This window comes from Triturus cristatus, chromosome 10 (genome assembly GCF_964204655.1).
Source record: "Triturus cristatus chromosome 10, aTriCri1.1, whole genome shotgun sequence".
Lineage (NCBI taxonomy): Eukaryota > Metazoa > Chordata > Amphibia > Caudata > Salamandridae > Triturus > Triturus cristatus.
This window is the reverse complement of record NC_140593.1, coordinates 522,582,794-522,654,882: the sequence shown is the minus strand read 5'-3', so window position 1 is coordinate 522,654,882 and position 72,089 is coordinate 522,582,794.

Below are 72,089 nucleotides of genomic sequence, written 5' to 3'. Positions count from 1 at the left end.
GATAAAGAGAGAAACAGTGTGAGAGAGAGGAAGAGAGAGAGCTAAAGAGTGAGAGAGAGGAGGAGAGAAATAAAGAATGAGAGAGAAAAAAAGAGAAAGACTTTAGAGAGAAAAAGGAACAGATAGAGAGGCAGTGTTGAGACTGGAAACATCTTTGCAGCTCACCTTTGTGCCACCGGTGTGTCTCCAACCATGTGCCGGGAGATAGTGCAGACCTCAAGTTTAGTGATCTGAAAGATAAAGAGAGAAAGAGTGAGAGAGAGAAAGAGTAAGATACAAGGAAGAGATAAAGAGAAACAGTGTGAGAGAGAGGAAGACAGAGAGAGAAAGAGTGAGAGAGGAAGAGAGAGAAAGAGTGAGAGAGAGGAAGAGAGAGGGAAAGAGTGAGAGAGAGGAAGAGAGAAAGGGAGAGCGAGAGAGAGGAAGAGAGAGAGAGAAATAGTGAGAGAGGAAGAGAAAAAGAGGGAGAGAGAGGAAGAGAGAGAGAAAGAGGGAGAGAGAGGGAGAGAGAGAGAGGCAGTGAGAGAGGAAGAGAGAAAGAGTGAGAGAGAGGAAGCCAGTCAAAGAGAGAAAGAGTGAGATAGAGAGAAAGACAATGAGAGAAACAATGTGAGAGACAGGAAGAGAGAGATAAAGAGAGAAACAGTGTGAGAGAGAAGAAGAGAGAGAGGTAAAGAGTGAGAGGGAGGAGAAAAAGAAAGAATGAGACAGAGAAAAAGGGAAAGTGTGAGAGAGAGAAAGGAACAGATGGAGATGGAGTGTTGAGACTGGAAAAATCTTTACAGCTCACCTTTGTGCCACCGGTGTGTTTCCAACCACGTGACGGGAGTTAGTGCAGACCTCAAGTTTAGGGATCTGAAAGAGAAAGAAAGAAAGAGTGAGAGAGAGAAAGAGTTAGATACACAGAAGAGAGAAAGAGAAACAGTGTGAGAGAGAGGAAGACAGAGAGAGAAAGAGTGAGAGAGAGGAAGAGAGAAAGAGAGAGCTACAAGGAAGAGAGCCATGTGGCGTTGAGTTGAGGTGCACAGTGTGAGAGAGAGGAAGACAGGGAAAGAGAGAGTAAGAGTGAGATACTAGGAAGAGAGAAAGAGAGAATTAGTGTGAGAAAGCAAGAGAGAAAAAGAGTGAGAGAGAGGAAGAGAGAGAGAGGAAGAGAGAGAGAGAAAGAGTGAGATAGGAAGAGAGAAAGAGTGAGAGAGAGAGAGACAGCGTGAGAGAGGAAGAGAGAAGGAGTGAGAGAGATGAAGCCAGCTAAAGAGAGAAAGAGAGAGACAGAGAGGAAGACAACGAGAGAAACAGTGTGAGAGACAGGAAGAGAGATATAAAGAGAGAAACAGTGTGAGAAAGAGGAAGAGAGAGAGATAAAGAGTGAGAGAGACAGAAGGAGAGAATGAAGGAATGAGACAGAAAAAAGGGAAAGTGTGAGAGAGAGAAAGGAACAGATGGAGAGGGAGTGTTGAGACTGGAAAAATCTTTGCAGCTTACCTTTGTGCCACTGGTGGGTCTCCTACCACGTGATGGGAGACAGTGCAGCCCTCAAGTTTAGTGATCTGAAAGATAGTATAGAATTAGTAATTGCAACTGTACACGCGTAGTTCTATTTTTTGGAAATGCGCAATAAGGGTGGTGCATCTCATCCACTTCCACTGCTTGGAGGTGTCTGTGCGCTCTTGTGCGCACTGACTGCTGCACACTATCCACTCCCACCACCCAGAGGTGACTGCCCGCTGCTGCGGAAAGAAGTCTCTCTGCTCACCTTCCGCCACCGGCATGTGTAAGAGGGTCCACCACGTGCCAAAGCAACCTCCTCAGCCGTTGCGTACACGCGGTCCAGCTGAACTCACATTCCAGATTGGGTGTTGATTGTCAGGATGGCCACTCATCATCTCAGATTTTTTGCGCGTTCAGCTGTGGTGGTGTTGGGGGGTGAATGTTGATTCATGATTCACAGCCTGTTAGATAAAAAGCAAGATAAGATTGTGTGTGGAGAGAGGAAGAGAGAGAGAAAGAGAGAAATAGTGAGAGGAAGAGAGAGAGAAAAGAAAGAAAGTGAGAGGAACACAGAGAGAGAGAGTGAGGAAGAGAGAGAGAGAAACAGTGAGAGAGATAGAGAAATAGTGAGAGAGGAAGAGAGAGAGAGAAAGAGGGGAACAGTGTCAGAAAGAGGAACAGAGAAAGAGAGGAAGAGGGAGAGAGAGAAACAGAGAGAGAGGAAGAGAGAGAGAGAGAAAGAGACAAACAGTGTAAGAGGGAGATAGAAAGAGTGTGAGGGAGAGAAATGAAGAGATGAGGAGGGATACTGAGTGCGCACACGGTGTACAAAGTCATCACAGCTCACCTTTTACGCCACCGCTGTGTCTTCAACCATGTGCCGCGACCTAGTGGTATTCTCAAGCTCCCACATCTAAAAGATAGTACAGAATTAGTAATGGGAGTGTTGTTTTAGGATTCAAAATCGATCCAGGCACACTAAAAAAATGGCCCACATTTGCATATTGCCTTTCCTCAAAACACTGCTTCGGAGAAATTTTATTTAAAAAAAGGAGGGGTGGGGGAGATACAAAAAAATGCACACATTCCGTTCAGTAGTTTTGGCTGTAGCCTTGCACAAAGTTCCCTATGGGAAATTGATTTCTTTGACTCTTATTTTTTGAATTTCTCAAAAACAAATGAACGGATTTGCACCATTTGAAAAAAAAGGTCACTTTATGAACCTACTGAATCTACCTTTCTGCCAAATTTGGGGTAATTCCACTCAGCAGTTCGGGCTGTGGCTCGTCGCAAAATTTCCTATGGAATTTAAAATGGAGAAAACGTGTTTTGGGACACCCTTTTTTCTCAGCCCCTGCTTGACGAATCACCCCTAAACTTTTAGGATAGGAGCTGACCTGGATAGACTTTTTTTTTGGAGAATTTTGCAACGATTCGTCAAACGATGCCAAAGTTATTAGCAAATCAAAAAATGCTTTTCCTATGGAAACTAGGTTGTAACTATAACTATAGTCTCTTACACAATTTGCATCACTACTAATCTTGGTCAGGATGGGCTCAAAGCCACGTGGCGTTGGGTTGAGGTGCACAGTTGGTGGCACCAGAAGCATTGAGGGTGTATGAGCCTGTGATGATGCGTGGTGCGGACGGGGTGCACTGGAGCAATGTCTCTTGTCTACTGGACGGCGCCATCTGTAATCGTGAATCTGTCTGAATTGTGAGCGCTGCTGATCGCAGTGTAGGCCAGAGGTAGCGGTGAGCAAGGGCCCACAGCCACATGCATCGGTTGGTGGCCCCACCGGCCTGCGTAGTTTAGGTTCAGTGGCACAACTTGCATATGGAAATATGCCTCACTGATCAAAGGGAATCTGGTGCTGTGGTCGCTGCCACGGACTTGCGGTCACTGCCATTCAGGACTCAGGACACAGTTCCACATGTGGGATCGGCTTGTGTTGAACAGGGTTAGTGGCACCACGTGTCGCCGGCTTGTGTTGAACAGGTTTAGTGGCACCATGTGTCGCGGCTTGTGTTGAACAGGGTCAGTGGCACCACATGTCGCCGGCTTCTGTTGAACAGGGTTAGTGGCACCATGTGTTACGGCTTGCGTTGAATTCTGCCTCAGTAAGGCCACGTGGTGATGACTTGCGGTGCACTGAGTTAGTGGCACCTGAAGCACTCAGCGTGTGTGCACCCTGTGATGATGTGTGGTCCGAGAGGGCTGCACTGGGAGCAATGTATCTTATGTACTGAACTGCGTCATCTTCAATCGCTACTCCATGTGAATTGTGATGCCAGCTGTCCGCAGTGTAGATCGAAGGCAGTAGTCTGTACAGACATAAGTCTGCGGTGCTGTGCCACTGGGTTCGCAGGGGGCCTGTGTCAAGGAGACCCGCGGTCATGGCGGCAGCCTCGTGGCAGGGTGAGGCCCGCCGCTCTAGCACAGTCGTTGGTCTTCATAGTTCACAAGTGAACCATGCCTAGAGCCCCAGCCTATTTATTCACACTCCTCCGCTGAAGTGGCGTACGTCGGACCAGCCCACTCCGGTTACGCTTATGCTTACGGGGGGGGCCACACAGCTACATGGCTGAGATCTTCCCTAGTGATTGACGTAACATGGTTGGGTCCACTGTCCACAACACTAAAAGCACCAGTAGTATTTGTGCACATGGAGAGGTGTGTGTTCTGCATACTGAGATGTGTCCAGCACATCACCGCTACACTTTACATTGTGTGCCTTGTTATTCATGGGAGAATTGCTTCCTTCACATATAGTTTGTTCACACCTGTCCCAATATTCAGCTATTGTGTGGTTGAGGGGCCGTGCCATTTTCAAAAGGTTTGCTACCTTGTTCGGCGCTGCCTCAGTGGTAGGGGGGTCCTGGAGGTGGTGGTGGGTGTTGTGACGTTCTTGGGTGTCGGTGCTGCTTGATCAGTAGGTCTATGACGTGTTGGTCTTCAGATGTGGCTCTGGGCTGGGCTCCCTTTCATACTGTTTAATATTTAAAAAGCAAGAAGACATTATATAGTTTAAATAACAAATAAAATAAATTATCAAAACTTTTCTTAGGATATTAAAGTTACAAAATATCCACAAAAAATCAAAATTACTGAGAAAAACATAGGTTTTATGAACATTATAATTAGAAATTAGTATTTAAATAACCTTTGAAATTCACAAAAAAACATAGGTCTCAGGAACATTAAAGTTAGAAATTAGTATTTAAAAAAAAAATCAAATTTACTGAAAAAGCGATTGCCACATTTCCCAACATTGAGCTATTATATGGCTGAGGGACCATACCATCTCCCAACATTGAGCTATTATATGGCTGAGGGACCATGTAATTTCTGGAGGGTTCGCTGTCCTGTTCTGCATTGCCTTGGTGGTAGTAGGGAGAGGGGTGGTATGGGGGGGAGGTCTAAGGGTTGTGGCAGTGGGTGTTGTGTCCTTCTTAGGTGTCATAAAAAACTATAGGTTGAATGAACATTATAATTAGAAGTTAGTATTAAAAAAACATTGAAATTCACTGAAAAAACCATAGGTTTCAGGCACGTTATAGATAGAAATTACATTTAAAAAGCCTTTGAAATTTACTGAAAAAACCATAGGTTTCAGGCACGTTATAGTTAGAAATTAGCATTTAAAAAACCTTAGAAATTCACTGAAAAAACCATAAGTTTCAGACATGTTATAGTTAGTTGGACATTTCACACGTACAAAACCATAGAAATTCCCCTGTTATAGTTAGTTCAGATAACTATAACTCGCGCCAATGCAATGCACTGCTGATGACGTCACATATTACATCATTCATGACATGGTCAGTGATATCACAGATGACATCACTGATGCCATCTCAAATGACATCACTGATGACATCATCCACGTGAAAATCTGATGCACCTCTTCACACTCTAATATACCCTTTGAACATCCACTCTAAAAGTATCATTTTCAAAACCATCGATGCACCAATACCAGTTACTACATATGCACTCACTGATTCCTAGGTCTAGAAGACATACATCCACTCATTCACCCATACAGTCCCTCATACATGCAGTCACTCATGAATACAACACTATCATATGCACTCATACACCTATACGGACACTCACACAGTGCCAATCATTCAAGGAGTTACTCACACTGACGTATAGAGTTATACACAGAAAAGATCACTTATTCAAACAGAAACAAACACATAATATTACTCTCATACAATCACTGGTACAAGTTAGGCCTGGGCCAAAATTCCGTTCCGCTTGCGAAAATTGCAATAATTTGGCATTTTCGTGATCCGCGGAAAGCGCGAAAATGTCAAAATTTCCGCAATCCGCATCTTAGCGGTAATTTGTTTCTTGCTCGCGCTGTAAAAAAATACATTCTAGCATGCGCGCGATCGCCTTACCTCAATCCCCGCGTTCGCCGACAAGTTTTCCCGACCCAGTCGCGTTCTTCACAAGATAAAAGTCCGATTGGCCGCACTCTGCTCGTCCTCCCTGCGTGTTACCCCAAAGCATTGTGGTCCATGAAGTAGCGTCGGCGAGTACGCCTATGCCGAAGTTTAAAGTGACAATGAGTGTCGCGTTAGCCATCCCTGGACACGTGTTTCGAGGTAGTTGCCTCTCGTCAGCAGGGAGTAGGTATGTGTGTGGCGTTGCTGCGTAGGCTGCCATAAAAAGTATTCTCAGGTAAAGTACCACTCAAGGCGCGCAGGTGCGTAGCCATGGGCTCGTCAGCCCCACCGGCACAAGGGAGCCTGAATATAAACAAAAGTCTGATTGGCCGCACTCTGCTTGTCCTACCAGCGTGTTACCCCAAAGCATTGAGGTCCATGAAGTAGCGTCGGCGAGTACGCCTATGCCAAAGTTTAAAGTGAAAATGAGTGTCGCGTTAGCCATCCCTGGACACGTGTTTCGAGGTAGTTGCCTCTCGTCAGCAGGGAGTAGGTATGTGTGTGGGGTTGCTGCGTAGGCTGCCATAAAAAGTATTCTCAGGTAAAGTACCACTCAAGGCGCGCAGGTGCGTAGCCATGGGCTCGTCAGCCCCACCGGCTCAAGGGAGCCTGAATATAAACAAAAGTCTGATTGGCCACACTCTGCTCGTCCTACCAGCGTGTTACCCCAAAGCATTGTGGTCCATGAAGTAGCGTCGGCGAGTACGCCTATGCCAAAGTTTAAAGTGAAAATGAGTGTCGCGTTAGCCATCCCTGGACACATGTTTCGAGGTAGTTGCCTCTCGTCAGCAGGGAGTAGGTATGTGTGTGGGGTTGCTGCGTAGGCTGCCATAAAAAGTATTCTCAGGTAAAGTACCACTCAAGCGCGCAGGTGCGTAGCCATGGGCTCGTCAGCCCCACCGGCACAAGGGAGCCTGAATATAAACAAAAGTCCGATTGGTCGCACTCTGCTAGTCCTACCAGCATGATACCCCAAAGAATTGTGGTAGTAAGTAACTGAACCACAACAACAAATGCAACATTTCACTGATGTTCTTCTCCTGGCTTATTTGCTTTTAGGTGCACAAAAAGCCAGAGGAGGAGGTGTCATCAGCATCACCCGGCTACCCGTTGTACTGCAAGCCAGACAGAAGTCCTGCTGCGCATCACGTCCACGTGTGACCAGAACTTGTTGCATCCTGCCTGACATCTGAAGAAGATGGCCCTAAAGAAAGGTACCAGGTCCAGTACCAAGAAAGTTGCCGGTGAGAAGAAGGAACAGAAAAAGGAAGTGCCATTAACCACGACTGGTGGTGGGCCGGCCAATGTTTTTTTTGGCACCAAAAAATGTACTCCTGCAGCAGCGTTGTCCGGGAACCAAGCTGGGAGCAGCACCTCAGCACCAGCGGTCCAACCCCACCAACCTAGGCCCAAGGGCTTTAGTGTTGCAGAGGTAGCCAGTCTACTAACGAGCAGCGATGTTGAAGAAATGTCATTATCGCAAAGTAGTACACAATCAACACAGGCGCAAACTCAGCAGATAAGTGTGCAGCCACAACAAGAACAGCAGCAGCCGCAACAAGAACAGCAGCAGCCGCAACAAGAACAGCAGCAGCTGCAACAAGAACAACAGCGGTTGCAACAAGAACAGCAGCAGCCGCAACAAGAACAGCAGCAGCCGCAACAGCCCACCATAGTAGTTGTTGCTCCTGACATAGGGGCATTTCAGGAAATCGAGCTTCCTACAGACAAAGTGGAGCAAAGTCAAACCACTGTTTCAGAAGATCTATTGTCTTCCAGACCACCAGCAAGGAAAAGGAGGCTTATTCCATCATCTTCTTCTTCAAGCCCCGCTTCTGATGATCGTGATGCCACTTGGCACATACCAGCTCAGTCTGAGAGTGATATACGCCACAAGACAATGCTTCTGAAAAGGAAGGTCCCAGAAAAACTTAGAGTTATGGAGGTAGATGTAGAGGAGAGGGGTGATGTTGATGAAGACGAGCCAGTCATCACGCACATTACTCACGCCCCAAAGGGATTGGAGACCAACATTCTCACCCTGTCCAGAAAGGCTGCTACTGAGTGGGATGTAGCACAGATATCACCAACACAGGTTACACCACCACTACCTCCAGCTGCCATATTTTCAAAGGCCCGGCAGGGACCTACATCCAGCTCAACCATCTCAGTAGGTAGTGGTAGTAAAAGTCACAGTCTAGGTGCACAGGGTCACATTTTAAGCACACCCTCCAGATCATCTGGTATTGAAAGTGGCACAGCCAGCAGTGCCAGAAAGTCCTCCTCCCCAGTTTGGGACTTCTTTTCTGTTAGCACCAAGAAGGAGAACGTTGCTATATGCTCAATTTGTCGGCAAGGTGTTCGGTGGAGTAAGCTTGGTACAAACTATGGTACTGGAAGCCAAGCAAGTCATCTCAGAATACACCACACTATCGTGTTGGAGTATCACCTACTTCAGTTAAAAGAAAGTAGAAAAACTCAACCCATTGAAGTTGGTCAGGAAGAATCAGGGAGCGATATTATTGTGGTGGAAGGTGAAGAAGTGGGAGGCATGTCAAGCCCTGTCCTTAGTAGTACAGTGGTACCGCCCACATCCTCCTCAGTAACATCTGAGTGGCCCCGCAGTAAGAGCCATACTCAGAGTCAGGCTGAGACACCAAGGCGACCAAGTACCGCAATGAGACAAACTGTGTTGTTGAGCCTAAGTGGGTTAATGAAAACAGCACCACAAAGGAAAGTAATCCAGCCTACCATTGAGAGCATGCTTAGGTTGGAGGGGCAGTTCCAACACAACCACCCAATGGCACGGTTGTACAATGCGAAGCTGGCTAAAATGTTAGCGCTGGACCGGCTTCCTTTTTCATTTGTGGAAGGGGTGGGTTTCCTTGAATTTGTGTCAGCCATCTGCCCTAAATGGAAGGTTCCCAGCCGGTCCTATTTCGCAAGAATTGCTGTTCCGGCACTACATCATGATGTGCTGGAATTGGTTGGACAAGCTTTGCAGCAGAGTGCTGTTCACAATATCCACCTGACAACAGACATGTGGACCAGTTGCCAAGCCACAGATTACATGTGCATCACTACACACTGGGTCTCTTTTGTGGGGGTTAGAGATAAGCTATCTGCACGAGGTGCTTTTGACACAGCTGCGATTTTTAAAGGTACTCGGAAACATGCAACTGTAGCCATGTTCGCCATGGAGAAATCTCATACGGCTGTAAACATTTTGCAAGAGTTTCACAGCAAGGTTTTGGAATGGCTACGTCCAAGAGGGCTTAGTATTGGTTTTGTTGCCACATACAATGGCAGTAATGCACTTAAGGCCATGGAACTTGGTTCCTATTTCAGGGTTCCGTGTTTGGCGCACTGCATAAACATTATAGTTCAAGACTTTCTGAAAAAAGAACCCATAGTCAGCAACTTACTGGCCATCTGTCGAAGAATATGCACTCATTTCAGCCATTCTTTTAAAGCTCGGAAGCAGCTGAGGATCATCCAACGTGAAAATAGGATGCCAGTCAAGGCACTCATCCAGGAGGTGGCAACACGTTGGAACTCAACGTATTACATGCTTGATCGTCTGTATGAGCAGTACAGGTCACTCCATGAATATGTCTGGAAAAGAGGGGATGCTACTGTTAAAGGCATGAACCTTGAGATGGAGCAATGGAGCCTAATTAAATGCCTGACTGAGATGCTTCGTCCTTTTGGGGTCATCACACGTGAAGTCAGCAAGGAGGACTGTGCAATGGGCCAAGCTATCCCATTATTGCAAATGCTAGAGCATCAGCTGAAGAAGGTTTCTGAATCATACAAAGGTGTAGAGGACAAAAGGGAAGCCTATGACTTGGTGGAGAGCTTAGCCCGTCGCTTAGCTGAAAATACAAGGATAGAAAATAAAATTTTGTCGCAAGAACATTATATTTGTACCACAATTCTGGATCCACATGCAAAATTTGGACTGAAGACATTCTTTGCTTTTTCAGAGATTGATGTTGCCCGCTACAAAACTTGTATAGCTGAGGTAGCCAGTAAGTTGGAAAACGAATGGCTGCTAATTAAAAGCCCGCAAGATCAACCCACAAGAAGTACTGCAGCAGGGCATGCAAGATCAAGTGCAACTTCGTCGGCTGAGGGCAGTGCGTTTGGATCACAACACTCACCATCACTATCGACAACAGCAACAATAACTGGATCATTAGGCCCAGTAGAATCGTTAGACTATTGGTATGTACAGTTAGGCATTAATAAGCACAGTGCTGATGCACAGAGAAAAGAGCCCGAAAGTTTACCAGCAGCACCCCTGAACATTGAGCGGATGGTCCAGGCCTATCTGGACGACCCAACAGAGGTGTACATTGATCAAAACCCATTGCAGTATTGGTATTAGAAAAGGTCTGAATGGCCACTGCTCAGCAGGCTGGCGATAAGCTATCTGGCTTGCCCTGTCGCAAGTGTCTCTTCCGAACGTGTTTTCAGTGCTGCTGGTTCCATTGTAACATTGAGAAGGACCAGTCTCTCACCCAAAAATGTGGAGAGGTTAACAATGATCAAAATGAATCAGCACTTCATACCACCGAATTACACAATACATGAAGCAATGGAGGAAGATGAGGATAGCGGCTCAGGTGACGGAAGTAGTGTGTCACATGATTACCTACTACTGGCTGAACCCCCAGAGTTTGAGGACGAGCTATACTTCCGTGACAATTAGGCTTGCACTTACTGTCTTCCTCCGTTTTTTCCCCCTTTATTTGTGTCTGTCGTTCCGGTTACAAACTTGTGAATCACAACAAATCCATTACCACCGTCTTCTACTCTTCTTATTTAATATACAAGTTTCAGGTGTCTGCAATTTGACAGTACAGTCCTTCGAATCCAGCTCCTCCGCTCCATCATACTGAATCTCCCGCCCAAATCCATTGCCCTCATGAATGATGATTGAATGATGGTAAATAGAAGAACAAATTCAAACTTTCCTATTCCCGCCAAAAGAAGTGGAGCGTGAATCAGATGACTACTATAGCTATCCTCCTTTCAGAGCCGAGAGAGACTGCCCATTAACTGAAAATAAGATGGAACAGGTAATGATTGATGCCATGCATTGGACGCAGAGTCGCAGACTGAATGATTTTGTTGTGTTTGTTGTGCATGAAGTTATGTAATTGTGCACTAATCATCTTTCTACAGTACACACTAAACTTAACTCAAGGTGATTTTTTCCCTTCCTGCAAATAAGAAATTTGTACTTCTCCTGCAGCTTGGTGATACATTGCTTTTAATTCAATACAGGAAGGGGACTCACTCAATCTATGCAATGAGTATGATTGACACAACAGTACTGTCCATGATGATGATGGCGAAATAGACGGCCCGTTAACTTAAGATGAGAAGGAACAGGTAATGACAATTAATGGCATGCATTGGACACCTGACTCTGAGTGATTGGTGTTTGTGTTTTCGTTGTTTGTTTGTTGTGCACAAAGTGAAGTCAAAGTGTACTAGTAATCTATCTTTCTGTACACACTAAAGACTGACTCAAGTCAATAATATTTCTACTCTTGTTGTGTAATAAAAATTGTACTTCTACTGCAGGCCGATCTTTACAGTCAGTCAGTACAAGTATCGGAGATGATGATTGATGGAATAATAACAAGTCAGGAGGACGTTTCATGAGTGGCATAAAACTTAAAAGCCTAAAGGTAAACACGTCAACAACAACCACAGCAGACCCAAATGTCTGTGTGGAAGTGGAATAGAGTGTAGCGGTGGGATGACTGCGGTGCATTGATTTACTAACTTAAACTGTAAAATGCTATGTTTGGAATGGATAATGTGCTTTGCCTTTGTCCAACTCTTTAAAAAAAAAAAAAAGTACTCTAAAGTCTAAACGTGGGATGTGCTACTGCCAAGCAACGTGCTGTCAGGCCTGTCACTGTGGGCCTGCTCTCTCCTGTTATTGTTGAAGGTCAATGCTGGAAACAGACTAGAGTAGAGATGATGCCTACATGCCACCTCAGAAAGTGTTCTTGTTGCACTACACCATAACTTGTGTATTTGTTTCAACTTTGTTTCTCAATATCCCCTTTGTTTTTCCATCTACAATTACAGGCCGGGCCTTGCCCTATACTTGGGAAAACATTACAATGCACACTTACCTTACCAATAAATCGACATTTTTTTTCCAGCCGGGCAGTGGCGAGTGGCGACACACCCAAGATTGATGGACGAGAGGACCAAGAGGAATGCCGAGATTCAAATCCAGTCCACATTTTTTACCAGGATAACACAGTAACAGTATCAACTTTTATCTTCTTTTAAATAATTTGAATCATTTTTTTGTATACAATCTTTACAACAGTGTGTTCTTGTTGTTGTTATTATCATCATTAGGTTTGCTCTCTGTTTACGATTCTTCCCTACCAATATTTAAAATTTCTATTTGCTATCTGTAAAAGTATTAAGGCCGGAACAACAGAACAAGAAGTGTATGTAATCCGGGTCTCTCATCATCATGCATGCATTTCCTTTTTCTCCCTTAACATATGGATATGGTAGTCTTCAAAGATTGTCATTTGTTTGTCCATGCATACTGTTTTTCAATGTCAAACCTTTCCCAAAACCCCCTTCCCAACCATTCAACAAACCCTAACCCTCTTCCCTCGGGCTGTGTGACTTATTGTCGAGGTGTGACTAAATTAAATGTACACCAATACTTAATCACACACTTGCTGGGGCGGATGTGGCTAAAGCAACAGTACTTCAATTTCAAGGCAGAGCGATGATCTTCTTCTGCTTGCCCACCCATGAGTAGGATATTTTAGAGGCTAATTTATTTAACAAAGGAACATATACCTCAGCATTAATTGCCAGCATTGATTGGATTTGTTTGTTGTCATTCCTCATACACAGCACTAACTGTTAGGCTGTAGGCCTAGTCAAGTGACTCGACACAACTATAGTTTGTAACTCTGTCTAGTAGGCTGTCCCAACCACCATTATGTTTTGTTGTAAAATATGTTAGCATATTATTGTTGCTTGGAAAGTTCTGTACTGTACTTCATTCTACTACTCCTCTAACAGTCTGTCTCCTTTTCTTTTTTGCAAATGCTGCTGCCCTGCCAGTGTCTACTACTACTACTATACTACCACCACCACCCCAATCATGGCATGTTAGAAAAAGGAAACCATTTTCACCATCACGCAGAATTAATAATGGACATGTTTTCAATTAATTCAATTTCACGCACCCCTTTGAGTCCAGATAAAGAATGCATAGACTAGAGGAGAGACTGAAAGTACTAGTAAGACAAGTCAATCAGTGAGGGGTGTCGCATCTATCTGTTTGTGTCTTACACAGTCAGCCAATTATTTAAATCAAACACTGGCTATGGGCGGCCCTGCACCAGCAAGGAAACAGTGTGATGTAAAACAGTAACCCCACCTAAAAAACATAAACAACATTGCATGTAACATAGAAAAATATATTTAATTTACCCTAACAAAAATAAACTAAAAACCCACAAAAGCTGACCCACCCCCCTCCCTAACCCCAACCAATGTCCGTAGGAAAATCCAGGAGAAAACAGTAGTCCGAAAAGCAAAAACCCAACACCCAAACCAGTTCCCACCCACCCAAACAAGAATTAAAAAAGGGGCAGAAGACAGGGACTAAGGTCTGGGGCAGGACTGAAGGAGGACACGCATCTGCTCCTCTAAACGGGCGATGCGGCATCTGAGGGTGCGGCAGTTGCAGCCACAGTGGGGGGGGCACCAGTGATGGCATTGCAGTGGCAGCAGGCAGCTGCCAGACGGTGGCGCCGTACTGCTGGAGGGCGGTGGCTGGGGCCCGGGCCACTGGAGGAGGCTTCAAGTGCTGCTGTAGTCTCTTCCTCCTCCTCTGCCAAGACCACCAGCTGCCGGTATTCACGCTGGATTGCCTCCAGCTTCCGGCGCCGTGCCTTGGCGGCCAACTCCTTACGATTGAGTTTAGGAGTAGCTGTGTATCAAAAAGAAAAAAACAAGACAATTGTAAAATATACTCTTAGAAAAACAGTAAGACAAGTTAATTATTTATACACATAGTGGCATGGTAGAGTAGCACTATATAAAGCACAGTAGTACATAACAGTTTAAATCTCACCCGTCCTTCTTCCTTCCACCGGTCTTTCACTTTTTAGTTGAACAGTGCACCAGGTGCTCTTCTCCATAAAACTTTCAAAGTGGAGTTGAAATCAGATAGATGAGGCCATTGGTTACTCAATACTCCCGCTCCTATGCCAATTAAAGGGATTCTAGTCTTCTAATTCACTCTTCAAACGTTCACAACAACTCATACTTACTTAGGACATCGGATGGCGGGCGGACTTTGTCCACCCGCCATCCTGATGCTAAAAAGGGTGGTTTTTACATTCTGGTTGGCGGTGCCGAAAGCAATGCTAAAAATACATGTTGTTCTGCTTTTCCAAGTACAACATGACAGGCCCCGCGCGGAGCCTGTCACGTTTTGCTTTGAAAGGCAGGGGGGATACCATAGCATAGGTACCCTCCATGGGGGCCCCCAAGCATACTCTGCAATGTCTGCATGCCTTTCCGTGGCGGACGGCAATGCCTCCAGGCAAAGGCATTCCAAAATGCAGATTATATGGCTGGCGGTGTGTTCAGAGAGACACCACCACCATATTGAAACCTTTTCCACCTGGTCGACATGTGGGGGGTCTGACTCTTTTCTACAGGGATGGCGGGAGGTTTGCCCCTGCGGTGTCGACGGTGAATACCGCCAGACCGGCGGGGGCAATACACCCGCCATCCTAATGGGGCCCTAAGTCTCAACAGTACAGTCCCTGGCCCCGGCAATGGTGGTCAGTAGTGCGCCTAGAAAACATTACACATTTATTAGGCGTCATATACACCTCCCCCTATTGATCAGTAGCAAGGTTGAAAAATGAGTTAATACTAACATACATCACTAGTACAAATCAGGTGGTAGTAGTAGAGTAGACACTAATAGTTATATATGGTCCCCCTAGGGTCATTCTAGCCTTTGCTTAGTTAGCCCGAACCATGCATCCATTTTACCTTTGTGTCTTTTATTTTTGCTCATGTGACGTTACCTTGCAGCTTTTTGTATAAGACACCTTTGAGCCCACATGACCTGCCTCACACTGCTACTGTCTATGCGCTGCGTACAAGCGGTCAACAAAAACATTAACAAGCCACTTTTTTATGAAGTACTGGTGTACTGTTAGTCCATATTGCTTATCCATAAATGCTACACTTTTTGGCACGGCTGAGAAATGCTTGCAAGTTGCAATATACTAACGCGCACCATTTCATTTTTCGCATTACAGACGGAAGATTCCCTTCTAAGAACCAGAGCTTTGCAGAGCTTATGAATGATGCAACAACTACCAGTGCTAGGTTCTTCTAAGGTGAGGGGTCCCTTCACTCAGAGATCTTCACTTATAAATTTATATAAACTAAATTCCTTGGGAATGGTGGTGCTGCCTTCCACCACTGTTCAGTTATCATGATTTAATTCCCAACTGTAAGTAAGTGTAACAATGTTTATTGTTTTAATGTTATTGATTTTCTGGTTGGTGCTGCATTATATAATAGAACAATGTACAGAGCTTCTCAATTCAAAATAAACATTTTTGAACTTACTTAGGCTTGGTGGTATTTGGTGTGGACTAACTTACACGAGTGAGCAAATTAAAGGAAGGGTGTGCATGTGCATTGCTTCCACGACTGAGAGGTTGGGTGTGTTATGTTCTGGGTTGTCTACTTGTTGGGTATCTTGGGGGGAGGGTTCGGAGACCTAATAGTTATGACAAGACAGTACTATAGTCGAGCAGGGGATTGTGGTGGGTTATGAATTTCTGATTGAGGTGTCTGAGGAAGGTCCGACCTACCATCACCAACATCCTATTTTCTTGTGCAAAGGTCTGTATGTGCAAGATCCCTACAACAGTAGTAGTATTTCCTATAGGCTATCATATCAAAATAGTAATAAATCTGGTTGGGCATTTGTTGCTGTGAATTGTCAAAGCCTCAAGATTAACAAAGACTCAAGATCAATAAGACTAGAAGTAGTACAAGAGGACGACCCAAAGGACTGGACTCAATGGCTAGAGCTACTGGTGAATCTGAGTTTTATTACAACCTTTCAAATAAAGAGTGCCACTGGCCAACTGGGCAAGCTTAGCTACTACAGTACAGACATACTGATAGTAGTAGTAGTACTGAGAGTCATCATAGCAAAGGCAGGGATAACAAGATTTTTGAAACCGTACAGATCGAAGGATAATTGTTCGTAAAAAATAGCATTGGGAAACTGAAACAATAGTTCGTGAAAAATATGGTGCAGTAAAAGTTATGGAATAAGAAATATTATTAAAAACAAGAAGACTTACTGGGGCCGGCAGAGGAGCCCTCATTGGTGTCCTCCTGGTGGTGGTGTTCTGACTGTCCCGCCGACTGCCCACTCCCTGTCTGTCTGCCCCTGGGTGCTGTTTAACAGGAAAGATATAAGAAAGAGACAAACATTGATGGATGGTGTCAAACAAATACAATATTTTTAAAGAACGGTCAAAAAACACTTATGTAAACAACAATTGCAATAACTAAATTGATCGATCTCATCTGGTCAACAAGTAGTATCGGGGGATTCGCGGATCGACTACTTAAGTTACTATTTATCAACAGTAATCCAGTCTTCCATTCTGATTCCAGAATACTAAGTTACAACTAAGCCTAAGTACGACGTACCACCCGACCTAGCCCACCTCTTCCAGGCATGCCAATTGTACATTAAGTATGCATTTCCACTTCTTTTATTCCTCAACAATGCATATGGTCAAATGGAGGACACATGATTACATTTTTTGAATACACCAAATTTTGGGTTGATTGATTGATGCTGATGTTCTGCTAGTGCTAAGCCAATTACCACCACTCATTGAACAAACTAGAAAAAGTTCTAATAAAGACTGGCGTACTAGCAGCACGTCATGTAACTGAGGGGGCATCACGCATACCACTTACAAATTAGAAACTCATACAAAGTACCTAAACCTAAGTATCAATCCGCCCGTATCTCTTAGTGACAGGACAATGTAATGAGTGGACTAGAGTCACTGTAGCATTACGTAACTTAATTTCTCTAAAAAAACTCTAACAGAATCACGCTGAGCGAGCGCAAACGCAAAGTTGCAAACAAGTAAGATTAGTAGTAGCGCAGAGGAGCACCTGTGTCATAATCACAGAAAACTTTTAAACGTAATTAACCTGGAATGTAAGCAGCAACATTCTAGCTGGTTGGAAGAAAAAAAAGATATTCGCAATATATAACACAGAGCAGAAGAACAGACACAAAGTAGTAATAATTAAATAGTTACTCACCAAGCCCCAGGACCTCCACTCCTAGCAGGTCCAGCAGGTCCTGCTCACGGTCCAGGATGTCGGACCACCGGTGCGTCAACTGCGTCTGGGTGCGCCGGACCCCAGTGCAGCGCAACACTGCCCGGTGCACCTTCCCCCACCACTGCCGATGCTCCCGGAGGTCGTTCCCAGACCCAGGCCTGCCACCAGCTGCCAGGGTTGAGGGGAGATGGCGCTGCACAAAGAAAATGAGTGCAGTCAACTCCACCTCCCCAAATAAGGCCTGTGCCTGCACCCCTTGTGGGCGCCGCAAGGAAGGCGGTCGCGGCTCTGGCTGCGACAGCGAGCCCTACTACCCTTTGACATGGTTCTGGGACGGGGCGGGAAAGAAAAGGTAATAAACTTAACCCCTTCCCCGCTCATGATGGAACCGCTCCGTCATGAGCCACGGTTGCCGTGTGCTCATGACGGAACGGTTCCGTCATGACACGACCGTTGGCGGCTGCTCCGCCCACGCGGCGCTGTTTCCCCGCCTGTGCGGGGGGACAACGCAACTGGGCGGAGTCATGACGGAACCGTTCCGTCATGAGCACAGCTCAACTGTGGCTCATGACGGAGCGGCTCCGTCATGAGCACTGGGCCACCGCGCTGCCCCCCGCACCCCCCAGCGCCGCGGCGGAATTCCCGCCGCGGCAAAGGGGTTAAAGAAGTAAAGGAAATAAATAGCAGGCAATAGAAAGAGTGAAAAAGTAGCTAAAAAACAAAAAAAAATAGACAAAAACCAAAAATATAGAAGCAGGAAAATAGTTAGAGAAATAATAAATAAGAAAGATAAAAAAAAAGTGGCTTTAAACAAAGGATTGAAAAGATGCAGGGAGGATTCAAAATCAGGCCCCAGAACCATGCAATAGAGTGAAAAACAAGATGGCCGTGCCCATTGCGACCACGTGCACCAGTCTGCGCGATATTTTCTCCCCGAGCAAGCAAAAAGCAACGCGATCAAGTAAAAGCATTCGCGATTCGCGAACAGGAAATATCTACCGCGAACGGCCACGAACATGCATTGCGCGACCCAGAACAGGAAGTAAGCATCGCGAGAGGGCGGGACAAGAGAAAACAAGATGGCCGCTCCCGTGAGCAACCGCATGGGTACGTTGGTGAGCCGCGATCACGCAAAAAATACCGCGAACAGGCGGTAAAAAAACTTCCGCGTCTTCGCGATATTTCCGGCGTGTTTGCGGAGATTTTCAGCATTTTCACAATAGTTTGCGAAAGTGATTTTCGCAAATTCCGCCCACCCCTAATACAAGTAAACACTTGTCTATACAGCCACTCTCACAATCACTGACTCTCATTTATAGTCATTTATATACACCAACTCTCACATACACTGCCTTTTACATATGTAGTTACTTGGACATGTACCACTGAGACATTAATTCACTCAGTAACACACCCATACACACACTGACCCACCCATACAGCTGTTTCCACATGCACTATTGAACCCATACAGCCAGTGAATCAATCACTCAAACATGCATGCACAGAGTCACACACCTCCCACACACCCACACATACACTCAGGCACCCATACAAATACTCTGGCAACCAATCAATACCCATATAGACACTCATGCAGCTACTAACCAACCCATGGAGCAGCTTATACAATAGCAGACAGACTGATACAGACATTCACACAGTTTAGTCACTAACCCATGCATTGAATAAGACACAGGTAATAACTCACTTAAACAGTCAGTGATGTACCTACTAAATCCTCCATCCAGACACTTATACACCCACTCATTCTTCAATACACCTTGGCATATATATAAAACATATTTAAACTTTATAGAAACACAGTCACTGGATGATGTCATTTGAGATGTCATCAGTGATGTCATCAGTGATGTCACTGACCATGTCATGGATGATGTAATATGTGACGTCATCAGCAGTGCATTGCGGGGCCACGAGTTATAGTTAGCTGAACTAACAGGGGAATTTCTATGGTTTTGTACGAGTGAATATCCAACTAACTATAACATGTCTGAAACCTATGGTTTTTCAGTGAATTTCTAAGGTTTTTTAAATGCTAATTTCTAACTATAACATGCCTGAAACCTATCGTTTTTTCAGTGAGTATATATATTATCTACTGGCGGTTGCCAGTAGATAGTTATAGTTAGGACCGTGTTTCCATAGGAAATCTCAAAAGTCTATTTTGAATAACTTTGGCGCCGGTTGACGAATCCTCGCAAATTTTTCAAAACTAATGGGGCGCTCCGCTCAGCTCCTACCCTGAAAGTCTCGGGGGGATTCGTCAAGTGGGGGCCAAGAAAAAAGGGGGGTCGCAAAACGCGTTTTCCCCATGCATTTTCCCAGAGGACCTTTAGTCGAAGGTACAGACCGAACGGCTGAACAGAATTACTTGAAATTTGGCAAAGAGGTAGTCCTCAGGTCAGGGATGTGCCTTTTGCATATATGGAGTCAATCTGTTCAGTAGTTCCTGAAAAAATTGCAGTTAAAGTACATAAATATCTATAGCCGCGCACCGTGCACACACCGTGCGCGCACCGTGCGCGCACCCTAACGTGCGCGAGCGTAATTCTGATTGGTGGTTACATGTCAGTCAACGTTCGAATCGGTCGAAATCAGGAAGTGTCGGCCGCCATTTTGTTTATTTTGAGTGCGAGAGTGAAAAAGGAAGGTGGCGAACGTGAAAAGGGGGCAGGGTAGAGAGGTCCTGACCCCCTAGCCTTTGTCAGGAGGTCCCTGAAGGACCCCGAAGGCAGAAAAAAACATTTAAATTTTTTAAAAAAAAATAACGGGGTGCACGCACCGGCGCGCACCGTGCTTGCACGGTGAAAAACCATAAAAATAAAAAAATAAAATTTTTAATACGTAGTTTATTGAAAATAAGTATATAAAAAATATAATAATAAATACATAACTTAGCATTTAAAAAACCGTACAAATTCACTGAAAAAACCATAGGTTTCACACACGTTATAGTTAGGAATTAGCATTTAAAAAACCTTGCAAATTCACTTAAAAAACCATAGGTTTCACACATGTTATAGTTAGGTGGACATTTCACTCGTAAAAAACCAATGAAAATCCCCCGTTATAGTTAGTTGAGATAACTATAACTCGCGCGACCGTCACTCTATCACAAGGATGATGTCATCAGTGATGTCATGAGTGATGCCACTGACCATGTCATGAGTGATGTAATATGTGACGTCATGAGCAGAGGATTGCGGGCGCGCGAGTTATAGTTATCTCAACTAACTATAACGGGGGAATTTCATTGTTTTTTTACGAGTGAAATGTCCACCTAACTATAACATGTGTGAAACCTATGGTTTTTTAAGTGAATTTGCAAGGTTTTTTAAATGCTAATTCCTAACTCTAACGTCTGTGAAAGCTATGGTTTTTTCAGTGAATATATATATATATATATATATATATATATATATATATATATATATATATATATATATATATATATGTATATATATATATATATAAATATATTATTTCAGTTCTCTCAATGAAATACTCGTGATCAGGGACCTTGAATGTGTCTCGTCCTGTGAATTGATAAATGAACATGAATTTCACAAAATTGAAATTGAATTCTTAGAGGCATGTATGTAATGTTTAAATTGATGTGGTTCTGGCGAGCCCAATAACACATGTAAAGATTGTATTCCAGTTGGAATGGACACAGCAAATACTGATATTGCAAAGGATTGTGGTCATTGCAGTAGCCAACAAAAGACAGCTGTGGTGATTTGATTAAAGGAAAACCATTGCACCACTATTTTGGATTAAAACTATCAAATGAGAACTATTCAGGAATACTTACCACATACATTTTCTGATGTTAATACTGGGGTCATGATATTGTTCATGAACATCATGACTGGGACTTTAAGATCGAAGGGTATTTGCGTGGTTGTCCTTCCTCTCTGTTGTATGTATATTTAAGTCAGAAAGGTAACTGACCACTGTAAAAATCATGTGAACAAGACCTGCAATAGGTCGGAATGCGTCATGAACAATGATGGATTTATCAGTTGAAATACAAATTACTCTGCCTTCGTCGGATGGTGTGGCTTCTTGATGCACCCCTGGATTGAAGGTTACTTTTGGACATTACATGTGGTGACATCCGCGTTAGAAGTCCCGACCAGTTGGATGGGCCTTACTATCAGCGTCAATCTCTTATGGAATGTATATAAATATATATATATATAACAAATAAATTAGCTTAAAGTACAGCAACACTTGACAGTCTGAGTTTATTTAATCCAACTTAAATCTAGATATATTACATTACTTATATATACATACATCTCATGCAGTTATGTATCTGTGTATTTATTACTTTATTCCTAATTCAGCATCTGATGCTACTCTGTATCTCACACCAGACCTCTCAATATATACTCTGCCTCAACTCTCTGACTCATCCCAAACCTCAATCTACTACTTTCTCTCCAATGCACTACTCTATTTCTTACCCATACCTCTGTCAATATAACCTCTTCCTCCACTCTCTGACTACTATGATCCCAAAAATACTTTCTAGACTCTTCTCTACTCTACTCTTACTATGATCCCTAGAATAACCCTTTCTAGACTCTTCCCTACTCTACCCCTCCCTTGCATCATCTCAAGCATCTTTTACTATTCATATCTCCCAAAAACGCCTTTCTAATCTCTTCCCTCTGGCTCTCTTCCCCCTACTCATCCCAAACCTCCTTCTGCTGCAATGATCTTCTATCCCTCCACTATACTTCTCATGCCACCTAACAGACTCACATGCACATCAGTCAAATTAATTTTATATTTCCCTATACTAATTTACCACTAATTCTGTTTGGGTTTTGAAGTAGCGTGCTACTCATCTGCAAGCGCTTTGATGCCTCATCAGGGCTACCAAGCACTATATAAATGCAAACCCCTCCCTCTTCTATCCCTCTGCTATGCTTTGCAACCCAAATAACAGACCCACATGTCCACTGCTCAAATTAATATCAAATTTCCCTAGATTAATTCATGCCTAATCCTTTTTTGGGCTCCGGAGTAGCATGCTACTTGCTGGAAAGCACTTTGATGCCTCGTCAGGGGTAGTATGCGCTATATAAATGCAATTATAATTACAATATATGGTGAGGAATGTTGGTTCCTGCCTTAGAGTCATGAATTAGTGGTCAAACAGATACTACAGGTGGGCCTCGACATTGGGTGGACACAATGTGGCCAGTGGGTAACATGTCCAGATGTCCAGCATGGGGAGCACATGATCACTGTGTGTGCTGTGTTCTGATTGGCTACATGTTGCTAACTCATGAGGCACCTGACTTTATGGTGTTTTAGGAGCACACATACTCCCACCGGCCATGTGTGCTTTATTGGGGTCATTCTCCCTTGAACATTGTAATGTCACGGCGCCTATCTGTGGGATTGATTAAGGGTTTCCTGTTCATGCGGTTAGCTGACAGCTACGCGCCATCCCACCCGTGACCTATAAATCAGTAACCCAAGGCATGGGTCTCAGAGCTTTCCTGACTATGTATTTGTGAGTCCAGGTTGATGTGGAGCTCATGCTACGCAATTTCGTTACTAGGGAAATAATTTTGTTTTCATAAATGAATATATTGCTTTCAATACTAACACATGTTTGAAAAGAAAACCATCTCTCAGAAATAGGAATAGTTTACCAGACTTTCAAAAATCATCAATTTAAAGTGAATATCCTAGAAAAATACTATTCAGTTAAGGAACGCATTAGTAATTTCATTCCATATTCTATAGATGCACATTACCAATGTTAACGATGCTACCAAGGTTACACATGCTTCAGTCCTAAATGCCTAATGGACTTTCTCAGCAGATACAGTGGCAAACAGGAAGCTATCTTGGTGGCAGTGCTCACATGCTAATTCTCTCACACACAGTGTTGACAGTTGCGTATGTAAAGGGAAGAAGTACACTACTAGTGAGAGACTGTCTCAGCCAAATAGCCAATCACTGTGGCTTCAAAATAAAGCCACACAGTCATTGGTCATGATCTGCAATTCTCATTCTCCAGCGCTGCCTCTTGAGCTCTGACTGTGGGAGTACAGGTTAACTTCTAGACCCTATTCAGACGCTGCTCTCAAGCTGTTTATAAGTGTAATTCTGCACTCCATAGGAGACTGAGGTGCTGCATCTGTGATCCCCCTGGCTCCTAATACAGCATAATTTGAGAGGCTTCAAGTGCACATGTCGGGCTGGACACACCGCAATAACCCAGCCCTGGCATGTACCACACATCAGGAGTAGGGGTAGGCAAGTTCCGTGAGTTTCGCTCGGTGGAATTCCACAGAGTGAAAAGAAAACTCTTAGAACTCCGTGCGATTGGGCTGAGTTGTGCTCGGCCACCCGTTCATGCTGATTGGTGCGATTAGCACTCTCTGTGTAGCAACGCATGCATTAACAGCACCATGTGGTCACCGGCATGCGGGCAAATTTGTTTTTCCTTTTTTACATATGGTGCTGGGCCTACTTCTGAATCCTAACTATATCTTTGCCATCCTAACTTTATTTAACTTATCCTCCCCTGTTTTACATTTATTTCCTTAGTGTGTTTTTTTGTGTTGGAGTATTTTACATTTTTGCTTCTTTTTTTATTTTCAGTGACATTATTACTTTTGCAAAATATAAATCTATGCATTGAAAAGGGAAACTGACTGGGTTAGCCCATCAAAGAGGGTTAGATTTGTGAGGCAACAGCCAAGTATTTCCAAATGTAATTTAGGAAATCCAGAAAAGGGCTAGGTAAGGTTTCGGAAATTGGGAAAAGGTCAACTGGATAACATAGGAATTCTGTTTAGGAAAAGTATAATGTCAATATTTTACTGCATTTGCTTTTCAAATTATTTTTTAACAGACTAACTATACCACTAATCCATTCTTGTTATCTTCTTTATTTCTTCAGCACCTAAGGGCAAGAAGAGGACATTAGAGGGTCGGGCCGAGGAGGGTGCCACCACCAGTGCAGAACCCTCACCATCAGCATTGCGGTGGATGGCTCTGCCTACCCAAGTAAGTTCTTGTTAATATTATTTATTTCTCTAGCTTTTACCTCTCCCCATTAGATACATTTTTCCTCCTATCTGTTATACTGTGACTTTTAAAAACAAATTTTTGTCATTCTATTTAATGTTAATTCTTGTTAATTATCCCTCCCTAAGTTATCCCCTTTTATATATGCTCAAAAGATGAGAGAGAGGCCCTGGTAATGATGACCTGCCAATGCTGTGTTGTATGTGTTATTATTCAGAATCCCTGTAGTTTCGATAACAGTGCAGCATGTCTGGTGAGTAGTATTAGGACTGTCCAATTGCATTTGCCAACCAAAACCATATGTCCTTTATTGACCAATTTTTCTACCCCTTAATTGCACTTTAAATGGCTCACAGTTATCATGACTCTGCCTCTCCATTATGGTTGGCTTGACTTCGGACTTTAGCATTGTCAACCAGCAAAATGCCCAAAGTGATATTTCAGTTGAGAGAGGAGATACTGCGAACTGAACGGTAGTCATGTGTTGCTGTTGTATTTTGTTTAAAAATATTAAAAGGGGGAGGTGTATCTGGTATAAGAAATGTGCAATGTTTTTTCTAGCTGCACAAACTGCCAGTGACAGGGCCAGCAGCACCGGTGCGTCAGCAGCAGCTGAAGGGGGAGTGTGTGTGAAGGCATGGATGGGTAATGGCAAGTCACATTGCTTGGCTATTGACATTTACTAGTATACCCACTTTATTTGTTAAGTGAAGCAGATCCTACCCTTCATCATCCACCCATGACCTCTCTACCCATGGCACTTTGTGAGTTGCAACCCATGGTCCATGACCCCACTCAACAGCAGCGTGGTTCATTCCGGCACTTGCAGGGTTGGCTGTGTAATGTGAATGTGTGCTTCTGTTAATGTAGCCTTTACAAAGCTTTCAATGGATTGCAAACCGAAATGAAAACAAGATGTCTTTCTCTTACCTCCCAGTGCCCACTCCGTCACTCACCTCCTAGTACCACACTTCTTAATTTGTTCCTAAGTTCTTCAGTCCCAGCCTACCAGAAACTTTGGAAAAAAACATATATGGCATGCGCCACATGTTATGACACAAGTGGTTCATATGGCTTCCATAAGAATTTACACCTGTTCAAATTTGGCATTCATCAACTTTCAATTTCAACTACAGTGACTGACCAAGCCTTAGCTATATACTTAGTGAACCACCACTCCTCACTATTGTATAGCAAAACCTCTACCATACCTACCCGGCCTTTTCCCTGTGCATTACTCTGCTGCAGCAGACAAAGGGCTCGACTTTTAGAGCTTGGTGGAGGGAGTTACTCTGTCACAAAAAGTAACATATATCCTGTCTACCGTATTACAAATCGTAATATGGAGGATGGGATGTCTGTCACGTTTGTGTCAGAGTAACCTCTCTGCCAATCTCTAGTCTAAATCAGTCACTGAGTCAAGTTTCCTTTCCTTACTGCCAAATGAATGAATTTGATTTAAATAATTTGTGTTTAAGTGTGAGGACAGGAAGTAAAGTCGAATTAGTGTCTGTGATTTCATGTAATGCGAATGGGATACTCTGTGATGAATGTGCTCAATAAAATCTATATAGCCAGTTCCTTTCCCTGTACTGCAGTGCATTGTTTTTCCCACCGTCTACTTACGGCAGACGGGATATCTATTATCCCCATGTTATACATGATGTCTTTGGAGTCAGGGTAGAATTGAAAGGCATTTGGAGGCCATTGGGTAAACAAACATTTTTGTCTATTGCAGCTGCCCCAGCTGCAGAATGCAGAGAGTACTAAATTTGTACCTGATGCTCTAGCTAGCACGCTTAAAGTCATTTAGCACAACATGAACAGAATACTTGTGCTCGATAGTGGATGATGCCTTACTCATTAAACAGATGTATTTTTCTTTTTTTCAAACAATGTGTCTGTGTGGTTTACTTTTTTTAGAAAATCCTTTACAAGCAATAAAAATTCACTCTGTTCTTTTAATCTCAGAATGCCTCCTTTCAAGCAGTCAGTGCTTTTATGTGAGGCATGTGTTGTTAAAATCATGTCCCTGTGACTGACTTTCCTAATCACATTTAAAATTCCAATGGCCCTTAGTGGACCAGAATATGTACTTTTTCTATGCCACTATATAATATAAAATAAACAAGTATTTGCACAGAGCATCCTTTACAAATTGTCTGTTTGTTTCTTCTTGATACAGCTACTCCGGCTGGTCTACCACTGACTCGGCTTAGAAAGCAGAGACTGGAAGCCAGAAGGGAGCACTATTATTGGCAGGTGGATTAGGCGGGCTTGGAACATGCCCCTGCTTCAGGACCCAGTTCCAACGGTCAACCACCTGCGCTTCCAGCCTCCAGGCTACTCCAGCATCACTGGCACCTTAAAGCTGTCCGTGCCCATCCCCCTGCCACCCCCCTTTCGGACCAGCTCCACCATTGCATGTGCTGCATGAGCTGGCGCACTTGGGCTATTGCATGACATGCCTCGAGGCCTGCATCCAACATAGGGAAATGCTGGTAGAGAAATGCCCCCCGTCAAGCTCTTTTTTAAATTTTTTGGAGGGAGTTGTTGTGGGTGGAAAGGGTGGGAAATTGGACATGGCATTTTTGGACAATTTGGACATGATTCATATTTATTTTGGACATTCATTGGGGATGGGGAAAGAATGTGGAAGAGGGGTTGACCTGTTATGAGTTGATAGGGTGGGTTTTATATGTTATTATATATATGGTAGCTAAGGGGAAATCATTTATAATCCACTTTATGTCTGAAGGTATTTTTGTGTTTTACTTCAACTTTGCACTGATGCCTTTTCATGCATCCTGTTTTTACTATTTCATAAAGTGTATGCTAGATAGGAGGGTATGCTGCAATTATCTTTTTGCCTACAGAAACATAGATAAACAATTAAGTTATCACATCTGAAGTACGATTTAGTTACTGTTTAAAGTAGTTCACTTCACCCCATAGTTCTCTTTCTTGAATAGATTAAGTAATGGTTGTTAGCTTCTCCCTATGTCACTCTTTTAACACCATATTGGAGGGTTTCACAAGGGGCCTTTTTTATGTTACTGGTGATCCAGCGGTATACCAACAACAGATACTCCACTACCATATACTCACCTGGGCCCATAAACTCACATTATAGTAAACCGCTGGTGTCGAGTTTATAGATTTCATAATATTCAGGATTAATTATTTGGTACCTCTGTTCATCTCTAACTTACCCTTCACTGATCAAGAAGTTATCTCCTCTGGGCAATGGACCATTAGTTGAAGTAGTTGATGGTGATAATTAACATAACTTTAACTATTCATTTATTTATGAAGTAAATAACCACAGACTCAGGAAAGTTTAAATCTTTATCTAAATTAAATGTATGTGAAACATCTCAAAAACACAGTGCAGTCACCCACATTCATAGGAGAAAAAATTCAAGACATAAAGACCAAGCATATACCTGGGACTCATAAAATAATCAATGCTCAGAAACGGAGAGGACAGAGAGAAAATGACATCAGCAAATAACGAGAAATTATAATTACCAAGGATGGTGTGAAAGACCAACACCCTGGCCAAAGGGCTGGTAAGGGTCCTCTGGGATAGGTCAGGAGACAAAAGACTTCAGGACAGGAATCAGGACAAGATAGTTGACCTCTCTAGAATATCGACGGTTGCGCCACACCCCTCTCTGACTCTCTCTTCCTCCTCGAGATTCTTATGCAATCTTCTGATCTAACCCAATTAAATTAGGATAGAAAGTTCTACTTCAAGTTCTGCAGTTTGCTCTCCATCAGCAACTCCAGCATCTTACAGCATCATCGCTCAGCATCTCCCCCAGCAACTGCTCATTGACTCCATCGTCAACTCCTCAGCACGGCAATCTAACTAACTAACTAAAGCTATATTAATTATACCTTTAGTTTTTCCATGTTCCACCCCTTAATGTTTCAATATCGTAAAAATACGAAATTTGATTGGTCAGGCAAGGGGGAAGCACCATCACACCATGCTTACATGTCACACAAATTAATTCAACTATTGTTCGCAAACCCATCCCCTTCATTTTTTTTCACAAATGTTATTCCCATACACCCATTTTATCTACATAGAAACATTTTATTTCATTATGAATACGACTCTTCATTGTTGAACTCTGCACCATCCTGTTCCCATGCTGTAACACTTGTCCTTTGGATCCCGTTCAAATACTTGGTCATTGTTCACGATTCACTTTCAGTGGACATGCGCAGACTTGACGTCACACAGCTCAATTCAGTTATGCGAGAAAGGCCCAAATATGCACTAATGATAAAGTCAGAAACTCATTAATTCATTTTACAAATAGAGTGTTTGCACTGTATACCAGCCACCTCTACTCTATCCCATTTAATTTATTAATACTTTTCCTCGCATTAACATTAGTAAAATAGCTTGTATTTAATTCAGCTAAGCAGCTGCCATGCACGTGAGCCTCCAAGACTCCATTTGAAATGCTTCTGCTCATGCGCCAGAATTACCCTCCAAGCATTAGTTTGTCATCCTACATAGATGTAGTTGATGCATGCGCAAAACAGATTTCCCGTTTAAAGCGATATTACTCCTTTTAATTGTTATCCACATTAGTACACACATTCGCAAGCTTCACTGACCCGCGTGTTCATGTAGTGCATATTAGTTTTTCACGAAACTTATTAATAACTTGTTAATGAGTTAAACGAGTGGATTGCTTCCAAGCAAATCTCTTTTCTACGAGATCTTGCTCCATCACTGGTAGTGCACTAACAGGGAAGGCATCACAGTGAGGTCCCACTCCCACCTAGGTGATCTCCAACTGCCAGATTAATCAAAACGTTCACGGGCAACTAAATTGAAAGAAACACCACGAGTTAGTAGGTTATACATATACATTTATATTATAGTTTTAGAAATACTGAGGACAGACTACTTCTATCATGACACATCAAAGAAAAGTATACCACCTATTATGACAAAAACTAGCAATAGTAAATTCGTCTGAGCAATGGTGAACATGGGATTTAAAAACAAAGTTATGAAATCCTCAAGTCAAGGAAAATTTACTCGAAGTCTGCACTCTCCAAGGAATACACACAGCCCTGGTGAAGATGTTAGGGGTTTGATGAATGGTTGAGAAAGGGGATTTGGGTGCGACAAAGACAAACACAACACAAGAACAATATTCATGAGGGCAACGAGCAGCACATCATCATCATCATTCTGTTGTGGACGAAAACAAAGTATTACACAGTACAGTTAAATTAATTTGCAAACAGTCCTTCTGCTCCAGAGACTCGAGTTATCAAACATCTAAATGTTCTGTCTTCTAGGTTTGAATAAATTGGATTATGGAGGAGTGAATTGAACTCATCCAGTTCTAAAAATATGATTGTTAAAAGACAAATGATACCGTATTGCCAAATTGGGTGTTGCATCTGCATTCTCCTCGGGAATACCGTCAAACTTTGCTGCCTGTCTGAACCGATCTGGTAGACAGGCAGGAGTGTTAGGCTCAGTTTTTTCCTTTCGTTCGAGCAGGCGATGAAGAGGCCTACAAATTGTAAAACAGAACTATATGGCAGTGTCAGGGAGATGGACAAAAGGAAGATAAGCTTCATGAGGAGTGTCCCATGTAGACTCAGAGGCAGAGTAAAAAACAAGATAACTCAGAGTTTTACTTTTGCCACCAGTGCAACACAAACTCAGCAGCTTTTCCAAAATCAACGCCTCTTACCATTCTACATAGCTGAGTACTAGGCTTCAGAGTCATGGTTTACCTTTGAAGTTGATAACTTTCTACTTCTAGCTGCCAATGAGGTACTTCAGGCCTGAGTCCATCCATCCTCCTCCTGACTCCAAGTAACTCCATCCCAGTTCTGACCCAGCAAGAGAGGCATGTAGTGCACTGATGTAGAAGAACAAGTAGAGAAACAGAATTGCAAAATTTTATATAGGTTTGTGTCTGGTCTTTGAATAATCAGAAAAAAGGAGTGGACCCTGCAAGTAAACCTAGCTATGTGTGAACAGGCCAATCACCTACAGGAAAAATGATCACCCATCAGGCCCCACACATTGCAATTCATCGAATTCAAGCTTACAAATTAATTGAACAAACACCCTCACTATCTGCCACCATCATCACTCACAATCACTCAATAATATATCACTCATTGGTGCAATAGTTACCTGTTCCAATCCAAGCTCGGTGGTCAGTACACAATTTTATCTCCTCTTTTATGCAAGCAACACATTGGAATTTGGTTGTCTTGTAAATCAAGTGATCTTCCTAGACAGCCATTCTAGTTGATGAAAAATAGAAGGATAGGAGTGAACCATACAGGTACATTTTTGCTCAGTTTGTTTGTAAAGGCAAATCACCTTCAGAAAAAATGATCACCCATCAGGTACCAAACATTTCAGTTCATCAAACTCAAGTCTACTATTAATTTGAACTTCCTCTCTCACTGTCTGCCACCACATAAATCATCAATCATCACTAACAATCACTCACTCATTGTTGCAATAGTTGAAGTTACCTCTTCCAATCCAAGCATGGGTAGGTTAGGTACACAATTGTATCTTTAATGCTGGCAAAACATTGGAATTTGGTATTAGCAGTCTTGTAAATCAATGATCTTATGGGGCAGCCCTGCTAAGTGATGCAAAAAAGGATAGGCATGTGAGGGAGGCAGGCATTGTCTCCAATGTCATGAAGGGATTGTGGAGGCTTCTTCACTGCACACTAGTCCAACTACAATCTGGCTATATATGTGACTAGAAAATGGTAGAACAACATAAATCTGACTTAAAAATAATGCTCTACTAGCTACTTTTTTTTTTTAGCAAAGAAAGATGTTCAATGTGAAATAATTAAAAGGTTCTATGGTGGCACTGGCATACACAGTCCAGGAAGCAGAGTTTGCCCTCAAACTGAGGTGGTTCACCCAGATGTTGGTCAGCTAACACAGTTGATTCTAACCAATCCTCCTCCTCCTCTGCTGTTTCAGGAATGGTGTAATTGTGTGGTGTGAAATGTTGGTTCATTTTGATAATGGTCAATCTCTACATGTTTTGAGGCAATATACTGGAGCTTCTAACCGTAACAACTGTGTCAGCTGCACTGAACACATGCTCAGCGGACACACTGGCTATAGGGCAGGCAAGATACTTTATTGCCAGCCCACTGATCTCTAGCCAATGGCTGATCTTCTCATACCAAAACAACAATGGGTTTTGATCCATATCGGTCTCTTTTGGATCATCCCGATACTCCTAGAACATTCTCTGAATGGTCATTGGCGCTGCCACTTGCTCAACCTCTTTTGCCATTGCCTCTGCACTGGACTTAAGCCCTGCAATTTGGTACCAATCCAATGCAGATGTTGGGTCTGATCCTTCTGTTGTTATTGTTGCAGGTGTTCTGGTTGCTGGTGTTAGCTGGTGTGAGGCATGACTGCCCTCTCTTGAGGATGAAGGCTGCACCCCAGAACTGAGGAGTGGGACTCTAAGTTTCATTCCTTCTTCTTCCAGATCTCCAGCTTCCTCAACAATCCACCTCTTGTATTTTGAAACATCCCCTTCAGAAAATGGTATAAAAGTCAGCAGAATGTTTTTGCACCAATGATCAAATAACGTGGCATAGATACTATTTGGACGAAATTATTTCATTTTGCAGCCTTTTATTAAAAGCCAGTCAAAGTTGTATGCTTTCAACCAAGGCATGCACTTCTGTGTTTCCAGTCATACCTGCAGGTGCAAACCTTTCAGACACCATCTTTAGCTGGTCCTGCCGCAGCTGCAACAACGAGATAGCTTGGCCCATCGTACTGTCCTCCATGCTAACTTCCCTTTTGAATATCTCAAAAGGGAGTAGCATGTGTTTGACTAGGCCCCATTTGTCTGCATCTATGGTCATAGCTTTCCCAATTGCATCCCCTCCTCTTTGAATGACAGTCGTTGATCTTTTTGTACTGCTCAAACAGACATTGCAGAATGTAATTGGCTGAGTTCCAACCTGTTGGCACCTTCTGTATCAGAGCTTTAACTGGTAATCTATTAGCATGCTGAATAATCCGCAAATGCTTCCAGGCTTTCAAAGAATGTCTGTAATTAGTGCAGATTCTTCTGCAGGTGGTCAATATGTTGCTGACCATGTCCTCTTTTTTGAGAAAGTCTTGCATAACCAGGAAAATACAATGTGCCAAACACAGGAGCCTGAAACAGCCACCATCTGCGATGGCCTTGACTATGTTGCTGCCATTGTCTGTAGCAACAAATCCAATTCTGAAACCTCTAGGTCACAGCCATTCATACACCTTGCTGTTAAATTCATCCAAGATGTTTGCAGCTGTATGTGATTTCTCCATGGTGAACATGGCCACTGTTGCGTGCCACAGAATGCTCTTAAAACGTTCTTCAGGGCCAAGACCTGTAGATAGATTTTGATTTACCCCCGCAAAAAAGATCCGGTGTGCAGTTATGCACATGCAATCAGTCACCTGACACCTGTTCCACATGTCTGTCTTCAGGTGAATAGTGTGAACAACATGTTGCTACAAAGCTTATCCAACCAGTTGCAACACATCATGATGCAGCGCTCAAGCAGCAACTCTAGCAAAATAGGTCCAACTTGGAACTTCCATTTCATGCAGATGGATGCCACAAATTCTAAGAATTCCACTCCTTCTACAAAAGAAAAAGGAAGGTGGTCCAGTGCAAACATTTCTGTCAGTTCCCATTGTACAAACCTGCAGTTGGGTGGTTGCAGTTTTAGGGCCCTCATGCCTAATCATGCCCGTAATAGTAGCCTGTATTTTCTTCTTGTCTGGGGCACTGATGCAGCTGATTTTTTAAGAAGTAAGTGGTGGTAGACTCTGTGGAAGTCATGGTGGGGCAGTCACTGAATGCTGTGGTGTCTACATCTGACTCTGTGTTTTCTTGGGCCAATATGAAGTTACTGAGGCAGTTGATTTTGCTTACACACTGCTGGGAACATGGCAGTTATGTGTAAGGATGTCAGCCTCTTCTTCCTCATCATCACCTCCCACCATGATTGGATTTGTAGCTCATGTTCCCCGGCTCGCCTCACCTTCACCACCACAAGCAGGTTCAGCATTTTTTTTAAGGTGCTTCTCCCACCAGATTGCGTGATGGGTTATTTAGCCTCCAATAACATAATGTGAATGAGGTTTACCTTGACAAATATTTATGTGACAAATGGTGCATATTGCAATGTGCAACCTCTGCATGCTGACCGTAAAAAAGTCCCAAACCGGGGAGAAATACTTTTTCACTAGGCCACTGCCAGTGTCTGAAGAAGAACCGGAGGTAGGAAGGCGTGTTACCAATTGCCTCTCTGCAGTGCATACTCCCATTGAGGTAGGGGTTGGTGCAGGGCGCAGTGTTAGCTTTGCAAATAAGGGAGCTGGCAGTGCTACCTGTGCCACATCCCTCAGAGCAGGTTGAATAGTAATGTTGGACTCCTCTGTGTCACCTTCCGCAATGACTAGCTTGCCATCCTCCTCATCATCCCCTTCCATAATTCTGAGGCTTTCATGAACTTTTCTTTTCCTTTGCCTCTACTGGTATCTTCCGGACTCTGCCTGGTTTCAGTCTGTATCCCTATCATGATCATCATCATCTGAAGTGGTGCTTGGAGAAGATGGTGGAGTATTACCCTTCTCTTTCCTTGCTTTAACAGAGGGTCTTGCTCAGCAGGAAGCTCAACCTTCTGTTATGCTCCAACTTCAGGAAGATGTGCTATTGCTGGCTGCAGCTGCGTTCCACTTTGCTCTGTTTCCTGAAATGATTGGGTACTACTTTGAACAAGGGACAAATCCAATTCAACATCACTGCTCATCGGTGTCACCATGATTGAAGCACCTGCCTCACTGACAGACATGGTATTGGGGTTAAGTTTGGAATATACTGTTGATGCCCGAGTGCTGCTTCCAGGTTCTTTCCCGGAGGATGGTCCAGCAGGCACACGTCTCTCGAAAACAGGTTAAGGCCGGCACGCCAATGGTGGAAATCTGCTCCCTCTAACTGACCACTTTCTTGGGTCCTACTTTCTTTGGGGCCATCTTAAAGCTCAGTTGGCAGTGGCCGTAAGCTGCACATGTGAAAGAAATGTGAGAATTGACATCACTGTACAGGCCTTCTGTTTGGCAGTACTGCGGCTTTTGTTTTGTCTTCTCTTGTGCACCTAAAAGCAAACAAGCAAGAAAAACATTCAATGAAATGTGACATTGTTTTTTTTGTTCAAATGTGTTTTTATTAATTTTTGAAATTTTGAAATTATACAATGTTACAATATTTCAGTACACCGTAGACAGTATTAATAACGTGCATTTGTAATTTGACAGTAGTATTTCACTTGTGGCAACATTCCAACAATGCACATCTAGATTAAATAGTAATACATTATCAATTTGGTGATACTTCTTCCTAGTTTAACTTAGGCAGCCTGAGGGCTTGAAAATTAGACTGCTTATAACACAACATTAATATAAACCAAAGCGAACCTCAGATTGACTCCTGCATGAAATAATAACTTTTCTGGTTTCTTGTAGTAACACGATGCATGTTTAATGTCTAGTAGCTACTGGTACTCACTGCTCGCCAGTATCCTACGCTTAGGTATGTTTCGATTGGAATATTCCCATCTTGGATCATTTATGCCACACATTGGTCACTCTTCATGTGCTATATGAATCGGCATGGATACTAGTCAGTGATAGGCTGTGCACTTGTCCCTGTACTTACATGTCGGAGCTGGTTAGTAACGTGGGACATGTGATCTGGTTATGCTACTCAGGTCTGGGACATATCTCTGTCATGGGAGTGAGTGGGGCCGATAGCCTGGTTCTGCCATATGGTGCGAAAGTCCGCCAGGACCGCGTCCCAGCATCCTGCGAGTGGCTGCTTACAGATCCCTATTGCATCATCTCTACGCAATGCTATACTCTCTGCCTGTGCCCAGCAGAGCAGCAACTGAAACCAGGCCTTCTCCACATGAGGGTCACGCGTCTTCCAACGCCTCATGATCAGCTGCTTGGCCACTATCAGGCCTAGATCTATATAACGTGATGTCACTTTATGCTTGTTAGTTCTTCGGTAGAAACCCAGTACACACATCTCCCAGGTCCAACTCAAGGTGCGTTCCGTACATTGCACTAGAGTTATTGTGACTATTCTCCAGTATTGCTGTATGCCCGGGCAGGACCAGACCATGTGAAGTAAGTCAGCCCCGATTTTTCCCGCACCGCGGGCAACTAGCATCTGTACGGTTAAAATATTTATTGATTTTGGCTGGCGTTAGATAGGCTCTGTGTACGATATAGTACAGGATGAGCCAGAATCTTGAGTTGCGGGGGATCCGGGTGGGGCCCTCAAGGATGGCCGACCATTCCCACTCGGTTCAGGGGCATTGAGGATCTGCCTCCCAGTGAGCACGAAATGAGCTCAGTTGCGGCACCGTGTGTGTTCACAGTGCTCCCGCAAACCATTTAAATAGGTGTTGGCCTGTACCCAATTCGTGTAGGTCCTGTACCACTATGTGCGTGGGCGGTTCCTGCGCTAGATTGCCTCATGTGAGCTGCAGTGTGCATATCACCGCCACATGTAGTAGAAACTGACCCTGTGGTAAACCCGAGTTTTCTGCTAGTACTTCAAAGGGTAGTAGTTGACCCTCTTTAAACAAATCACCAACTGTCAGTCCTCCAGTCTCCTCCCATTTTATCAGTTCTGTGCTCGTGACAGCGTGGCATCTCCTGGGTGTGCCCACGATAGGAAGGGACAGTGCATAGGAGAGCATGCTTTGTGTGAGTTGTAGGCTACGCCGATAACAAAAATGGGCCACATCCAGCATCAACTGATCTGGCGATTTACCCTTCCTGCTGGGGTGAAATAGCTCAACCACATGCTTAGGGGGAGGAGCCAGTGCCTGGGTCACCAAGTCTTCCAGTTGACGTGCACTCAACCAGCACGCCACCCATTAGAGTTGAGCAGCAAGGTAGTATTGCTCCATATGCAGCAATGAAAGGCCACCACAGGTTGTTGAGGGGTACATTTTGGACATAGCCACTCTACTACATGACATGCCCCAAATAAACTTCCTCAGATCCGTTTCAAGAGCCTTAAACAGTGGCGGTCTAATATAGAATTCCCAGGGATCTCTGGAAACATGAGAATCACTTGTGGGCTCCATACATTAATTTGTTCAGTAATGATATTGTAAGAGGGGCTCCAATCCCGGAGACCTGGCGGGGCGCAGAAATTGGGACTATTTTTAAGAAGGGAGACAGACTTAATCCATCACATTATAGACCTATCAGTTTGATACATGTCCTTCAAAAGATTTTTGCCCGTCAACTTTTAAGCAAGCTAAATATGTGGATCGAGGATAATTTTATTTTAACAAAATACCAGACAGGTTTTAGAGTTAGAATTAGTACGGTAGATCAAGTTTTCAGATTTCTATGTTTAATCTGGAAATATATTAATATATGGAAATCTCACTTATATGTAGCTTTTGTGGACCTCAGAGCGGCCTTTGATCTGGTCCCCAGGGGGAAGCTATGGAAATTGCTAAGGGATATGGGTGCCCCCGGGGAAATTCTCCAACAACTGATCAGGCTGCACGAGGGTAACTACGCAAGAGTGAGGTGGGGACCTAATAGAGAGCTGACAGAGAGAATAGATATAAAGAGAGGCGTCAGGCAAGGTTGTGTCTTGGCGCCAACCCTCTTCTCCCTTTATGTGAATGATATCCCAGACACCCTCTTGGGTTGCAAGCATGATTCTCCTAAGTTGTGTGGTCAAGCCGTTCCGGCCCTATTATTTGCGGACAACACGATTTTAATCTCCCAGACCCCTAAAGGACTACAGAATCTGTTGAATAAATTCCTGTCCTATTGTCTGGACAAAAATCTCGAAATCAATGCTTCCAAAACTAAGGTCATGATGATCAGTCCTCACAGGGGTTTTAACAAAGCTTTTATTGTAAATAATGAAAAGATTGAACACGTGCAAAATTTCAAATACTTGGGTATTACCCTTGAAACTAAAATGAATTGGAAGCCACAAATAGAAAAATCGAGGTTAATACTAACACAAAATCATGCCCCCATAATTAGGAAGTATAAGAATAGCCTTGTTAGAGCAGTATCACCTGCAATTGAGCTATTTAAATATAAAGCTCAATCGGCTACCCTATATGGGGCAGAATTATGGGGCCACGTAGTAAGAGATGCCTTTTCAGTCCAAGAAAACAGCTTTTTCAGACAACTTTTAGCTGTTCCAGGCTGCACCCCCTTAACCCCTTTATTTTGGGAATTGAACATACGTTGTTCAGATGATCATGCCTACCTACGCCCACTACTATACTGGGTTCGCCTGTGGTCCACCGATGAGCTAGTGGACTACAGAGATGCACTAAAGAAAATAATGCAAATAAAGAACACCGATTGGCATGGTTAGTGCACATCGAAAACTGGTTTTCAAAGCTGGGCCTACGTAGTTTTTGGACAGATCCTGATTCCCTTACCAATTCCTCTAAAAAATTGCTGAAGGCAAGGTACTGGGAATATACTCATAATCGTCTATTACAAAACTCTAAAGTAGGAATATTGACCCTTAAATTTTCCGATGTAAAAATTGAAAGTAAATTTGAATGCTTTATGGATGAAATTCGGCCCCCTCTAGCTAAATCATTGCATCTAAAGTACCGTTATGGTATTTTACAATTTAAATCTAGAATATCAACGTGGACGTGTAATAAAGGACTTGGGTCCAGTACCAAATCTGACTTGTGCCAATTGTGTGACATGGGTGTTAGGGAGGATGAGGCCCATGTTCTATTTATATGCCCCGCATATCTGCAGGCAAGGATAACGTGGATTAAACCCATTTGCCTCCTCTTAGGTATTCGGCGCATTAAAGATGGGGAAAGAGTGTTCAAGGGCGACACGTCACAGACTATAGTATTCAGCCTGTGTCGTTTTCTTCTTGCTGTAGCGATAGTTAGGAAAAGAAATGGCTTAAAAATGTAATGGTATTATCAGGACAAATACTGATATGATATATATTAGCCTTAAAGTTTCATCCATTGAATGCAAATTTGTTAAATAAGGGGGATCTTCTTTCGGACGCCCCCATTACACATTAATTACTTGTAATATGTGTAAAGTTTTATAGATCACCATGACTCAATCACCTATTAGTTCTGACATTCTTCTTTTTATCTTAATATGCCCTGGTATTTTTAACTTCTCTATTATATTTATTTTTTATATATAAGTATTACCTCGCCCATGGATGATTGGTTTTGCTCCAAAGGACTGATGAATTTATACTGTGCTTGGAAGAATCTCTAAAGCCTTCATATACTGTGTGCCCTTCAAAGATAACCCTTTACTAAGTAGATATTTTATGTATCCATGCATGTACCAACTGTATTTCCCTTAAACGGCATATCCTGTTTATGATGATTGTTTTTAAATATTGTATTGTACTCTTTTATGGTTATTTCAACCGAAATAAAGAAATTGATTGATATAGGATGGCAGATTTACAAAGTAATACAACAGGCGCGGGAGCACCACCATTTTTATTAGTGCAATTCTGCCCATGAGTGTTAATGGAAGTGTGCTCCAAAAGGTCATCTGCACTCTCGCCACTGTAATGGTTCGTACTAGGTTGCCTTCATGGAGATCCGTCAGGTCCCTATAGATATGGAGTCCCAAGTACCGAAAGGGCGACAGCTGCCACTGTACCAGTCTGTCATCTATAAATGGCTGCGGGTTCGGGATGGTGGCTGTGAAGGGATAGAGGCAGGACTTGTCCCAGTTTACCCAGAGTCCCGATAAGGCAGCGAATTCTAACAACGTTTGCTCCATGACCACACAGGGCAGCCGGACTACCTTCAGGTATATTAGCAGGTCGTCCGCATATAAAGACACTCCGTGTAGGCTGTCACCTAGTGGAATGCCTCATTCTTCCTGCGACGTACACAGCGACTTGGCTAGAGGCTTGATACCCAGTGCAAAGAGCAACGGCGACAGTGGGCAGCCCTGTTGTGTGCCCCACTCAAATTAAATGTGACATTGTTGCAGTTCGAATTAGTACAGACAAAGGCATTATTAGTGTGGTTGGTTACTTAGGTAATAATAAATCAGCCACCTTACCATAGGCTTTAATTTCAAATCATGAAAACACAACATACAGATATAACTCTTTGCTTTATGTCCATATATTCTAAAAGAGACACCTGTGGTGCTCAGGGAACTGCATGGGTAAATAGAATAATCATCTTTAAAAAAAATAAAAGTTATTGTTTGCCTATGGCAGGCAATGTGGTCCAGAGGGAAATGGAATAATCATTAAAAAAAAGAATGATGCTAATGTGTCTGCATTGCACCACAGCCAGGGTGTGCAGGAGGAAATTAAATGAAACCTAAAAACTGAATGCTGTTGCACAGCTGTCCACCTATGATAGATGGATGGATGGATGGATGGATGGATGGATAGATGGATGGATGGATGGATGGATGGATGGATGGATGGATGGATGGATGGATGGATGGATGGATGGATGGATGGATGGACCGAGCCAAAAGCACAAAAAACCAAAATTTTAATAAATTAATTAAAAAATTAAAGAAAAAATTGAAAAACGTAAAATAATTGAAATTATTGCTGACGTTTGCATGAGAGGATGAGAAGAAACCTTTTTTGAGGCAAGGAGGTGCAAAATAAAAAACATGCGTGGACTTGAATATGAGAATTATTGATGAATAAGCATTACTATATCATTTTTAACATTGTTGGTAAAAATTTGACTCAGCACTGGCTGAAAATAATGCGATGAATCCAGGAAATTCTAATTAGAAACCCTATATTTAAAAATTCACCTATGTCGTAACAGCCTAATTCATTATTGTGCATGTGTGTTTAAAGACAAACAACACATTTTTTTAAAACTGGTATGGACATTTAAATGTATTTATATCTTTGTATGTAATAATATATTTATATGTTTTTAGGATGTATCGACACATGAGGCAATGCATAGTACTTACGATGATTATTTTTAGTAATTCTTTTCTGTTCATGCCAATGTCGCAATAATATGATGCCATTTCCTGTAAAGTACCTTAAAATGCCACTTCTTCCGGTAGCAATGCGTCATGTGATCAAGACCCGAGTGGGGGTCGAAACGCGTAATGGCGGTCTGGCTGGGCGATTGAATAAAGCACTTTGATTGGCACTATTTCCCTGGGTCCGCTCTTCGTCACTTTGTCTGAGCAAGGCAGTGTTAGCGGCGAGCTGCATTCATTTGAGTACCGAGAGGCTTCAGCGGTACGAGCGGAACCCCTCCCCCTCAAGGGCACAGCAGCAGGAAGCAGCCAGGGCCGGTGATCCAGAACTTATTTGGATACTCCAGCGAGGAGGAAGCTGCAGGAGCCCCTAGTAGCTGCGAATCGACCTATCTTTGTCATAGAAGCCGGTGCGTCCCGTGTTGGCTGACCGGAGGAAAGCGCCAGCAGGCAATCTGCAAAGGTAGGACTGAGCAGAATTTCTAGTGGGGAGTGTGCATGGTGAGCGACTTGGACACTGTTTTAAATAGTTGACCACCGTAATTCCATTCAGGCTTTTACTTATTAAGCCACAACTACAGCCATCATGTCCGCCGACGCATTGCGTTATCGAGAAGAGGCAGCCAGCTCTATGTTTCAGGACTCCCCGGCTGGGGAGTTGACGGCTGTTGTGAACTGTATCGATACATCAGGAATCCCAAATACCAGGGAGTTGTTTAAAAGATTGGAAAAGCTAATGCGCTCAGAACAGTCCAAGTGGTGGGAGCATAGATCATTATCCCGCTACTTGGAGGTCGGAAGGGTACCGAGGGGATTACGGATAACCTTGGCACCAAGTTACGAGAATCCCGACCCGGCCATGCTTGCCGAGTGGGTGGAATCCAATCTTGAATCATCTAGCAAACTAATGACCATATTGATTAAATATGCAGAAAGTGATCGCGCTAAATTACAATTACAAATTGAACTATTGGAGGTGGAAATAGGAAAAATGGAAAGCACCGACCAGACAAAGAAACTAAGAGATGATATGATGGCACGTCTTAGCAAGGATGAGGAAGTAATCAAGAGAAGGAAGGCGTTCAAGTTTGAAAGAGACCGAGCAGATTATCTAAATGGTCAAGTATTCACATATGCCCGCAGATATGATGCAGTTAAAGCACGAGCTAACAGAGAAAATCGAGTGAGGCAACGGCAATGTCAACCTCAGCTTCTGAGTTGAGTTTGGCCGCTGAAAGTGACCCGGAAGGTGATGTTACCAGGGCACAACAACTGGGGTTTACCAAATTGTCCCTAGCACAGGAGGTCGATTGCCTGTGCCAAGACAGACGAGATACTCTGAGGCCACGTGGGCCCCCTGGAGCAAAAACCAAAGACTCAACTACAGGCGAAACCAGAGACGTAAATGCCGTAGAAGAAATCAAAAATGTGGGCAACAAAACAACAAGGGGAAGATGGAATCGATTCCAGAACAGGAATCAGATACAAGTACAAACCCAAATGCAGTAATAAACTTAACTAATGTGCCTTTAACAACGGCGGAAACAACAGTCCTGGGATTAGGTCTATCGTATTGCCCACCATGCAATTTTAACTATGCTGACACGAGAATGGATACCTTTAGGTTTGAACGGAATCTTAAATTAAACAAATTCCACATGCTGCAACCCAAAAAGAAAAATGCTTCATTAATAAATGATACTCTGGACAGCCCTTCCATTTTAACAGCTGGTGATGTAGGCTTATTCGAAACAGCGTGGGCTCTACAAAATGAACAAGGAGAGGCAATATTAGATGGAGACACTGCAGAGAACAGTGGCAAAGGAGCATATTTAACACCTTTTAAAGCTAAATCAACCTTTCAACCGATCATGCTGCGCGATAATTTGGATATCTATCATGAGCTTGTCACTCAGGATTTGAAAAAGTTGTACATTGCCACTAATAAAACCCGCTATGGTATAAACAAACAAAGTCTTTGTTATCAGCAACTTATAAAGAAATTAGAATCAGATACTAATGCAATTATAAGACAGGCGGATAAGGGAGGCAACGTGGTCTAATGGCCACGTCAGCTGTATATGGAAGAAGCTGGACTACAACTTTCCGACACTGCATGTTACAGAAAAAGTAATATCCATATTGTAAAAACAGCATGGGATGAACATCATCGGAAACTTCTTGCTTGGAAAAGTGGGGGACTGATAACAAACGAAGAGTACCAGTTCTTAAAGAAAGAACATCCAGTTATCCCCACGTTCTATCTAATACCTAAGGTGCACAAAAATACTGTTAAACCGCCTGGCAGACCGATCATTTCTGCCATCAATAGCGCTATGGAGAACACTTCCAAATATGTTGACTTTTTCCTTCAGGATTGGGTTAGGGGATTAACATCTTATGTACAAGACACGTCGGACTTCTTGCGTAAAATTGAACATGTAACGTGGAAAGCAGACATGTTATTAATGACTCTCGATGTGACATCTCTCTACACTTCAATAAGACATTGTGATGGTTTAAAGGCAGTGGAACACTTTTTAAATCTGCGACCAATGAATTGTGTATCCCATAATAGAATGCTGATGTCAATGGTATCTACATGTCTTGAGCAAAATTTCTTCCTCTTTAACAATCAGATTTACCATCAAATTAGGGGCGTTGCTATGGGGGCCTGCTTCTCCCCTAGTTACTCATGTTTACATATGGGACTGTGGGAGGAGCAGGTCATGGATGGGAGAAGTCAAGGAAATGATGTTGGAACATGCTATTGTTTATCTAAGGTACATAGACGATTGTTCTTTATCTGGAATGGCACAGAACAGAGTGCGCATGTATTTGTGGAGAGGCTGAACATTAACCGTTTGAATTTGCACTTCACATCTATGATTAGCAAAAGATCGGTATATTTTTTAGATGTGGAGGTTTATGTTGATAACAATTCGCTGGCAACAAGATTATACAGAAAACCCACTGCAGGCAACACAATTCTCCACGCCTCTAGCCACCATCCGCATCACCTAATACGCAGCATCCCGTATGGTGAGATGCTGCTTATCAGGCGTATATGTAGTTCAGATGCAGATTGTGAAATTGTAAGCTTCGTTTTTTGGCAAGGGGCTATTCACTGAATGTGATAGACAGCGCTATTAGGAAAACAAGGAATTTACCTAGGGGTGAATTGTTGGTTCGCAAAGCTAAGCGATGTTTATCTAGCAAGATTACTTCAAATATCCAATCCAGGATTATTCTAACCTATAGCAGGCAACATCAGGAGCTCAGGAAAATCTACAATCGTAACTGGAACTTAGTGCAGGGGGATCCAGTTATTGGCGACTTAGTTGCTAACAAACCAACATTAACTTTTAGCAAATCACCATCTATGAGCAACAGCTTGGTGAGTAATAGCCCGGAGATGGCCATTCCAACAACTTGGATGGCACAAATTAAGGGATTTAAGAAGTGTTTTACTTGTAAGGCGTGCAAATTTGGGTGTAGTAAAACCCATTACACTAGTCCCTTTAAATCTGAACCCGTCCTGATAAAGAAAAGATTGACATGCAAGACAGAATTTGCTGTGTATGTGCTGGAGTGTCCATGTGGGCTGAGGTATGTTGGTAGTACCAGGTTACCGGCCCACAAGAGGATACTCCAGCACATCAGGGCTATTATAGGTAAGGATCAGGCTTATCCTGTCGCTAGGCATTTTGAACAGACACACGACAGTAAACCAAATTTTCTCCACTATTTTGTGATAGACACGGTCCCACCAATGAAACGTGGTGGTAATCGTGAAGGGAAATTACACCTTTTGGAGACCCGCTATATTTTAGAGCTCAATACTAAAAATCCGGCTGGATTGAATGCTAGCGAAGATTTCTTTACCTGTTTATAGCCCTCCAGACTACAATCAATGTGGGCTCACATTATGACTGATATAAGATACAGGACAGCTTTGTATATAAAATGGTAATGGATGGGAGAAGTGAAAATAGAGGAAGAAAAGAATAAATACATAATAATAAACAAATAAAAATCCTACATACCACTGTAGGTTTTAAAATGACCAATTGAGATGATATCTGGCATACCCTCGAGCTATTTAAATATTGTGATAAGTTTTTCCTATATTTTAATATAATTTTGCACTGTTTTGCACATAATCTTTGAAGTGGTCAAATTTTAAGGTCTAATTTTGAGGATATTGGCTAAAACAAAGGCCCACTTGGGCATTATTGTGGACTTGAATATGAGAACTATTGATGAATAAGCATTACTATATCATTTTTAACATTGTTGGAAAAAATTTGACTCAGCACTGGCTAAAAATAATGCGATGAATCCAGGAAATTCTAATTAGAAATCCTATATTTAAAAATTCACCTATGTCGTAACAGCCTAATTCATTATCGTGCATGTGTGTTTAAAGACAAACAACACATTTTTTTAAAACTGGTATGGATATTTAAATGTATTTATATCTTCGTATGTATTTATATATTTATATGTTTTTAGGATGTATCGACACATGAGGCAATGCATAGTACTTACGATGATTATTTTTAGTAATTCTTTTCTGTTCATGCCAATGTCGCAATAATATGATGCCATTTCCTGTAAAGTATCTTAAAATGCTACTTCTTCTGGTAGCAATGCGTCATGTGATCAAGACCCGAGTGGGGGTCGAAACGCGTAATGGTGGTCTGGTTGGGTGATTGAATAAAGCACTTTGATTGGCACTATTTCCCTGGGTCCGCTCTTCGTCACTTTGTCTGAGCAAGGCAGTGTTAGCGGCGAGCTGCATTCATATATATATATATATACCGCAATGTTCCTCAAGCATATTATTAAACTGATACAACATCCATCTATGCAAACATATGGGTAAAATACACTGGCTGGGTGCACAAAACGGCAGCCAGCCAATGCCACATGGTCCAACAATAAACGTGAGCAAGGAGGCATGTGAAACAAAGAACACATGCAAGCCTATCACAAAGGCACACTGGCTGGATGCACAAATGGCTGCCAGCGAGTGCCATATACTCAAAAAATAACAGAGAGCAAGGAAGAATGGGGAACACAGAGAACACATTCAAGCCTATGGACACAGACTCCACAAAATGGCCCCTGGCTACATGGCACTTAGCTGGAACACAATGAGAGGTGCCCCACAAACCCCAATGGGACAGGGCACCACATGTGACTCAATGTCAAAAGTATAATTCCGTTTGGGTATATGGATTAACAAACATCCCTCATCTATTCACATCCATCCAACCATAAACCACAGGTGCAGAAATTCACAGGATATTGGAACACTTATAAAAACATTTTAATCAAAATGAATTCTCATACACAAATACATAAAATTAACACTTTTTTTCAAAACAAGAATTATGCGAAAGATACTAGTATAAACAAAAGGCAGAAAGGAATTCTCTGGGAGAATCACATTTGTCCTCAGTAAATAAATTTGTAAAAATACATAAAATCCACATTCTGCAAACCATCACTTATTTGTCAAAATGTAGTTCTGTGTAATGACAAAGCAAGGTGTTGACGAATTTCGGTGGGCTTAAAATCAATGGGACCACCTACTTCAGGACAAACATATATTTCTTCTCCTCCCCTATATTTAATCTTGCAACCTAGTTAAAAGAAAAATTAACTGTAATCCATTTAATTCATTAAAATCTCATGACGTCTATAATTCAAGTCTGTATACTATTTCTACTAATTATGACATTCTATTCACCGTAAGTGTTCCTGTATCCCAATAATAATATCCTGACCTTCTGCAAGTGGTTAACTAATCTACAGTCATACTCTCATCCTTTTAAATAAAACAATCAGTCATTCATTCATCTCATTCGTCATAGCCATGGCTACCTTTGTTATTTCTAGGTCATACTCGTTATTAACTCACTGGGAAATACTCGATGTGGTGCCAGATTCCAAAAAGTGTGAATCGGCCCCAAAGTCATATACGACCTGCATATTGGATATAGAGATATTTTACTGAGATAAAAATAGAACCTATTATTTGACCCTTCCTACAAGTAACAATATGTGGTAGAAGTGTACCTGTTTCATCAGATTCTAAAGGACGATATTTATTCAGTCCATAAGCGATATGTTTGGGTGCCAAACGTCACCAGTCCCTTATTCTTCTGTTCTCAGTTCTCTCATGTTTATTGTACAAAGCCTGCTGTAAAAATATATGTCTGATTATTCTGCCTGTACTTGTTGAATGTATTATCATAACTCTCACTTCACTTGTAGAAACAACATACCTGCTTTAACATAACATCGGCATGGGTTTTTAAAGGGAGTTACAGCTACTTCCCTCGGCTGTTATAAATCTTGAAAGGAGCTAGCGACCTGCACGGAGATGAGAACATGCTGTTCACCACTCAGTAATGCCTCCCTTTTTCCTTTGAAAAAACCCACTATTCTTATTAGTGTTTCAAGCTTATCGATAATCATTGCGAATGGCCCTCAATTTCTAGGTCCACGCGTGTGTGCACTTCTCCGTTTCTGCCAAATATCTGATCTGTCGGTCACGGACTGTTTTTAACTTGCTGATCACCTGCGTAGCGTAGATACGTCTACCACGTGATCCTACATTATTTGGATTGCGAACCCTTTTTGTGGTTGCCATCTTGCTGTGGTGTTGATCACATCATTTCGAATATTTCAGAAAAAATCTATGTATTCTGCTAAACTGCAGTAATAACCCGCATAGGTTTTATCTCTAGAGGTGGCGCTTGCTGTAATTACTTGGCAAGAGCAGGTAGTGAGACACCGATCCATGACAGTATCCAGATGCGGCGATGCTGCAAATGAATCATTTCTGATACTCACCGCAACACCACCCATAGGACCATAAATAGGGATTGTCTCACTACCCGCTCTTGCCAAGTAATTAGAGCAAGCACCACCTCTAAATCCGTCTAGACCCAAGGAGGTTGCTCAACCTGTGTCAATACCAGATTGTTTTCATTCATTGATCCAGGGTCTTCAGTCTATATATGAACATATTCGTACTGAAGATGGTCATATAGATGATTGATAACACACAACAAGACCGAAACGTCGACAATTTCACCCATGTTCATCTGCAAAGAAACACCATGGAAATGTTCATTGTTTAATTAATGATGTTCTCCTTATTTCAAAATGTTTGAAATGGTCAATTACAAGAGTGTTGATGAGAATTCAGCTGTTGTATAGACAATCTATCTCAATCGCTTTTGTATTCATGTGACTTGCATTCTCTACTCTTATTTATAAATTGATTTCTCCTATATAAATTTGCATTGAAAGACAGTATACACCCTGTTTGTTTTTGTTTTTTGATTGATACACTTGTTTTGAATGAATATCATCGACTTTGTTAATTAGTTCCTTTAGAGTCACTAATTAGGGCTCCTTAAATATAAATATTACACTTGACAAAAATGCTTTTGTAAAAGAATCCCTTGTTGGCACATTTACTCTATACTGATTTATGAGAACGGCACATCAATGGAAGAATCAAAGGCTGTTCCTTCATGGCCTGTAGTCCATGCCATACAGGAAAGGGGGTGCATGCACACAGGGGGCATAGCATATTCCCCCTGCATGTCTCCCCATGCATAGGGGCAATAGAGGGCCCTGAGGGCCCCCTCTGTTTCACCATCACCAGAATTTTCATGGTGGGCTCACTGCCACAAAAAGGCTGATGGTGGGGAAACTGGTAATATGATTGGCGGTGCTGCAGTGGCACTGCCAAGCATATTGTCTCCCTAGTCCGACATGCCACCACCATGGATCATAGTTCCCTGGTGGTTGCGGCATTTTGCTGATGGTCCAACTATGGCATTTGTAATATGGCAAATGGACTGCCACAGGTTGGGTGGTCCATCGGAATCAGGCCAAAACTCATTAAATCCAATGGTATATATTCAGCAGACAAAGAGAGTGATCCTTTCAGCTCCAAATCCAAATGAAAAGTAACCAGGAAATGAACAAATCACCGGGAGGACCCCTTTGGACAGGAACAGCAAGATGGTGTCTCATGGGCACTTCCTTCCTGTTGGTAAAAAAGTTTAAAAAAAGGCTTCTCACACAAAAAACAACGTGAATGGTCCATTGGAGAAGAAAAACCACCCAAAAACCTCTTTTTGTAGACGTAGCTGATTCTTGAGCACAAAAGCTACTCAAGTGGTGTGTTTGCGATTGCCAGCAGCACTACATTGGCAACATCATGACTAGAAGCCATTTGAGGGGTTACTCGCTAGCAGCCTGAGAATATCGTGGCACATGCAAGTGAGTGCAAAAACAAATCTCGAGCGCATGAATGGAAACAAAAACTGCGCTACGCCCCTGGAAGGCAGAATCCAGGAACTACGTGCTTTGCTGTAGAGCGTGGAGTGCCTGAATTCTGATAACTCCATGAGCAGAGTGAAGTTTTCCACCTGGGCCTAACCAGGATTTAGACTAACACATTTTTGTGCTGTGTCCGCATCACCACACTAAAGTATGGGACCGAGTATGAAACGTTCAATGAGGCTGCATAACAAAAGCAACCAGAGATATTGGCTTGCCCTGGCTACACTGATGCTCACTGTCCAGACTATTAGTTATCGTCCCAGTCACCCAAACCACCCAAGTGTCAAAAAGTAATGTGTTGTTTAGAGTTTTACTTAAGGCTTCTTTGATGATGTGCTCCAAGCCTGGCTTCTTTCTCTGTGGAGCCAAATGGTCATCCACTATGCGTGGTGAATACATAAAACTCAAAGGGGCAGATTTACAAGCCCCTTGCGACACTTTTGCGTCACTTTTCCCATGTTAAAAATGACGCAAAAGTGGCGCAAGGGGCTTGTAAATCTGCCCAATAGTGTTTTGTGTATATAGCTGGTGAGATTGATTGATCACTGAATAAAACTTTACAGAAGTGGATTAATTATTTTTATTTTTAACTTGTGCTTTGACCGAGAGATAGAAAGATGGGATCTAGAAGGATGGAGAGAAGCAATACGGAAACAGACATTAGGAGAGGAAAAAAATGAAGGAAGATAGCAGGGAGAGAGAACGAGTTTATGAAAAGAAGAGAAAAGGGAGCAACTTCAATCAGAGCGCGAAAGGAAGACACTACAAGAGCAAAAGAGCAAAAGGATTGTACCACTCTGAGATAAGGAAAGTGAAAAAAGTGAGCTAGACATGAGTGGGACAGAGTTGATGCCGAACTAGAGACAGACAGCCATAACATCATTTATAAGGCGCCTTAAACCTATTTCTGGGCATTTTAGAATTACAGTGGTCAGACATTGTTACCCTTCCCACTGAAATAATGGTTGACTATATAGTGCAATTCTCCAGCCATCATTGATAAAATGCATACTGATAGTACGTAAAATCAAGGGTCAGTAATTTGACCAGACGTTTTTTGATAGACTAACCTGTGCTCTGGGGCAAGGTTTGCATTTACAATAGTTTCACTGGAAAATTAGCATTTAGCCCTATTGAAACATGATGCTGTGCAGATTGCAGTGAAGTGCTATACCACGGTTTCCAGACTTTTACCTTGCAAGAAAACAGGCAAATATCTGAAAAATCCTTAATTGCATGGGCATAAAAGCTTCTTTACTCGCTTGTGGATAAGTGTCACTCAAAACATCACATATCTGTCACTGGAATGTCACTCATTAGCACTCACACATAGGCAACCTGACAACTTGGCAGCTATGACAGCCGTCCAACCAGACATGTACACTACACATGCATCAAACTTGGCCAATAATCTCTCTTCTGCCAGCACTGGCTCCATCCTGAAAGAAACCACCTGACCAGGCATAACAGAAAAAACGCTGCAGTCAGAGCATTGGGGAGATATAAACTAGTGTGCTTATATTCAATGATAAATATGTGATGTGTGGGTCACAGCAGGGGGATGAGGCAGTACCCTTGCACCCCAAAGGAGGAACTGCCCCTACCTTAAGTCAAATAAAAAAGGATAGTAGGATGGATCCTGAGCATGCAGTTGCTGGGAAAATTGCTCAGGTGGGTTATGCCACAGAATAATGCTCAAAAAATGCCATGGCACAATAATAACCCCAAGACAGAGATACCAAACTGATGAAATGGAGGAAGGAAAGCTTAGATAGGCAGGCCAGAAATAGGGGTGGACCCCTCGCCAAAGAAAAAGGTACACACCTGCTGAACTTGACACTATTCAGTAACATTTCAAATTTGTGTTCAACTATCACTAAGGACAGTGCTTGGACAAAACAGTGAATAAAAAATATTGTGATACAAAAATATCATATGAAGAATATCAGGATATCAAAAATATCATTGAAGGGTATATCGAAGGTAAGAATATAGTTTTAAGTGTTGTTTTATATATCGTTGTGAAAAATATCAAATTAGAAAATGTCATAGTAAATAATATCATTTGTAAGCATTCATTTTTTATGCATTTTATTGTAGTGTGTTTGATTTTATATGTTTCATATTTTTTTATTTGTGTGTTCAGTAAGACAGTTTATCAATTCTGACTTTTTTAACTTGCATTTTTAGTTGTAACGATGAGTAAAAACAATTCATATATTATTTTTTTCAGTAACAGTATGTTGGTTTTGTTAAGGGCTAAGTGTTGGGAGATTATTTTAAAGTGAATATTTTAATTTGCATATAATGTTTTTTACTGTATGCAAATAGATATGGTAAAATGTATAAATGTATTTTATTACAATATTAATTTTCTAATTAATAGTTTATAATTATTTTGGATATATATTAATTATATTAAATGTAAAACGTATTTTATTATACGTATTAAATTAGTTATTTAATTTATAACAGAAATTGGTAACTTTTAATATACACCAATAATTAATGTAATATTGTAAACTAATTGTACATTTTTTATTAAAAACATATATTTCATATTTTTTGCAAATAAACTCTTTTTTAAAATTTAAAATATTTCTAAGTATTGTTTTTAATGTTGAAATTTTGTCATTGTAAATATATTGGTTAAGTTCTTTAAATATTTATATTTACATCTATTTTAAAAGTTTTTGAAAGGTCTAATTAAATTACAAAAAATATATATTATTTACAATGTATTCATATATATTTTGTTGTATATTTATATATTAAAAGTTTATTTATGAAAAACTATTTAAATCAAATCTCAATATTATCATTTTAATATATGTAATATTTGACTAACTTCTGTCATTGGGAATACATTTTCTAGAGTAGTTTCAAATAAAATATCATTTAATTTGAAATTTTGGTAAATTTCTTCCAATGTTATCATTTCTTATTTTATGATTAGTTTATGATTTATCTTAAGTTTTGGAATAGTAGTAAATATTAATAAAGATATATTAACTATAAATAGTGATCATTCTATTGTTTTATATGGTACTATTTAATTATAATGTATAGGATCTTAGTTTGGGTTTTTATATGTACATTTTTTTTATTTTAAAATATAAAAATGATGTGTGAGTATGGACTATTTATTGAGTATATTACATTTTTAGTGTGCAGTAACTTGAATGCAATGTCTAAGATTTTAGTGGAAATACTAAATGTCACCCCTTTAGTGTCCAAAACTTTCCCCAAATATGTTTAAATTAGAGTTTGAATAGTAAATGTCACCCCTTTAGTGTCCAACACCTTACCTACATTGGTATAGATTGGAGTGGGAACAGTAACTGTTACCCCTTTAGGGGCCGATTCCGATCCGAGTTGGAAAGCTCTCCGATCCGGAACCGTAGTGTTTTCCGACCAAGCCGGAGTCCTGCAGTCCGACCGAGCGAGTACGATGCGGCCGTATGCTGCCGGACTCAGTTTGGTCGGACTCCCATAGCAGTCAATGGGAGCCGGTCGTACAATGCGTACATGGGCTCCCATTGACTGAATGGGTATGTCTCGCCTAAGGGCACCCCCTACAGTGGGTACGCGTCGGTGCCATCCGCACCGTACATGCCTGTGTTGGGGGGACCATAGGGTCACCCCCTGTGTCCAAGTCGTAGGGCTGCGGGTGACAGGGGGTGCGACGCGGTCCCCCAAAGGCAACTTCCCGGATGTTTTGCGAGCCGGACACTCCGGCTCGCACCGGCTGTCCGACACGTGCATCGTACTGGTTCGGTCATAAATCGCATCCATTGCATGCCACGGTTAGCTTACGGGCGAAACGTACGGAGCAGTTCGAACCTGGAAACGACTCGGTCGGTGAATTTCACGTAGCTCGCATCGTACTTGCTCGCTCGTACAGCTGTACGAGTCGGTAGGAAAACACGCATACAGCTCGTAGTTTTTCCAGCCGGATCGCGTTTGGTGCCCTTCCGAGCCGGATCGGAATTGGCCCCATATGTGTCTAATACCTCCGTAATAGGCATAGATTAGAGCGGGAATAGCAAATATAACCCCTTTAGTGTCCAACACTCTTCACAAATTGGTTTAGATTTGAGGGGAATAGTAAATGTCACCCCTTTAGTGTTCAACACCTTCCTAAACTTTGTTTGGATTGGAGTTGTAACTTTAAATGTCACCCCTTTAGTGTCCAACGCTTTCTTCAAAATGGTTTATTTTGGAGTGGGAATAGTTAATTTCATCCATTCAATGTCCTACACCTTCCACAGATTGGTTTAGAGTGAAGTGGGCATAGTAAATGTCACTCCTTTAGTGCCCAACACCTTTCCCAAATTAGTATAGATTGGAGTGGGAAATATATAACTGTGACCACTTTAGTGTCTACACCTTCCCAAAATTGGTATAAATTGGAGGGGGAACAGTAAATGTCACCCTTTTAGTGTTTAACAGCTTCCCCCACATTGGTTTAGATTGTAGTGGAAATAGGAAATGTTTCCCTTTTAGTGCCCCAAACTCTCTTCTCAATCATTTATTTTGAAGTGAGAATAGTCAATGTCACCCCCTTAGTGTGCAGCACCTTCTGCAAACTGATATAGATCGCAGTGGGAATAGTAACTGTTACCCCTTTATTGTCCAACACCTTCCCCAAATTGTTTTAGATTCAAGAGGAAATAGTAAATGCCCTACTTTTAGTGTTTAATGCCTTCTCCAAATTGGCTTAGATTGGAGTGGGAATAGTAAATGTCACCCCTTAATTTTCCAACATCTTCGCCAAATTTGTATAAATCGGCGTGAGAATAGTAACTGTCACCTTTTAGTGAAGAACACCTTCCCCAGACTGGTATAAATTGTAGTGGGAATAGTAAATGTTACCCCTTTAATGTTCAACACTGTCCCCAAATTGGTTCAGATAGGAGTGAGAATAGTAAATGTTACCCTTTCAATGTCAAAAACTCTCTTCATAATTGCTTATGTTGGAGTGGGAAATGAAATGTCACCCCTTTAGTGTCCAATACCTTCCCTAAATTGGCATAGATTGGAGTGGAATTACTAACTGTCACCCCTGTAGTGTCCAACACCTTACCCAAATCCTTTTAGATTGTAGCGGTAATAGTAAATGTAACCTTTTTAGTGTTCAACACCTTCGCCAAATTGTTTTCGATTGGAGTGGGAATAGTAAATGTCACCCCTTTATTGTCCAACAGTTCCTGTAAAATGGTTTACATTGGAGTGTGATTATTTAACCTAAGAATTTTAGTGTGAAGTACTTTTAAAAAGTAGTATTTCAATGTAGTAGGAGTGGTTTATTTAATTTAATTAGTATTGTTGGTATTTAAGAGAGATATTTAAAAAAGTGGATAGTTGTATATGAATAGCACTCATTACAACACGTACCAATACAATGCATACCATTACAACGCGGGTATTAGTACGCGTTGTCAATTACAACGAGATACCATTACAATGCAAACTTTTACCCCGACTATGCCTTTACCACGCATGCCCTTACAAAGCAAAAACATGAGTGGTAAAGGTATAGTCGTGGTAAAAGTTTCTAAGGTAAGTAACAGTCCTCTCACTACATTTACACTACCCAGCACGACCCTCTGACACTACCCTGATCCCTAAAACACTATCCTACACTACACATACACCTCAACACTACCCTAAACCCTAAAACACTATCCCCTGCATGACCCCCTACACTACACAAACACCACTACACTACCCTAAACCCTAAAGCACTACCCCCAGAATGACCCCCTACACTACACAAACACGACTACACTACCCTAAACCCTAAACCACTACCCCCAGCATGACGCCCCCGACCCCCAGTCCTGTCCCCACACTCACACACTACCCTGCACGACCCCCCGACACAACCCTAAACCCTAAAACATTACCCTACACTACACAAACACCACAGCACTACCCTAAATCCTAAAACACTACCCTCAGCATGACCCCCTACACTACACAAACACCACAACACTACCTTAAACCCTAAAACACTACACCCAGTACGACCCCCTACACTACACAAACACCACTACACTACCTAAAACCCTAAAACACTACCCCACCAAGACCCCCCAACCCCCAGTCCTGTCCCTACACTCAAACACTACCCTGCACGACCCCTGACACAACCCTAAACCCTAAAACACTATCCTACAATACACAAACACCACAACACTACCCTAAACCCTAAAACACTACTCCCAGCACGACCCCTCCTGACCCCCCTAAACCCTAAAAAAGTAACCCCCAACCCCATGCCCAATCCGCCTTACCTCTCTCTCCTCGTGGTTCCTCTCTCCTCCTGGTTCCTGCTTCACGTCATCTCTGAGGGGCGGTGCACATCATTATGAGGAAATGGAACAGCCTCTGTTTCCTTACAACGACGTGGATCGTCTACATTTTTTTAGAACGCATGGTCATTTACTATACATACCTTTACAACGAAATTTTTTGTAAAGGCATGCGTGGTAAATGACCATGCGTTCTAAAAAAATGCGTTGTAATGACTTTGCGATGTACAACGCATGCGTGGTAATGCATGCATTGTAATGGTAACGCATAGTAAAAAACTTGTTGAAATAGCTGTTTACCGTTGTATGTTTGTAATAAATAACATTATTTATTATATAGTTTCATAGTATAAAGACATGTAATGTTATTTATTTATTCAAAGTTTTTTTTTTAACATATATATTTCTATTTGAAAAGAAATACTTATATCTAGATAAATAAAACCATTTGAAACACATTTGTAATATTAAAAAACAATATATGTCATATGTAAATAGTATTGTATGTTGTACATTTTCTAGTTTTTTTCTATTGTTTAAAATTATTTTAACATTTCTTAAATTGCTTCATAAACATATTTTCAACAATATTTAAACATACATTTTTCAGTATAAATTAATTAATTACATACTTTTATACTATCATTTAATATATACTTCTATATATTTTTATAACATTTGTTTACATATGTTACATGTTTAACCCCTTCCATGCGGGGCGGATTCCCCCGCGGTGCTGACGGTTGCTTGCGCGGGCGTGGTCATGACGGAACGGTTCCGTCATGAGCACAGCGCAACCGACGCTCATGACGGAACCGTTCCGTCATGAGCGTCGAACGGGTTAATATGTTTTTACGTTTTGTAATCCATTCAGACAACATGTTTTACTTATTTTCCCATTCATTGCTATGAGTCATTTTTGTTTGTTTCATTTGGCAGCCAATGTTTTTATTTTTATTTTACTGCTTCCTTCTATTTTGTACTTGTGACATTTTTGTCTATTTTCTGGGATCAGGTCATGGTAAGGTGTTGCTGTGATTGGAACAGGTGAATCCATTTTACAGGGCTTTTTAGGGTGTTGGGGGTAGGGGGATGTGGGAGGAGATCTAGGGTTAGTTATAGGTCTTCTTGTGGGCTTTTTGTGCATTTAATTGCGTTCATTGTAGTGTTATTCACTAATGTTTAGGTTTGGGTGTTCATCCACTGTATTAGTAATGCATCGATATCTTATGTTCTATTGTGTTATGCTACTTGTTTTATGATGATTAAGTTTAATGTAAATGTACTTTTGGGATTGTACATTTTTTTGCACTTGGGATTTTTGTTTTACTTTGCAGGTTTTTGGTGAAGAACGTGTCCTATTTTAAAGGAAATCTCTTTTGGTTTATAATAAACCAATATTTTTTACTTTGATTTCCATTTGTTTTTGTTTTTAGGAGCGTTTTTGTTTTTTCAAAACACACTTTTTAAGCTTTTTAATGATTCCTCAATACTTTGGATTGCTTTGAGGGATCTCTATTGAATTGGTTTTATTATTGCCTTTTTTAGGGCTTTTTGGATATTTTTCCTATTTTTGGTGGATTATACTTTTTGACTGCATGGATACAGAGGATGATCTGCAGTTACAGAACAGTAAGTCATATTTATTTTATTTGTTTTGGGTGGAAAGTGTTATATTTTATTATTTTCAGTAACTATTATGTGATTCTTATCTGGAAATGTGCATTTTATTTGTTGTTGTTATTTCATGTAATAGAGTGTATGTTCTACTAGGTTTTTGGTTGGTGAGGTTTAGATTTTTAATCAATATCATATTTCATTTTATTATATCAATTCAAACTGGAGTTTTATTCAAAGTTTTGACTGATGTTATAAAATATTATAATTATTATTTATATATAAAACATGATTTATCATGCTATGTTCGTTAAGATTATGGTATCGTTTTTGGGAGTTTTTTAGGTTAGTATTTATTTAATAAGATTATTTTGGTTATTATTGCTAAGTTCTCTCCTCGTTTATTGTGTATGAAGAGTTTTGACCATCAACTGTTGCATGTCATACATTATTTTGGTTTGTTTGCTAGGTTTAGGTGCAATTTCAGGTACAGATGGCTCCATGCATAGTTGTTGGTAGTTCTACTGTTTTTGTAATGATTCTATAAATATATAGAGTTTAGGTTGGGTCCTGCTCAGTGTGGATTGGTAGGCATTGTGCCATCCTTCCAATGGGCTGTTTGTTTTGGCTTCCTGTGCCAAGTTGCTTTCATAGACATTGCACCATGGTATTTGGAATTTGGGTGGGCATCTGTGTCATCAGCAATGCAGTCTGCCAACCCAAGTATCTTTGCATTAATCCATTAGGGGGCATAGTTTGTGCTCATTTTGTTGGATGAAAGTACTTTCTATTAGTAACTTGTAGTTGTTAGGAATATCTCAGTGACAGGGAAATAGGTTAGTGCTAAAATGTTATTTTATTTCAAAAGCAAACTGACTGTTTGCAGCATATTCTACTTTAAGGGAAGATTATGATGTCATGCGGAAAGCCTCCACCTGAAAGTTGAATCTTCAGTAATGGGTCTTAGACCTTCTGATCGATTTGATTACGATGTTCGCAGTCGAAACGTAAACCGGCCAATCATTCCGACTGACTCGCCGAGTATTCCTGTAGGTCGGAACTGCACCGCAATTCCCTATGGATGTCGTTTACTCCGTCGGGATTAAGATGTCCGTTCCCAACAGCCTTTCCGTGTTGGCCTGTCTGATACGGAAGAGCTGTCAGAAAGTGACTTTGGGGGACTCTAGCAGGAAACCCTTGCCTAGGCGGCCTACTGTTGGTGGCCGAGGGGGTATCTAAGGTACTCCCCCTGCGAAATCCTGCATTGAGTGGTAGGCACCATTGGGTGCCTGCCACAGGGTGCAGGGTTTTCCACACACACCCCATTTCCCCATAGGAACCTGTATTATGGCCAGTTCTCAGGCATAACACGGGCTCCCATAGGAAACAATGGGAATCCAACTGAACAGTGTTTGGTCACATCGTAATTCGGTGGTCAGAACCGCCGACCGCAAGTCAGTCGGTCCCAAATCCGAGACGGTGTTGGGTGGAGGCTTTCCTCCCGACATCGTAATGAGCCTCTCAGTGCAGATTTTTGGAAGTGTCTCCATATGCGTTCACTGAAATGGTAGTAACAGCCTTGTGTGGCTGTGTGAGGGTAAGGTTTTAAAATTGTTTGAATCATAGCTTTTTCAAATGCTAGGATTATTTTTTGTTGGTAGTAATTATTTGTTTTATGTTTAATGTAAACTAACCCCTTGCGTGCGCATGACGGAACCACGCCGCCATGAGCCACGGGCTCATGACGTGGCCGCTCCGCCCACGTGTCACTGATTCCCCGCCTGTGCGGGCGAAAGAAAGAGTGGGCGGAGTCATGACGGAACCACGCCGTCATGAGCATAGCTCGCCCGTGACTCATGACGGCGTGGTTCTGTAACGAGCATGGCGCACCCCCCCAGCGCCGCAGCGGAATTTGCGCCGCGGCGAAGGGGTTAAGCATTCATAGTATGTGCTACTCTGTTTATTTGGTAGTATGGTGTCATTTGTGTTTTGATATTCACCATGTAAGGTGCATATCTGAGTGATTAGTTTGGGGCACATTTTTAAGGTCTCATCTATCATCCCGGTTTCACAGTTGCTAAGTTTTAGTACTTTATCTGCTGCAGAAAATATTACAATTTGTCTATCATTGTTTAGGTTGTCATATAACAGGAAGGGTTCTGTTATGTTTCATTTTTAAGTGCTAAGGTATTTATATTTCTTAGTAACTTCCAGGGTCATGAGAAGTATCACTGGTGGCTTTTTTAGTTCATCCAATTAAATATTTCAAAGAGGGTATAGGTGATGGTTGACCTGTGATGTGTTCAGGTACTTTAGGGAGTATATCTTTTAGGATTTTGGTTGTGGGCTCCTGTGAACTAATTCTTGCCTCTGTTATATTCCATAATACCTTCCTTACTTCTTTTTCTGTCACATGGAGGGTGTGGTTGTGTTCCCTTACATTAATTACAACATCATGTGTTGTAGTGACCCTCCCATAGCATACATTAGACTCAAATTTGGTACATTTCCAATTTGCATTTTCCATCAATGTAATTTCTTGGTTGTAGGGTTATCCCATGTGCCGTAGTGCCTTATTATGAGTTTGGCGGTGCAGGAGTGGGACTGCTCCACTCCCGCACCGCCAAACCCCTGATGGAATTTCCCACCAGATCAGGAATTTTCTCCTGGTCTGGTGAGCAGTTCTTTCGCGTTCCCAGGGCGATGCCTACAAAATAGGCAATGCAATGGTAACGTCAAAGGCAGTACCTGCTTGGAATGGACTGCTGCAGTCCATGCAATACAGGTACTGGTGTGTGCACACGGGAAGGAACATGTTGCGCCCACCCTGTGTGCATCCACATAGCGTGGGGCATCAGGGGGCCCAATGGACCCCTTTTTTTTCCTCACCACCACACTTTTCAAGGCAGTTGCAAAGCTATGAAAAGAATGGGTGTGAGGAAACTCGTTATATGCGGCCCCACCAAGCATTTTGCAGCCTCAGGAACACCATGCAACCGCCAGGGAATGGGGGTTACCTGGTAGTTGCTGCACTTGTGGTGGTCCTGGGTGGCCCAATCACCCTAATTGTAATAGAGCAGTCAAAATACCACAACCCGTCCATACTCATAACACGGCCCTAAGTAATTGTTTTCCTTTCAGGGACGCTATGTATCTTGCTTTTTCAGTCTTTGTTATTTGAAAGTTGTGCAATAGTATAAATAACTACAATTTTAAAATGTTTATAAGTTTGTTATTTACAAATAAAATTAAGCAACTACTTTTACGTTCATCTTAGATGTTTCACACTTTTCTGCAGCTTTTACATTGGAGGTATATGCAGCAGATGCTTTATTTTCTGTGGGAAGAAAAAGACATAGTGAGTATCATTTTATATGTTTATTTGTTGGTAGTTTGTAGAGGTTGAATTTGTTAGTTTTTTTTTTATCGCTTTAGGGGTGAGTTTCTATTTCATAATAATTTGTATATACTTACTTTTTTATGTCTTTATTCTGGTTTGTGATAGGCATTGCTCCAGCAGGTTAGCAGTTTTCAAATTTGTAGTATTTTTGTTTTTTAAGTCCATCTAAAATGATAGAAGCTGGAGAGTGTTCAGTTAATTATTAGCTATTTTACATATATAACAAATTACAAGTAAGGGGCTGATTCCGATATCGGACGGACTCAGGTCCATCCGACATCGGTCAGGAGACGTAACCAGCCGACCTGCTGTCGTCGGTTATGGCCTTGCAAGTACAATGCGACCAAACAGGGTTCGGTCGCACTCGTATACTTCACAATGCAAGCATGCATTCTGAGCAGAATGCATGCTTGCATTGTGAAAAGCAGGGGTGCAGTTCATCCCTGCACCTAGTGGACGGCACCCCAAGGTGCCTGCCACCAGGTGCAGGGATCCATTCAGCAGCCTCGCACCCATGGGGGCCCTACTGAGGGCCCCCAAATACAGCTTCCGACTGCCTTTTCGTGCCGGAAAGACCAGCACGAAAAGGCAGGGAAAAACTGCCATTGTACTCCCTCGGTCGTAAAGAGGCAGCCGGGGGAGTACTGAGGGATTTCCAGACGGCGAACGGGCTCTCCGAGCCTGTCGTCAGCCATCCGGGAATCTGAGTTGGATTCCTTTCTGATGGGGCCCATCGGAATGGCTTGGTCGGAAAGAAATCGGGCTTACATGTTCCGATTCGGTCGGAAGGGCTCCGACCATCGTTCGGAGCCCTTCCGGACAAAATCAGCCCCTAAGTGTTAGTTTAAATCTAAGCTTTACTTACTTCTCAAGGTATTTGTAGAGATGTATATATTTCTTTTTTAAGGATCTGGTGAGAGTATCTGGCAGAGTTTCCTCATCCTGCAGCTTTTGTCATTTTTGAGGTATTCAGTTGATGACATTTTTGTGCCTTTTATAATGTTGATTTAATTGTTTGTATGATTTTATTGGTTACGTTTGTTTGAAGTTTGATTTTAAAGGTTAGTTTAGTTTTCATTTTCATTTTTTTATCAGTTATGTCCTTCTATGGTAAAAGCTGAATTAGGTTTTATTAATAATGTTTAATATGTAGTTCGATGGTTTTGAAAATGACTTTATTTATTTATATATATAGAATAAATACATTCACTGAAAAAGCAAAAGTTACATGGACATTATAGTGAGGCTAAGATTTCACTCGTACAAAACCAGTGAAATTCAGCAGTTATAGTTACCTGAACTAACTATAACTTATGCCCGCAATGCACTGCTTATGAACTCACATATTACATCACTCATGACATGGTCAGTGACATCACTCATGACATCACTGATGACATCTCAAAAGACATCACTGATGACATCATCCACAGAACGACTCACACATCCATTCACTCACCCATACAAATACTCACAAACCCACTCATTGATCCATAGAGCCACACACACACTCACTCACCCAAACAGCCACTCACACAGCCACTCACTAACCCATATAGCTACTAAAACCTACGTATTCACCCATACAATCTCTCACACACCCAGTCACTAATCCACATACATGCTCACACAGCCCTTCACTCACCCATACAGTCACTCATACAGCCACTCACTAACCCATACAGCTACTCACACACTCACTTGCTCACCCATACAACCACTCATGCACCCATGCCACTCACTCATACAGCCTCTCAACAGAGCCACTCACTTGTACTCGGACACCTACTCACACACCCACACAAGCACTCACACATGTACTTACTCACCCATACAGCCACTCACATCAACACTCACTCTTCAATACAGCCACTCATACAACCAGTCAGTTAGCCAAACACACACTCAAACAGCCACTTACCATCCATACAGCCACATACACAAACAGTCACTTACCTATACAGCCACTCACACACCTATATATCTACTCATACATCCACTCACTCACCAATACAGACACTTACACACCCACTCACTCAATCAAAGACCCACTCACACACCCACTCACTCATCCATACATCCACTCACACAGCCACCACTCACCCATACAGCCTCCACTCACACAGCTACTCTTACACCAACAGTTACTCACACACCCAATTATTTACCCATAAACAAACTCACACACCCAATTATTCACCCACATAGGTATTCACACACACACATATTCACCCATACATTCATCCACACACCCACTCACACACCTATATAACCAATTGGACATCCACGCACAGTTACTCACATAACATATGTTAGAAATAGTATCACTCATTAGTAGTACACAAAGTATAATAATTTAACTTTTGTAGTACCTTCGTGTATGTGTTTAACACTCATAAACTTTTAGAAACTCTCACAATCACTGGATGATCTCATCAGGGATGCCATCAGTGATGTCATGAGTGATGTTACCGACCATGTCATGGGTGATGTAATATGTGAGGTCATAAGCAGTGCATTGTGGGTTATAGTTAGCTCAGGTGACTATAACTGCTGAATTTTACTGGTTTGATACGAGTGAAATCTGAGCGTAACTATAACATTCCTGTAACCTTTGTTTTTTTCAGTGAATTTCTAAGTTTTTGTAATGTTTAATAAGATGCCTATTGCAATGCATGGTGGGGGGTGGCTGCAGGCCTGGCTTGGCATTGTGCTTCTCCCACTCAAGCTTCCTGCTACTGCCCCTCCTCCTTCTTGCCAACTATTGTTCAATGCCATTCTCCTTCTCCCTCATTATAGCCCTGTGTGGCCATTGTTCTGCTGCTGCACTGCTCACCTGCCATGAACAGTTAGCTTGCTATCCCAACGCCTCCTCCCTACCCTATGTTGTATGTGTTCATGCACCAGCCCCCTCCCTCCTGCCCTGCATGGTCTGATGCACTGCCACTGCCCTCTATTTAGCATGATATCCCTGCCCACTCCTTCTGCCCTTCGGTGCTCAATTCTATGGCCCATCATTGCCATCCTGCTTAGCCTCTGTGTTTAGCTTGCTGCCCTTACTCTCTTTCTCCCTGTTTTTCAATATCTGTGTGCATGCCCTTGGTCCCTCCTTTTTGCCCAGCCTGTTCTATAGACCTGCCACTGCCCCTCATATCTACTCTGAGTGTTCTGTTGAGCAGCCATGTGTCCTCCCACTTGCTTAGCATGATCAGATGGTTTTCACCTGTTCCTGCCACCTCCACCCTGCCTCTCCAAATTATATGCCCTTATTCCCTTTCCTCCATGGTCCACTTTACTGCCACTCCCTTCTGCCCTCCATGCTCTGTTTTGCTGCAACTGCTCCTCCTGCCAGCTGTGTGTGGTCTGTTGTGAAGTCCCTTCCCTAACTCTCTTGTCTGCATCCAGCTCCTACCCCTCCCTTCTATCATCTGTGGTTCTTTGTGCATGCCCCGCATCCCCTTAGTCTTGCCAACCATGGTCATTGTGCTGCCACTAACCCTCTCACTTGCCATGCATGGCATTCTGTGCTACCAAAGTCTCACCTACCTGCCCTGTGTGTTCAGCTTGCTGCCCGTGACACCCTCCCACCTTACATCCGTAGTCTATGTGTATGCCATGATAGTCGCACTGTTGCCCTCCATGGTGTGTTGTGCTTCCAGTGCCAATCCCACCTGCCCTCTATCGTCAGCTTGCTGCTCCTGCCCTGCCCTCCTACCAACTGCCAAGCCAGGTCCTCCCTGGACTGGAAACAAACATCCTAGGACCGGTTTCGGGGTTTCAACCCTCTTCAGCCAGAATAGATTGATTCCAGTGGCACAGTGAGCCCAGGACCCACGTCTGGGCATACCTGGCACACTTAGAGCGAAAAAGCAAAAAAACACACACAATTGATGGACAGAATGCAGAACAAATCAAAACATTCACCCCAGTCAATAGATCTGGGTTAAATCCATCATTCTTTTGCTCACCATGCCACCCCAGTTTAATCCTGGCCATATGCAAATCAGTCTTGACCCTGTGCCTCATGGGAACAGTCCAGCCCAAACTGCCAACCCAGGTCCTCCCTGCACCGGAAACAAGCATCCTAGGAACGGTTTTGGGGTTTTACCCCTCTTCAGCCAGAATAGATTGATTCCAGTGGCACAGTGAGCCCAGGACCCACGTCTGGGCATACCTGGCGCATTTAGAGCGAGAAAGCAAAAGACACACAATAGATGGCCGGAATGAAGAAAGATCAAAACATTCACCGCAGTCAAGAGAGCTGGGTTAAATCCATCATTCTTTTGCTCACCATGCCACCACAGTTTAGACCTGGCCATATGCACATCAGTCTTGACCCTGTGCCTCATGGGAATAGTCCAGCCCAAACTACCAAGCCAGGTCCTCCCTGCACCGGAAACAAGCATCCTAGGAACGGTTTCGGAGTTTCAACCCTCTTCAGCCAGGATAGCTTGATTCCAGTGGCACGCATACCTGGCACACTTAGAGTGAGAAAGCAAAAAACACACACAATTGATGGACGGAATGCAGAACAAATCAAAACATTCACCCCCAGTCAAGAGATCTGGGTTAAATCCATCATTCTTTTGCTCACCATGCCACCCCAGTTTAATCCTGGCCATATGCAAATCAGCCTTGACCCTGTGCCCCATGGGAACAGTCCTGCCCAAACTGCCAAGCCAGGTCCTCCCTGGACCGGAAACAAGCATCCGAGGGCCAGTTTTGGGGATTCACCCTTCTTCAGCCAGGATAGCTTGATTCCAGTGGCACAGTGTGTCCAGGACCCATGTCTGGGCATACCTGGCGCACTTAGAGCGAGAAAGCAAAAAATACAATTGATGGACGGAATGCAGAACAAATCAAGACATTCACCCCCAGTCAAGAGATCTGGGTTAAATCCATCATTCTTTTACTCACCATGCCACCCCAGTTTAGACCTGGCCATATGCAAATCAGTCTTGACCCTGTGCTTCATGGGAACAGTCCAGCCCGAACTGCCAAGCCAGGCCCTCCCTGGACCGAAAACAAGCATCCTAGGACTGGTTTCGGGGTTTCACTCCTCTTCAGCCAGGATAGCTTGATTCCAGTGGCACAGTGAGCCCAGGACCCACGTCTGGGCATACCTGGTGCACTTAGAGCGAGAAAGCAAAAGACACACAATTGATGGATGAAATGCAGAACAAATCAAAACATTCACCCCCAGTCAAGAGATCTGGGTTAAATCCATCATTCTTTTGCGCACCATGTCATCCCTGTTTAATCCTGGCCATATGCAAATCAGTCTTGACCCTGTGCCTCACAGGAACAGTCCTGCCCGAACTGCCAAGCCAGGGCGTCCCTGGACTGGAAACAAGCATCCTAGGACCGGTTTCAGGGTTTCACCCTTCTTCAGTCAGGATAGCTTGATTCCAGTGGCACAGTGAGCCCAGGACCCACGTCTGGGCATACCTGGCGCACTTAGAGCGAGAAAACAAAAGACACACAATTGATGGATGGAATGCAGAACAAATTAAAACATTCACCCCCAGTCAAGAGATCTGGGTTATATCCATCATTCTTTTGTGCACCATGCCACCCAAGTTTAGACCTGGCCATATTCAAACCAGTCTTGACCCTGTGCCTCATGGGAACAGTCCAGCCCGAACTGCTAAACCAGGTCCTCCCTGGACCAGAAACAAGCATCCTAGGACCGATTTCGGGGTTTCACCCTTCTTCAGCCCGGAATGTTTTTATTTGTTCTGCGTTCTGTCCATCAATTGTGTGTCTTTTGCTTTCTCGCCCTAAGTGCGCTGGGTATGCCCAGACATGGGTCCCGGGCTCACTGTGCCACTGGAATCAAGCTATCCTGGCTGAAGAGGTGTGAAACCCCAAAACCGGTCCTAGGATGCTTGTTTCTGGTCCAGGAAGGACCTGGCTTGGCAGTTTGGGCGGACTGTTCCCATGAGGCACAGGGTCAAGACTGATTTGCATATAGCCAGGTCTAAACTGGGGTGGCATGGTGAGCAAAAGAATTATGGATTTAACCCAGATCTTTTGACTGGTGTGAATGTTTTGATTTGTTCTGCATTCCGTCCATCAATTGTGTGTCTTTTGCTTACCCACATAAGACACAGAGTAAGATTAGGCCCGCTCGGAGGTGACGTGGCACATGGCCAATATTATCAGCCAACACACCACACGAACTACCCCAAATAATTGAAACTGCATATGCAGAATTAGGCAGAGACAGTTTGGGTGGGAAAGCTTTTAAAACCGCAACTGATGAGCAGTCCTGAAAAGGACACTTCCAAGCAGACACCTGCTTCTTCTAAAAAAGAAGTGGGATAATAAAAAACAACAACATCTTACAGAAAAAAAGATCTCAATCCCGAGGTAGATCTCTTCCACAGGAGCCCTATGAAAAGAGGTAAAATCTCAGGAATGGGGATAATATTAGGAAACCTGACAGGTATCAGGATACTGATACACGTTCCTCTCGTTCCTTTCAGGGCTCGACAAAAAACTCTGAGAGAGAAGGGCGGTCAGAACACAAAGAAGAGTATACAAAGTCCAGAAACAAGCAGCACTTTCAAGACTACACTTCTAAAAAAGAAGACAAGCCAAAATCAAAACCTCAATTGAAGAAAAAGAAAGTTGCAGGTCTGAAGATCAGACATGCCCAGAATTCTGAGGATGCAGCTTCTGAACAGGGAATGGGCTCAGACGATGCTAGACAGTGCGGCAAAAGTAACAATAGCTCGCCAGAACCTCAAGCAATTTCTGGTGACAGTGGACTTGAATGATTACATCACGGTGGAAACACCAGACACCAAGGTGAGAGTCCCACATAAGTTACAGAAGATAACACTCCAAATTGAGGGGGACAAGCCCAGGAAAGTTAACCTTATTGATGCTCAGGACGGCTCCTGGCCGTCATGAGTCACCGTAGTCGTGTGCTCATGATGGCCGGGAGCCGTCTGACCGTTGCCGCTCCACCCACGCACGGCTACTTCCCCGCCTGTGCGGGCGAATTAATTAGTGGGCGGAGTTCGGACGGCTCCCAGCCATCATGTGCACACGCCCACCATGATTTATGACGGCCGGGAGCCATCCTGGGTACCTGAGCGCCACGCCCAGCCCCGCCCCCATCGCATTGTGGCGGAATTTGCCACGCGTGGAAGGGGTTTAGGATCTCTTTTGGGAAAAACTGTCATCTGGTTATGACATTCTTTATGCAGAACAAGATTGGCCACCAGCATTTGTTATGGAGTGCCCTAGGAGGGAAGATATAATTTTTCCAGCATTCTTCAACCTCGTTCCCATACACCTAAAACATGCATATGCACGGGAGTGGGGAGTAGCCCTAGCTCCAGCATTGTATAAAAATCATGCAGGGTGGGATGAGGAGTCCACCCACAACTTGATCCCATTAAAAGTTTCACCTAATGCTCAAAGGCAATATCCTATTAAGCAAGAAGCTAAAAAACAGGTCAGGGAGATCTTAGATAAACTTGAATCCTAAGGGGTGATCGAAAATTGCACCTCACCATTGAACAATCCTTTGTTTCCTGTATCAAAACCAGATAATTCATACTGTCTAGTTTTTGATTACAGACATTTAAACACTTGCACAAAGACATTTGCTGTCCAAAACACACACAGTGCCGCATTGATGAATAACATTGTGCGGAAAAAAAACAAAATGGATTTTTCTGCCAAAATATAGCACCTGAAAGCATGTATTTGACCGCATTCTCAGCATTGGGGTCTCAGCAACAATTTTGTCGTCTCCCCCAGGAATTTAAGAACAGCCCCGGGGTATTTTCAGCAAGGGTAACTGAGTTACTCCAAAATTTTGCTGAGAAAGCATTGTCCTATGTGGTTGATATTTATCTAACGGACAATGACTTAAAGAGGCACTTGACCAGAGTGAGCACCATAATTTTGGGATTCGTTTCTGAAGGCTACAAATTTAACTTTAAAAAATCAAAAATTGCCCACCTCAGTGTCCTATTTTTAGGATATGAGCTTTCAAGTGCAGGAAAAAGTCTGGCAGCTAACTTTTTGGAAAAGTGTGCACTGATCCAACCTCCAAAAACATTAAAACATCTACAATCAATATTGGGATTCCTAAATTTCGGCAGAACATACATTTTGGATTACGCAAAAAGGGAAAAATCTTTCTACGACTTATTAAAACCTTATTTTCCGGTTAGACTTTGGACACAGAAACACTCAAACATCCTACGTTCACTACAAGAAGACATGATTGCTTCCAAAAACTTACAGACACGCGTAAATGTAGGCAACTTGGTGATCCATGCAATAGTGGGTCAATGCGGGTACACTTACTTAACCTTCAATGAAGGCGAAACAGTACCAATCGCATACAAATCACACCTATACACAAACGCAGAAATGCGTTTCACTTCGACAGAAAAAATACTGACAGCTCTTCAGACCGCTGTAGCAAGAGAAAGAGCACTGGCTCAGGGGAAACGCATAATTGTCTTAACCCCGGTTCCGGCTTTAGAAGCTGTTAGAAAGGCTAGCATTCCAAATGCAAAAGCTTTAGATCCAAGATGGATACAATGGGCTAATTCTCTTACTGCAAAGGACGCTGAATACAGCTTTGATCCAAGTCTAAAAACACAAGCATTCCTGCAATACGAACAAGACTATCCTCTACCAAATGAACTCTTGCCTCTAGATCAGTATGAATATATTTTTTACACTGACGGATATGCTCAACCAGCCAAAGAGAGTAAGCAACAATACAGCGCAGCGTGTGCTATCATTAAAGGTTGCATGCAAGATGGAAAGTTCCATCCAAGTTGCACTAAAACGCAATCTCTAGGAGACTGCACGGCTCAGTTGGCAGAACTAAAAGCACTGATACTGGCACTTGTAAATACAGATCACGAATTCCCCACACTAATTGTGTGTGATTCCTTTTACTGTGTACAGTCGTACAATGAGTATATACACCATTGGGAACTAAATGGGTTAAAAGATGCATAAGGTGGCACAATTAAGCATAAAATGCTATGGGAACAGGTAGTGGAGTTGAAAAACGAACTTCCACGGGCTCACGGGATACACACACTGAGTCATCAACGTGATGGCGTTCATGTTGAAGGGAATTCATTGGCTGATGAAGCTGCAAAGGGGCTGTACGCACAGTTTCCGTAGCTGCAATCACTCGTTCTAAAACAAGGATAGACGGCGAGATAATGATGGCTGTCATTGCTTCACGCAAGGGCAGTTCAGCAGTACCTAAAACATTTCCACTCATGTACTCCTACAAGTTAGATGCACACAACATTCCATATGCTCAGATTCCTGGAGTGGTGGGATAGAGTAATACCAAATAAGGATCGTAGACAAGGTTTGATTGTTGCAGCACTAGAGGGTTTGGGTTCTGCGTACTGTGCTTTTGCCCCCTCTTGCCGGAAAAAAGGAGAAAAGATTTGTCTCAATTGACTTAATCAAACCACACTATGTGGCCGATACTGAATAGTATTCCTCGTGGACTCCACAGTAGCAGCTGCCCTCCACTAGCTACAATCCAAGAAGTTCAAACAGAAAGACTCATAGGGTTTGAAGAGCCTCCTGTACGGAATGAAGGACTGTGCAACAATGCTATGGAACTCGTTCCTCTTGAACCCGAAGTACCACTTCAAAACACAACTTAAGGCAACACTCAAGTTGCAATTAGACCAAATACTGATGTCTACATCAACATGCCTCGACGAGAGCAAAATGCGATTCCAACAAATCCCGATACAATTCTAACAATTGATAGAACTGCTTCTGGCTATTTCATGAACTTTGATATGTTTTCTTTGGATCCAAGTGAACCTGAAACAACGCCAGCCCAAAAATCCCTCAAGCACCAAATCAAGAACTTTCTTCACTTTCTTCAAAAGACATACCTGGTATCGCCTTGGTTAGAACTCTGGTTAATTACTCTGGTACTGTCTTTTTCTTTTCTGGCTAGGCTTAGTTATAACTTTTAGCATGCTTATAATTCCTTCAGCAAAGCTCTACAGCCCAAAAAGTCAACTTGATTTTAAAACCACATCAATCATCACATAGTGAACAAAGAGACCTGTCATAAGAGAACATTACAGCAGTTCCTATACAGGACGATATAGTTTGGGACAAGGTTGATTTCAACATATTCAGCCCTACGGAACTTTTAAAAATATCTCACATATTTAAAATTTTATTGAGTGATATCATTACCTCCAGTGCTTTTTCTGATGATTGGGACACTGAATCTGTTAATAACATGTTGTCTGATTTAGAAACATCTGCTGCATTTCCAAACACTGAAATGTTAGAAAGTAATTCAGACTATGACACTTTGTATTGTTACCAACATTATGGTCATCATTTTCTGCACAAATTTATTTCACCTAGAAATGTTGTTGAATACCATCAATGGGAACATTTTCCTACTCCACCAAAAAGTAGTTTGCAATCTTTTACACGGAAATGTTCATATTTTTCAGGATTTAACACCACGGACCCGAACTCATATTATTATAAGGTTATACCGACATTGGCACTGAAAATTATGCTGACTAACACCAAACAGATTTACTCTGCTTCCTTTATTGCCCAGTTGTCTGAACCGGGGTTTGACCTATGGAAGTACACACTAGACTTAAAATCAGTCTGGGCTTCTAGGGACTGGCAAGTCCAGGGAACAGAAGCACTAATTAGAGCATGCCTCATTCCACAGCAAATTATATTTCTAAACGAAACTGTGCAACAGACATCCTGTCTTGGATTAGCAAAGATAAAAGACCTTAATACACATTGGTTTCCAACTCCATCATGGGGTATCAAAATTCAACTACACAGAATGGGGCAACAGTAGATGACATTTTACAGCACAATAGGACAGACCCAATTTGGAAAGACTGGGTGGTTTGGCCCTTAGACACGAATATATGTCATAAAAGATTCTTGGGTATTACTGAAGGGTTTAGTGTCCACAGGCCAGATCCACTTTATGTATGAAGAGAACAGCCAGGGGTAGTGACATCCTATAGTGTTGGGAAGTTGTGTCTTGAGTGGCTAGAAACCTCAACACTCACAGGTGTGAAGCAACACTTATCCTTACTCTCACAAGACATGGATCTTAGGGATTTTTTGCAAGGTCCCAGGAAACAACATCAGAAACGTTTCATATATTCTGGCATTTATGTTGCCTATAATGAAATCTGGAAAATATCCCAACAAGAGGCCGCAGAGAGAATACGGGAAATAGACCGTATTAACAAATAGCTAGCTGTGGTAGACAATGGGTTAACAACTTTGTCCTCCAGAATATATTCTTTAGGCAACATTGTGTCTTCTGTGATAGACATCCTAGAACAAGATTTGGCCATATTACAGCACGGGCAATCTCAATTACGTTCTATCATGTTATTGAGCTGGACGCTGCAATCTTTGCGTGCAGGCTTTGTGCCTTGGCATTTTATAAACAGTACATCTCTGTTTTCTGTATATAATCTAACAGATAAACAGGTTGAAATGGCCCAAAAGGGGGGCTAAATATACAATGACTTCCATTTACAGTTGCAGAAGCTCAGTCACATTACTCTACCGGTCACTACTTTTCAGTTTCAACATTGTCTTGAACAGAGGCAGGTGGGCAAATATGAAAAAATGGGTAAGGATTACATTAAGGAATCCCGGGATTTACCATATAGATTTTGATGCCGGAGTGGGGATCGAGAAGTGTTTCTAAGTAGTACAAACTGCAAGAATGCTTTGAGCGGTTCTCTCATGTGCCAAGACATTTCATTGCACAAAGCATGTAA